Source organism: Vanessa cardui, chromosome 3, assembly GCF_905220365.1.
Source record: "Vanessa cardui chromosome 3, ilVanCard2.1, whole genome shotgun sequence".
NCBI lineage: Eukaryota > Metazoa > Arthropoda > Insecta > Lepidoptera > Nymphalidae > Vanessa > Vanessa cardui.
In genome coordinates, this window is record NC_061125.1 from 6,365,333 (window position 1) to 6,429,201 (window position 63,869).

A 63,869-nucleotide genomic window follows, 5' to 3' on the forward strand; every position below is an offset into this window, starting at 1 on the left:
CCTACTTGCTATCTGGTCTTGTAAATTAATAATTTATCATTGTGTCCATTAGTATTTTTAGTAAAATAAAAATGTGTGGTTATCATTATTTATTAAAATATATTTATCGATCAGGGAATGTTGAAAGACATTTAATTTGAGTAATGGCAATGGTAACATAAAAATTTACTCTACTTTAGAATTATACCCATAAAGACAATTATTTATATAACCATAAATATTTTATGAAGCCTGCATACAATGTAAGTTGTTTTGTAGGCAGGGCCATTATACTCCTTATCAATTATTTTATGTTAGGTATTTAAAACCACGGAGCGTATTTCTCGATATTGTATGTTGTTTATAACTATACTAATTTTAAAAATAATGTACTAATAAAAGCAAAAGTAACTCCATCGAACTGTTAACTCATCGTGACTAAGCCACTGGATAGATCGTAATGAAATTTGTCATAGAACTACCCTGAGAACAAGCCAATATCACAAGCTTTATAAAAAATAAAAGTTTAACAAGGATGGGGACGTAGACAGCAGTTATTTTATGTTTCTACTACTTCTTTCCACTAGTTTGACTATGGATATGTTGTTTTTAAATTAACATTAGTTATAAGTGATAAAAATGTTTTTTATATTTTTTGCTACGCTCTAACGAAACGAAAAAATCGAAAGAAGAATGAATTCTTTAAGCGTGACTGATTTAATATTATTAATTTTCTAATGTAATGTATGAATAAAGGATATTTAAGTATACCTACTGTGCTTTGAATATTAACTAGAACGATGTTTAAATAGTTATATATGTGCCCCAACAGGGCACAAATTATTTCGCCAATGTGTGCTTTGGGGAAGAAACAAAGGTGATTGATCGGTGCGACCGAGGTTATAGATTTAATTGAATTTTGAAAGCATAATAGTAGTTGATTTTTAAGCTCACGACCTAATACTACTCAAAAGTAAATAATTAACTAAAAATTAATTGTTATTATAATTACTTATGTACATGAACACCATTAGCGTAGCTAGGTGAGGAAGGTCCCCAGTGCATAGAAAAATAATTGAGCCTTCACCCCCATTTCTCTTTAACTAATAATTACCGTTTAAAATTATAGATACCAAATAAGAAATTTTGTGCGCAGAGTCGTGATTTTCTAGCTACAGAAGTTTAGTTTAGAGGGCCCCCTGAACATCGGCACCCTGGTGCACTGTACCATCTAACCTTACGATAGCTACACCACTGATGAACACTCACGAGAATATTTACAACTTAATTGTATTGCTCTCAAAATATTTACAACGACTGAATTGTACGCAAATTTCTTTTATAATAATTACACTTTTGTGTTATCTTAAGCAAGAAATCCAACATTAAAATAATTAAATATGCGTACTAACTACTTTTATAATTCTAGGCAATAAATACATGGTTTTTTTTTAATATTAATATCAATATATTAATATTTTTAAAATTTTAAAAGAATTTTGAAAACATATGATAAGGATGATGAAAAGACATGTAAATTAAAATACTTTAGTACTTTTATACTTATTTTATTAAAATATTAGTTGGGTAATGAATCATTCTAATTTGTAAAAGTGACTTAAAAAATTACAATAAGTTTGATATTTGTAGTATAACAATAAGATACGTTGTTATAACACTTACGAATTTAAGCATTAATTTCGTGTTTAAAGTAAACATTTTAAATGCATTTATCTCTAGTGGCTGCACTGTTATCAATTCCATAAAAGATTTGGCTTGGTATCTTACAGATTGAGGCAGATCATAATCCATTATCAGCTCATTGACGAATTTAATAGTTGATTTCCGTTTTAAAGTAATTGTTTCACAGATATAGGACATGAGCCCTATTGAAATTAGTTCGGCTACACATTGCAAAATTGTAGTTAGCAACGAATTCGACATTTTCTTTGTGTGAGATAAATAAACGGCCTCCCATAATGTGATAATTATAAAAGTATACGTGGAAACTATGGTAAAAAATATTTGGATTTCGAAAATTTGCTGTATCAAACAGACGGCTTCACTGATAACATTATATACATTAGCTAGCATTAAAATTTTAGTATTTTTACCAGAAATTGTTGCAATATAAAATATGTTTTTGTTATTTGCTTTATGCTTATTATTCACATTAATACAATCTTTGTTTACGCTGTGATTTGCTAAATATTTGTTTAGTATGTCTAGCCTATCAGTTATTATTTTTATAAACACGTAAAATGCGAATGCTTCGAGGTGACGTTCAAAATCAATAAATGTTATTAACAATTTGTAATAGATCATCGAGTCTTCCTTTAAGAAATCTTCAATACACGTTATTAAGAAAATTAGTATAAATATAACTAAAGATATGTAAATGTGTCTCCTACACCTTGTATTGAAATCCTTGTTTCTGGACAAGTTAAAATAGCAATCTATTCGTGCAATAGCCTCCATGAAACGTATATTTTTCCCACTCGTGTTATAAAAGTACATCATAAAAATTATATGTTGGACAATCATAACCAAAATAGGTATTTCGTCCATTATTTTCATCATTTTTTCAATTCCTGCCAAATCATTCGATAACACACCACTGAGGAGTACACCATATGAAATAACAATAAAGCATATCATAAAAATGCTGTAAATCATCATAGATGATCCCATGTTTTTTACTTGACCTTTTACTAAACGAAATCTAAATATACCATAGCAATTTTCAATTTTTATCAGTGGATTGATTACATTAACAATCATTTGCAGTTCATCATTATTTTTTAACTTGGAGTCGATGTTTATTGATGTTGTTTTATGCATGTTTAATATCAAATTTTACAGCTTGTCCGGCTACTGGCAACAATACCTCCGTAATGCAGAAGGCTTACTGTTACAATTACTTGGTATTTTTTAAGTCATTACATTTCAAAGGTACATTCTGTAATCCATTACTTTTATTAACTACCCCTATGTAGTGATATTAAAATGATAGCACATGCACTCAAATAAATGAAAACTTTATAAAACACGACATAGCTATACTTAAGTATGGTATTAGTAATGGTATCTATGTATGTAATATTTTGTTTGATCAAATCTCTTTCTTTCTCTCGCTTTTTCAAGAAACTTCCTTTACCACTTTTAATATATAAATAAAATTACAAGTATAATAATAATAAAAATGACGAAAAATATATACACATTATATTTAAAGTATTTCAATAAACATTCATTATTTTTAAACCTCTTTTTTATGTTATCAAAGTGCTCTAAACATATATACAATAATAATAATAATGCGTATATGATAAATATATCTTAAGATTGTTTAGAGAAAGTGAGACAGTTGAATTAAAATTATAAGATATGTAGTTGAAACACTTATAAACTTTACAATGAGTTTTATGTCTATAGAAAACATATCGTATACGAATATGTGCAATGGCCAGACTTCTATCACTTCCGTGAAAGCTTTCGCTTCAATTCTCAATGCCGGTGACAGGTCGTAATCCATAATGAGTTCATTTACCAAAATTTTAATAGAGTTTCGTTTCAAAAGTAATGATTCACTGACATAAGACATTATGCCGATTGACATTATTTCAAAAAAACAAAATAAAATAATGCGAATTAGGAATTCGGTATTACTTGATATACGCAAATAATAAATCGACGTCCAAATTATAATTATAATATAGATGAACGTTGACGTTAGGCTTTTGAAAATATGAAATTGGAAAACTTTATTGATTAGTTCATTGGTATCCCCAATTACATCATATGCTTTTGCTAGAAATATTATTTTAATATCCTCTGGAGCATAATTTATACGGACGTTGTCTTTTTGAATACTCATCAACTTTGGTCCAGATATTAGGTTTATAAAAGTTTTATTTTTTTTATTTAAAACATATTGCTCTAGATATCTATTAATAGTACTTAATCTATCGATTAGAATTGATATGAATACACAAAAGGCGAATACCTCGAGGTGCCTTTCAAAATCGATAATTATCATTAAAATCTTGGTGGTCAGTTGCTCTTCTCGGTTCGTCATGATGAAGATACACATCATTAACAAAGCCGACAAAAATAAAAACATATGAATCTTGAGTCGCTTACGAAACTTTTTGTAGCTCTTTTTATCGGTTGACTTCTTTAAAATCTCATCAATACGAGCAATTTCTTTGATAATCCGTATGTTATTTTTGCTGTAACTTAAAAAAATTGCCATTGATATGACATGTTCGACGATCATAACCACTGTGACAATTTCATCCACTAGATCTATCACATTTTCTGTTTTAGTCAAATCGGTGGTCAACAAAAGGTTAACGAAGAATACAGTATATGGTACTATTAAAATGAGCACAACGAAAATTCCATAGTATTTCATTCGTCTACTCAATATTGTTATTTGACCATTTACTTTTCGGTATCTAAACTTTCCAAACCAATTTTCAATCACTATCAGAGGCTTTAACATGTACAGAATAGAATCAATTCGTTTATTTTCATCATTATTCATTTTTTGTCTTGAGAAAATTAATTTTATATCAATAAAACTAATTTGTAAGTAGTGCACTGATGTTTAACTGCCTTAACTGTTGATTAGAGACTGGCTAAGTGTAACCTTAAATTTCTATCAACTAACCTATTATCCTTTTAACGTGAGTAATTTAATTGAATTTCCATTACGAGATTATTAATTAAGTCAGTAGATCTAATAGATTCAATTTTTAAAGACGTTGTCGGGTGTATCTACTTGCCCTATTAAGTAAAGTAAATGGTATTAGTGATTCTAATTACTATTAATTGTTTTTTATACATGATGTTTGTGTAAAATAAAATTAAAAAAATTATTCCTACACAAATGCCCTTAGGTTTGTGCTAGGTTTATTTTTTATTGTTTAGATAAATTTAGTTGGTAAAGTAAATAATTAAACTACCGCTGCTTAAATACAGTAACGGCGCGCGGCGGGACATTATGTTGGGCAGTATCAGTTCACAGTAAAAACTAGTTTTGTCAGAAATACCATAATTCGCCTGATATACCTGAAGTCTATTGATCTATTGATCCTACTCTATATTATATATATTATTCTATTCTATATATTTTAGTATATCTTTTTAATATTAAAATCTAAATTAAACTTTAAACCTAAGCTGTTATGAATTGTTCATTAAAATTGAACCAAGCTTAATTTAGAAACGTTTTGTTTCAGTGGTAATTTGTTGAGGAAGCCTATACATAGTTAGTTATCAATGTAAAATTCAAATATAGTTGCGTATTAATTGGTCATATTAAATTTAGACATACCAGTATCTTTAGAAATTGTTTTTGTCAAATATTACCTAACAAATCTACTAAAACGCGAGCCTTGCTTGGAATTTCCTTTCCTTATGTAATCGATGCCATTTTCAGACATTATTTGTCTACTATCACTTTTGAATTTGTCACACATTTTTCACATATCTTATATTATAATATTCCTGAAAAACAGACAAAAGTTTCGGATATGCCATTGATCTACGTCATTTAATATACTTTGATACGAATTGTATCAAGTGGAAAAAGCCGTGCGATTATTTCTGCCTTAGCAACTAGAGTCAGGTAACTGGTTGCATGTAATACCCGCTAAAGCTCTTGAACACTTTAAGACGACAAGAGTTCTCATATAATGATCCGACAAGTCTCGACTGAGAATGCCTCTGACTGAATTGCTCTGCTTTGAAGTTTGAGCTAATATATCTGTTTTAAGACTAACTAAGGATTACACAATTCTTCTTGTCCCATGAGTTTACTTAAGATTATTTCCATCGTTCTGCGAGGATAAAAATAAATTGCTCTTTTGCTTGTAGTTTTTTTTCACTCTTAATTATTAAATTTATTTAAGCTTATTTAAAACTTTATTTGACTTGCATTAATTTTTAACGTAAGTTTTTGTATATAAAATTTACATTAAAGAGGTTTGCAAGCTGAAATGGTTCTACAAGATACAAATCCACAGACACAGTGAAATTTTTGCGGCAGTTGTATACTCTTTTTTTTAAATTATTTTTTTAAACTCACATTTAATTTGAAGTAGGTGGTAATTTCTTAAACAACAATTCAATAAGGCACTTGACTCGCACCAGAATGACGGTCTGATATCTTGTAATTTATAATATTATATGTAATTAATGTAATATAATAATATATTATGTAATTCATATATTTTCTCCAATCGTACTAATTGCATTAAATTCTTTTTATATTTAAGTGTGGTCTGTTTCACTAATAATTCTCAAACCAATTTATAAACTAAAGTTTCACTATCGTAAGTCAGTGAAAGTAATTTAGAAATTGAAAAAGCGTACATAGAGACACGTTAAATAGCTTTCAAGCCGCAAAGGCCCAGGCTTCAGCTGAGCGCGGACTTGCGCCTGCTGTATCGACCGTTTTCATATTAGACACGTTCTTGAAACATATCGATATTCGATAGATTTTTTATTTGTACGATAGATGCATTGCATTCTCATATGAGCAACAGAAAAGTAATTAATATAGATAGGAATAAGTATATACTATATGGGAGAGTTCCCATAGTGCATAATTCAATGACATTGCCGATTACAGGCATTTGTTTTTGGTAGACTTGTTAAAAAAAAAATCGGTAAACTTGTCGAATTACGGCTCCATCTTGAAAGCGGTCTCTTTTTTTTCGTTCTTTACCAGTTGTATGTACTATCTACTACTAAGTTACTACTAAGTAACATTAAAATCGTGCTTCGATTTAATTTAATTTAATTCGATAAATAATAATGTTCGTTTTAATAAAGAAGTTTTTGTATGTATTTTAAATAAGCATACAACAGCTAGGTACCATATCAAAATCATTAAATTAAAACTTGAAGTAACATTAAAATCGTGCTTCGACATCGACAAACAAACCATGATTCGACCAATTTCCTTAAAATTTGGCACTTTAAATATATTTAAAATTAGGAAACGCTTTACTTAATATACATTATAAAGGCTGTATCCGTAACATACCTATATCGAGCGTCAAACAAAACGCAACCTAGGAACTTTGCTAAAAACTGTTAACGCTTCTTGATTGTGTTTATTGTTTGATGATTTTTTTTAAAAGCTTACAAAACTACTTTCAAGGATTTTATCGATGTTATAGGGGTTAATCCCTAGTTCCTAAAAGACTCGTGTAAGCAAGCACAACGGCGCGGCATCAGTCGCGCGAAGGACGCGCGGTGGCTCCTTGCGGCCACGCGCCGCGTTACGTCAACACTAAAAAAGTAATCAAACATGGGTCAGATGGTTGGAGCTGAATGTTCACCTGACGATGACGAAGAAGAACCCCGCATCCACGCTAATCCCACGGAGCGTTCACTGGTAAGCAGTTTTAGAAACAGAAAATACTATATTAAACTTAGAAAGAAGTAACTCAATATTTATATAATATTCTGGAAAATGTCAATGTTTGAAATATATATGTTAAATATGTCATCATATTTTTAAGTACCCACATTCTAATATAAAATATGTTAAAGCGCCTTTTATAAAGCATTAGCAACTATTTATTATTTGTGAGTGGTGTAATATTGCTATACCATTCGAAAAATATTAAGGTATGTATAAAAGGCAAGGAACACCTTTAAAATATACTACGGCTAGACTGAAACCACGATGATATTAAAAAAATAAAAATTGTGTTTACATTTGGTAATCCAAAAAACAAAAGGAATTTTATCTTCGAGCATCATAAATATTAAGATTCGTTTTAATAAATAAGTTTTTGTATGTATTTTAAATAAGCATACAACAGCTAGGTACCATATCAGAAACATCAAAGTAAATTTTGAAGAAGCATTACCTCTCTGATGTAAGTGGTTATTATACAAGATTTGTTTCAGAATTGTAGTTATAGTTTTTTAAATAAAATTGTGAAATATAAAATTTTCGCGCCTTTGAATCATACATACGCACTTGGCGTGAGGCAGCTGTAACGTGTTTATCGGTTTGACAGTTGTCGATCTGACGGCGCAAGGAATGGTACTTTATTACTCGCGTCATGCGTGCCGTCCGCGTGTAAATGTAAAACGAAACGTATCACAGCGCTCGTAAGCTTGTAGTCTGTCAATCCTTTTGCGCAAACTGTTCTCATAAGTGTAGGGTTTAATTTCAATGTATATATAGTAATACCGATAAATTAAAATTTGATCAGAGAGTGTTACTATTATACCGTAAAAACTGTTAATTTGTAGTTGAAGGTTGACGTTATGGGGTGGTGCAATTGATATAAGTGCTGTCAAAATTAAAATAATAAACTTCAGTGTTAGATGTTCAGATGTTTGTAATTCTAACAAGTGAATTAAATATTAATCTCTCAAATTGAAGCGTTTTGCTGCAGTGCAGTATTTTTCATTCAGTTATTGATAGAAGACCAACAAATTCGAAGATGTCTAAAGTGTCCCTCAATAATATTCCTTCAAATCCCCGTATAAATCGCCTACGAACATTTTCAAGGGTAAGAACAAACAATGATATATTTTTCATTTTCAATTTAACAGTTCAACATTTGAGGTTACGTTGTTTTATAGAGATTATTATGTTCAAATTGAATTGAATGCTTTGTTCAAAATGGTTAATTAAAATTTAAATTTAAATCCCTTTTTATTTATTCACATGATTCACTAATGTACAAACGATTGTAGCAAAGCATTATGTACTTTAATCCAATAATCCTTCCTTTGTTGTTTAGAAAATTTGTGATGACAAATGTTTTTGCTAAATGTAATTATGGGTGAGATGGTTATATTCCATACTTGTATTTATGTTTGAATAAAGTTATCAATTCAGTATAAGTATATAATGCTTGTTTGATATAAAACTGTTTTGTGGCCACAAATTCATCACCATAATAAATTACAATCATCATGCATCAAGCATTTGTTTTTATAACTTCGATTATTTTATTAAAAAATGGTTGCTTTTGTTATTTTTTATTTGATGAGTTATTAACTATAGATTTATACGCTACTACTATATTTTACTTAAGACTAGAAGTCATTTATAAGAATGAAGCTACAAAACAAAGCTTCTAATTTTGGTGTATCTATATGTTATTTATTTTAAAATAATCAAATATGCCTAAAAGAAATAACTATAATATATTGATACCATCATTAAATTCTTGCATATTTACTTTAGGATCTTCAATATCAGTAGAATTTATAAAATCTAAGATTTCATAGATTCCACGAGTATTACTGTTTATAAGCTGTAATGATTATTTAATGCTAATTTTAATTTAGCATTTCAAACTAAGTAATTATTCTCAAATAAAAGTGAGCCCTTTGTCTATCAACCTAATATCAGTTTATATTTAATTTGAATCAAATTTTTGTATTCAAATACAGTGATAATATATTATCGTAATGTAAAGTAAAGGAAAAACAAAAGACTCATTGCATTAAATTCCTAATTAATTATTATTTTTTAGTTTTAGGTTTGAGTTAACAGAGTATTATACCTTCAAAATTAAATGATCTCAATCAAAAATATCAACCGTACCATTCAATCTCCATCGTGTCTTCTCCATTGGTGAAATATACTTGGCACAAATAAAAGCCCAATAAAAAAAAAACTAAAAAGATAGCAATAAATTCTTAGTTTATTGTCTTTTCATTGTACCGAGATTATGTCATCAATGTCACATATGATGAACAAGACATGAATGAGATTGATCGGTGTAGTTAAGATAACTAAATTAAATTTTGAAGATGAGTATAGTAGTAGCAATTTCCTTATTAAACCTTAATCTGGAATAGCGCAAACATTCATAATAAGGTAAATTAAAAATAAATGTTAGTTTTTAAGTACATAAATATAATAAAATATGACACTCAATTGGGCAATTCACATAAGAAAGAAATTTGTTTGATGTTTTAAAAATATTAAAATGTTTCAATGTCAGTAGAATAGACACATGTTATATGATTATATACCACATACACCTTTATCACTCATTCCACCTACAATAGGACTCAAATCAAATCAAATCAAAATAAACTTTATTCAAGTAGGCTTTTACAAGCACTTCATTTTACAATTAAGTGAAGCTACCTAAAACAAATTGTACGAAATTTGACATCCAATTGACCAGATGACATTGGTACTGCCTAAATAATCTATTAAGTCGAAGAAAAATTATGTTTTGAAGACAGACATAGTGTGAGTTCGAAATTTAAAGTGTCTACATACTTGTATGTATTTTAGTTGATATGAATTGTAGGTCTCAGTCTTAACAATAAGGACATGTATGTTTTCCTTGTTAGTTTTCTTTGTTTCAGTTTCATAGGGTGACAGTGAAGTAACAGTGATGTTTATTGTATATGTGTGTTGTTTTGATTAAATTAATTGCACAACTGACTTAAACAGGCCTGTAAAAGTCAGAAATCAACTTGTTCCTTTGCATATCACCAACTCAACTATTTTTATATATAATGTAACCTCCATCTAACATTAAAATTCTCACTCATCACAAGCATGATTTGTGTAGTGGATTTGACCTTGAATTAAATTTCTTTTATTGTTCCAAATTACTAGGCGAGTTGATTGATTTCAAGGGCCTTATTTTATATTGGTGATTACTCATTTTTCAAGATGTAGTATTTGTTTCGATATTCTAAAGAATGTGTACAATAATAAACTGTATTATTTTATAAGTAACCCCCATTAAATTGTTTAAGTTAACATATATCAATACATTGCTATGTACTATACTATTATAGCAATATTATGTATAACTTTTATGGTTCAAACATATAAAAATATATTATTTACATATTTTTTTTTCAAAATCTAGTTTATTCCAAATGTAGACTTAAATATATACTATTTTTATTTAATATTATAGATAACAGACTCAATTTTGTCAAAAACAGTCAGCATTAGAGGCGGGTTAACTGCACTCTGAAATATTATTATTCACAAGGTATATGATTTTCCCTATGTTAATCTTGTATGGGCAAGTGTACTAATGCATGAGCAATCTCTAATGAACGGTTACAGCAGACTGTAATTCGACATTATCGAAGAGGAACGGGAATATGACACTGTCAATTTCCTTATTATTTTAGGTGCAGATAAAAAAAAATCCATTAAGTTATTCATATAATCTAAGATTCGAAACCATAACCTCGGGTTTTGCACCTATGTTTGTTAACCACAAAACCAATAAGTATATCAAGGTTTATTTTGATAAAAAAATATTAAAAATAATAAAGATACGTCGTTTGTTTGTATTCACCAAATGTTTGATAGATTGTATCTTATTATGTCACGAATGTTGCAAATAATAGTATAAGTTGATAAGAATGTTATTGCACAGTCCTCGTGTTTACAGAATACTTTCGTCCTGATATCTAAGCTAATTGAGTGTTTATTGAGTCCTTTAGAAGCAATTTTGCCTACTTGCAAAATTACTATATTTTACTTTTTATGACTCAGCGCAGATAAACTTGCTTAAGTACGGAGTTATGTACGACCATAAATGTAATAAATTTGTTAAATGTGACTTGTTAGTAATTAACTAATAATAATAATATAACAAATGAACGTCATCATCATATTTAGAAATGTATTATGTAATATTTATATATGTTAATTGAATACATTTTATTAACATAAGAATTAATAACATTAAATGCTTAAATATAAAGAAATATGAACTAAAACTATATTAATCTTGACCGCGTGGAATGGTGGCAAGAATGCTAGCAGCATTTCCTCGTTGAATCGCAATTCCGATCCTCTGGGCAAAAACCAGCCCTTCTGTCACCAGTGGAGGCAATGAGGCGAGATGTTATACTTTTTGATGAAGCTTTTTGCACCACTACTGCAAGGGCCAAACGTTTCGACTGCGACTGGAACAAAAATTTATTTAGAATCACTTACATTTTCAAATCTTGTAAATAAATTTTATAATTTAAATACTTAACCGTTTTGTGCATGCAGATTCCTTCCAAAAATAATTTGTTATCATGAAACCTCAATGTGTATTTATATCTATTTTTTATATTTAATATTTGTTGTTGTATTCTGGCTTATTATTAATCTAGTGAATATTTAATATTATTTTTCGTGATTAAAAATTATTTGATATTCTATAGGGGCTTATATTTCCTGGAGCGGTAGTATTCGTACCTTACCTTATTTACGTACATTGTTTTTTTCCTAAAATATGACAAAAATCTAAAATGTATCATACAGAAAATATCTGGGTCATTTTTGGTTAAAGCAACCAAAACCGTAATAAATATTAGATTCTACTAATTAACGCCGGACGAAATAAAAAATGATTCAGTTTAACCGTGAACATACTGCGTTTAAAAAATAGACCTTACACCATGAACCGATATACAGAGAAAAATTCCGCAGTCAAATATTAAAATCGGAAGCTGCGTTTATATGGAAAGATTTCAAAACGACGATTTTTATAGACTTATTGGAAATTTACGATTTCCCGCTTATAAATAACATTTTATCTGTGTGATTAAACATCTTGACACGTACATTTCAGTAAAAAAAATATCTACGGAACACCAATAAATGCAAAGAACACATAAAAAACCGTTAAAAGAGTGATTTCCGTACCTATACGAGCAACATGTTAACAGACCGAATAAGTATGTTGATCTCAGGTCGAAGAGATACTTGCGACCCTTGAGTTCCTCTTAGACTTAGGAGAAAGAGTTATTTACGGATCGAAGTGTTGCATTATGAATTTGGCGGATGAGAAGCAATTTGCGAATATGAGTATGTTGACATGGTGTGTATAATTAGAATGGCTAAAATTTAAATGAGTACGTATGCGTTAGTTTCAAATCCCATAACAGAAAATGTGAAACGACCTGAAAAAGGTTATTATTTTAATGATATATAAAATGCAGCAGACTGTCAAGCATGAGGAGACCTTTTTGTGAAGGATATTTAAAAAAAAAAGACAAAATAAGGTCAGAGGTGGGATGAATGGAAGATAAAAACACCCCGACTCCAAATGTAACGGCGAATGAAAATAATGAATATTTATGAAAAAATTGCTTTAATTCAAAATAAGTGAGGTCGTTGTTCCAGTAATTGTAAAATTTAGAAATTACATACGCCAGTTACCTAAAAAAAGTAGGTCGTTATAATTTACCTCACTCAGTATTTAACTGGTTAATTACTTACTTTATTTAGTACATTTATGTTAATTAAGTGACACACATCAGAGCTATTGTTATTTTTGTCGGATCTAGTATTTGTAGTCAAAACGTATTGATTATTATGGTTTTGTTATTCGTATCAGTTTTGAGGGGTAACAGTAAGTATCGACATAAAAAAGAATAAGAATAGCATTAATTAGCTTTATATAATTAATAGTTTAACACTCATGTCGACTGATAAATAGATGAAAATAAACCATATAATTCCTACTCACTCTATATTCCGGATAGAAACGGCAATCAATTGTGTAATTTTGGGCTCAGAGCCAGAATTAAGATTGCAAGTGTGCAATGAATTGCAGGGGAATTTTGTTTGGAGTATGCATCAAACCAAGTCCCACGGAGATATACCTTCCCTGAAAATATATTTTGAGTGAATTTGAAAAACCTACAACCTGTACAAAGACTTTTTAATGATGTGATCAATATTGTAAATATGTATATAACATACATGGAAATTTTAAACTACCAAATCTGCAAAAATAAGCATAGTAATAAATCTTAGTAATAAATCTATAGATTTAAATGAAATCTATAGATTTATATGAAAAAAAAGATCAGTTATAACTGATCTTATTTTTTTTCATATTTTAATTAATCGCTAAATTTTGTGTGAATCGTAAACATGGTGAAAAAAATCTCATTTTAAAAATAAATTATATAAACGACTTATCGCTGGTGGTCAATTTTATTTTAGAAGGATAAAATCTTTTTTTTAATTTGATTTTACTAATGGTTGACTAATTTAAAATACTAATATTTATAGCTGAATAATTCCATAAAACCTATCAGAAGATATTCAACAAAAGTAAAGTAAGTTATTATATTTATATACTACAAATGTATTAAAATTTGTAGATAAAATAGGTTGCAATTGGCATTAAAAATGTCATTTTAAAATGTTCGGACGGAATGGGTTAAAGTTTCAGTCCCAAGACTTGACTAGTATGTACCAACGATAAAATTAAATAAAAAACTTATGAAATGAATGTGAACGCTGTTAATGGCTGTATTTAAACTGCTCTATAATTGTAACCCTTTAGATAAGTCTCCAAACCATTAGCTGGTAATTATCTTCTTGTATGTATTATCGTATTGGAGTTTACTCATTATCAGTATGCGTTTCGCGACAGAAGTGTATAAAGATCGTTATCCTGTAATAAAAATACTTTTAAATATCACAATAGAAAATCGAGTAGATACGATATATGTTGGTTTTTATCAAGACGTGTTGATTAGGATATAATTTATCAAATTATTCTATATAGGTCTTGATACAAGTGTTATCATTGCTAGTTGAATTTGCAACTAATTGAGTGGAGTGTTTTTTGACAAATCTGTCTAAAGTGCTAAAACCACACTAAAATGGTACGTATAAATTATTAAAACGCAATAACTGGTATATTATAATGTATTCTAGAATTTCCATAAGACACGTGCAAGATAGCTTGCATTATATCAATTAACCACTCGATCGAGAACTAGGTCTTTAAACCAGTCGGAGTTTTGTGGGTCAGGAGTATTGGGTTGATTAGTAAACACTAAAAGCCATTTTCCGTTACATAATTACGAACATCCTAAGAAGGCAACATGTTAGATTCGAAGGAAGTGAGTGGCGACGGCACTAATCAATTAATGGCAATCTATATCACGTGCGATACGCTTCAAGACGAGATCACATTCATAACTATTGTATGTGAACAGATGGATAAATATTTCTTTCAATTAAAATACATACCACATGTTTTGAAATAGGTACATGATGTTTCCAAACTATTTATTAGACACATATTCATTCATCGATTTTAATTGGCCGAAATTTTAAGCGAGTCTTTTGTAATGGTTCAAAGTATTTTTTGTTTAATTTTGTATGACAAACCGATGCCAACAGTTCAATAAACTATACATCGTTCCTTTGTTCGTTTATTTTAATTTAAAAAATAACATCGTCATGCCTCAGAAACCCTTTTTTTAAAGAAATGGGCTTAAAAAAGGAAATAAAATCAAGCCATTGTTATCATCGGCTCTTGGAAATAATGATTATTAAAATTAAACAAAAACATATCAATTAATATAATATGTTATTTTTATTCGTAAGTTGTTAATGGTAAGATAGAACAAGGAACACACTAGTAGCGGCGCCAGTAGTAATGAAAATACCAGAAGATATTTTATGCTTAACATTCTCTGCTATTGCGACGTTTCGAGTGACTGCATATTATGAAAAATTCAAACGCTCTGAAGGCCAGCTACAGCTTCCTTTACTGAGTTTCTCAGCATTGGAATGAAGGAAGGGCTTTGTTACTGTACCATAACGTTTTTAATTATTCGACTTCTGAATTCTGACCTTAAAAATTCTTGACTATTTCTCTCTACGTGTGTTCGATCTTGCGGTTTTTATTTTAATGCCCTTAAGGAATGCCATATATGTAATCTAATACTTGCAGTTATTGTTTATCCGCATATTATATACTATGCATAATTATTTCGCGTACATACGATGATATCAAGTTTCTCCGTACCGAGCGCAGGTGAGCATAATTCAACGCGATGTTAGGAAAATAAATCACTATATCTGATACGTTTTCAAACAATATCAAGGTAAAGAACTTGGCCTTTATCCTGAAATATAAAGATTGATGGTTTATCTACAACATTATAACATTGTGAATATTACGGTTTCTGTACACATAACTTTTCACTAATGCAAAGAAGCCGAAGGCATATCTATAAAATTAAGGTTAATATTTTTTTTAAATTCATCACTGCCTAGTATAACAATTACTAATCACAATTTTATGTAATTTTTTAATAATAATGATATAATATTTGGTATCCAAGGCACATTCTTTCATTTACTTATTTCATATTTTTATAATACAGACATTACATTTACTTCATTCAAAATTGTGTAGTGTATGTTTGATCCTGATTCTATAATAGATAATTTTAATCGAGGTGTTTTTTCGTATAATCTTTTTATGAACGCTCTTATCTTGGTATTAATTCAGTACATTGTTACTAAGTATGTTTTATAGCCTATATTAAAATAATTCAATTTAACGACGGAGAGATCAACTACTTAAACTCTGGAAATTTATAGCTAGCGTATAAGGGTAGAAAATCCGAGGTTCTGGAATTTAATCCCAAGTGGGGATAATTAATGTTATTGAGTTTTTCCGTAATGGACTTGGGTGGAGTTAGTGTTTATAATCCCGTGCTTCGAAAAACGCTTAAAACCATTGTCTGAATCTTCTTTAGAAGAAACACAAGTTTGTGCACTTTAATATCTCGGACGCGGGTTTAGACTTAGACTGACCAATGTGTCTTAACTACTTACCAAGCAACGTTATACATATTTAAGATATTATTTAAATTACTAATGAGTTTGTACTCATTAATTTTTACTTTTAGGTCTTTATCTTATTTTACAAGTTGAAGTTTATTAGTACTAGGTTAATAAAAAAGTTACTGTGCTCACTGAATTTTATTTTCGTATACTCGAATTGGAAATAACCACGTCAGCCTCAGGTATACTTAACCATGATTGTAGATCTAGGGCCAGTAGGTACGAACAAAAGTCTTGATAGCATTTATATATTGTTATATTTCTTCGGTCCATTTATATATATATCAATTCTTAAATGTGTGTGAATGTTTCCTTTTATTCTGTAATCACCATTTTTTTTTTAGAATGGATATTTAATTTAAAATTATAAGTGGCCTGTATTAAAGATTTAACTGTTATTTTTGTATTATAATTGTTGATCGACTATGAGTAGAATTAGGTAAATACATTGAAAATCCTTCCTCAAGCTAAATTTTCCTCTCGTATGACGTGACTAACAAACAACCGGCAAGTGATTTGAGTTTGCTCATGTTTTTGTATGTCGGGTATAGAGGATCTATCGATATATGTTCGTTTTTCAAAACCAATAATGATATTCATATAAATTGCCTATTTAATTAAAATATCTTCTAAAAGCCCAGTAGTCCTGTGCTTGAACCTTCTGAGGAGGTTTCAGATTGGTATATCGTTGTGTTTTGAGAGTGAGAGAGTGAGGCGGGGAAGAGTTAATATGATTCAGATAAATGCAATATTAAATATCCTGCGCATTTGGCTAGTCTCCATTGAGGAGACCGTCGTGGTCGAAATCGGTCAGGAGGACATTAGATCATCATATATTCTAGCAGCAGCTTGATGTATGTCACAAGTAATATCTTCCAGAAAATTTACTTTTCTAAATTATTGAATAAAATACTATGCAATTAATAAGTGAATAAAAGAACAGACGTGAAAAGCGTCTTTGTTTTACACTTCTAAACACAATAAAAATTATATCGAATAGCTCTTTTTAAGTGAACTCAGACAAAAATATAACAAGCGAAATAATAACAGTTCGCGACGGTGTATGTTAATACTAAAAAAACCGTTTAGCACAAGTTCGGTATTTATATGTGTGACTACAGAGATATTGCTTGACGATTAATACAATCAGTTGTGAATCGTGATAGTGATTTTATTACTTTACTTTGTGAGAAGACGAGACGGCTATCTTATGATTACGTTATTTAGTTTACTTTTGATTATTTCTCATTAAATAGTTTTAAACTACAGTATTGAAAAGCATTTCATGATAACTCCGTTTTAAAATAGTAAAACTGTTCAATTTATTTTAGAATTCAGTGATACTAGTTTTTGAGCGCTTTTCACGTCTCTCCATTATCATAATCCAACAACGGATTTAGTTTATCAGAATTACATTTTCTTTTCGATATTTAGTGCAATTTCATTCTGATATTTATGGTACAAATAAAATTATTAATTATTTTAAGTGCAGTATCGGCGTCAAAATTATTTCAGTAATAAAAATCATATCAATACTAAATAGTACTTTTCGAGATTAGCACGAACACATATAGACACGAATTCTTCGCATATGTATGTTGCGACAAAATGATGATATACTTTTATTGCGACATGCCGTTGTCGTATTACGCTATACAAAGAACAGATACACTGTTGTAACATTAACAATACAGAATCTATCACATTGGACTCAGTCATTACTAGCGGCGATGTTATCTGGCGTGTTAAAACAAACAGCTGTTGTATATATCTATGCTTTGTTCTTAGGATGCCTGAACATGACATGTTAAGTGCATGTTGTTTCATAGAACAATGAAAATTATATTTTATATTGATAGTATATAAGTGAACGTTATTTTTAATTATCTAATTTGAAGTATTTGTATTAGTACATAAATAAAAAGACTGTTTATGTTCGTCTTTGTTTTGGTTATGTTTATTAATCGATTGCTCAGAAGCGTCTTGACTCCTTCTGTTTTTTATTGAGACCGGTCCACTGATTGGAGATTTGGGTCAAAAACAATTTGTTTACATGTTTAATTTTGACAGACAGTCAATTTTATTTTTAATACGTTGTTTACTTGGTACAGCTCTAAAGCCTCTCGTGACGTCAGCACACGTCAAAAATAACGCAATAAGATATCAGACTGGCAAGTTATTAGAGTTTTTTTTACGTCATTGGTTGGCGAACGGCAAATAGGCCACCTGATAGTAAGTATAAGTATATAAGAAAGAAAAAATAATTCTCAGATAGTGTCCTGCTACTCAAATTCATATAGACCGAGGGTCTAGAGTTAGCTATTGGGTTCAACCCAACTCCGAGTATGGAACCATAAGTAATAATAAAAATTATATTTATAATAGCTGTAAATACAAAGCAAAATTAACATACAAACCACGTGCTCTATACGACCTTAGAAACCGGTATTCAAACCACACGCAGTCTTTGACAATGACCGCGAAATTGATGGCTGTATACATAAATCTGTTAATATTTATATTTCATTTAGCTTCTGGAAAAAATAAGAGAGGAAATTGTTTCTTTGGAATTATAAATTATACCTATATGATATAAACATAGTTGTAAGAGATTAATTTGTCATTTTAAATTAAAAAAATGGAATGGTGGTGTTGAATTAACAAAATATTTATCAAATATAAATTGAAAAACATGATAAACGCAATGTATACTTTATGTATGTATAGGTACAGAGTTTGCCTTTTTTTTTGGAAATACCTGAATAAGATTTGAAGGATGTCTTTAGTCTTTTGATTGATTATTATTTATTATATGTTTTATTATCATCGTGAAGGTTTGGCTTGACATCATACTTTTCTATTACGCTAAATTTAGTAGATAAATATTAAACTTGAAATGACTTTTATTTTAATATACTCAATATTGAAACTACATTTTCATTTTCTTGTTCTTTTTGAAACGAAACTAAATTGAACATTTAGTGAACAATTTTTCATTGGTAATATTCAATAATTCATTTTTTTTTTTATTGTTTCAGACCGAAAGCGAAACCTCTTGCGAAGAAGCGGCGCGGTTAACCGCAGAGGGTGCGGATGATGATGACGAGGCGTACGACTATGGAGAGCTACCACCACCCCCAGACGGCGGATATGGCTGGGTGGTCGTGTTTGCTTCCTTCATGTGTAACCTCGTAGTAGATGGCATTGCGTACACGTTTGGAATCTTTCTACCTGAATTAGTGACGTACTTTGGAGAAGGCAAGGGCACAGTCGCGTGGGTTGGCAGTTTACTTTCTGGAGTGTATTTAGCGGCCGGTAAGTGTTTGCCTTATTCATGGTTTTTTTTTATTTTTTATTTCTGTAATAAGATGTACCAGGAACTGATCAAATAGAAGACGATTTGTTTTAATCAGAGGAAATTAATATTCTTGGAAATAAATTGTATTTGTCAGCTTTTAGCGAACGTACAGGCGTTAAAAATAGGTTTAAACTTCTAATAATAACAATGACAGTACATTAACATAGGTTAGAGTAAACAAACCTGTGGGTTAACTGGAGTCATTAATCACGAAGATAGCTATAGCTTTAGATGTAGAGATATGGTACCTGACGTAGTCGATTACGTAACGTGGAATTTCTGTGACTAGTTACATATTTGATTTATTTTCAATATTTTACGAAAAACTATAAATTTTGTAGTTGTTAATTGATTATCTGTCTTTGTCAGTTTCATGTTCGTCTTCTGGTAATTCAATGGCCATCATTTCCAGGCTCATCAATTGAATCCGGTTGTCTATTTCCTATCAATTCTAGTCACGTTGTTCATTATGCGACTGCATTGATCGTACACTATTAAACTACCGATTTTATACCTATGTATCTAATAGTATGAGATTAATGGCTTGTTTTTCTTAGAAGCTTATAATGTGAAGTTAGAAGCATTTTACATGTACTCGTAATTTTTTACATTACATTAATTTTGTACTTGATTTACTGAATTTATATTTTAAGATACAATAGACCAGTGGTTAGAAGCCAAAAATTGATGATTGCGAGTTGAAAACCAAGCAAGAGGCAAGCGCTACTTACTGATTTTTCAAGTTCTTAATCAGCGTTTATAATTCATCTCATGCTTGACCGTGAAAGAAAACATCGTTAGGAAACCTGTTTGTTTATATTAATAATATACTTCCATATGTGTATACACCAAGTACCACAAAAGTAGTAGGACCAGCAAGTTTGAATAGCCTTCCCCTTTAAATCACAATGGCTTAACTCAGCAGTAAGATATTTACAGGCTATTATTATTATACTTGACTTCACTTTATGTTATATTGATATCTGCTACGCTGCCATATACAGATATGTAATTTAATCCTCGCAAAAATGTGCTGTGCATTATCAATATTTGCGATAAAACCCCTGGCAACAATAATATGATGATCTTTAGTTTTGTTGATTTTAATCATAAAATACCTATGATTGATTATATCATCGTATTAATTACATGATAAAACTAAACGGATTTTGATATGTATGCTACCAATATAATGTTTCAAACTGGAGTGATACCTCTTTCAAGGGCTAATCAATTAGGCGTAACTGTTGTGTAATAATTTTATTCTAGAGGTGTTATGATCATTATTAATATTATAAATTTATTCCATAAAATAGGAACTTTGTCTTTGATACATTTTTTTCTTATATTATATAATCTAAGCATTTAACCAGTATTTGCGTCTCTATTCCGCAAGTTGCTTTTAAATTGTATTATTTGTAGTATCGACTGTGTCGTTGTTGTAAATACGAACAAACAATCGGTTGGATTTAGATTACAAATAATCAGGGGGTAGTTTATGAAATATTTATATTGAATTAATAAATACACACATACATACATAATTAAATAAAAAATACATATTACTCAAGTCACGCGTGCAAAGATGACGAGATTGCTAGCATCATTGTAGCAAAAAAGTTAACCTTCTGTCATCACTAGTAGAGTCAATAGTGCTTGTCTGATAATCATTAAGTTGTAAAATATTTAATTGTAAAAGTTTATCTATATAATGATATTTTTTACGCTGAGTTTTAACACTTTATCTTGATTGCAGTTATCGAAGTATTGTGGAACAATACTTTTATCATTATCATCACGATAGCTGCTCTGTTTTCTTTATCTGTTTTTGTTATTGACCCGATTTGAGTTGTAATTGTTGCTCTTCTTGCAATTATTCATGTCTAATTAATGTGAAAGTTATAGTTATATAACTAAATCATTTTAACTGATCCTATAAATGTGGAGTACAATGATAAAGTAATTATTAAAATTAGAGTAATTTTCGTGTATTACGTGTATCATCGTATATATACATACAAAACCCTAGTTTAGATTAAATTACAGATGATAGTAGGTTTAATAAATGTCTATTAAATCACAATTTAATAGATATTACTGCTATTATTAGACATATTATCTTCCAAAATCTAACCTAAAGAGGGTTAGTACACTTTGCCGTTGATATTTGTTATGTAATTGCGTCTATATTATTGCTTTAAACACAATTCAATCAGCCACGTTTATTAACACAATGAGTAACGTATTTTCATGGCCATCATATACTTACTCAACAACGATTTGCAACACATACAGTATTTTAGATTTTATATTTTCTATACGCTTGTTAAAAGGTTCTTTTTAACCCCTATTGTATAATTATTAGAATTAAAAAAAACTTCAAAGATCGTCTTTTCAGTTTTGTATGAATTATTGACTGGCCTATTAATTTTCCTCTTATACTGTTCTCAAGACACATGCTATAGGAATTTTATACTCACGAACGTTTCTTTGATACATATTTCAAGTGGTTATCGACCTACATTATAAAAGGCTGATTTTAGTACTTGTTTATTTGTTTAATAGATGATTCTCGACAACTTTATATATGTATTCAATAATTATATTTTTATAAAATCCTTTTTTTTTCCTTTAAAGTAGATTGACGCATTGATTGTAAATTAGTATGATCGAGGAAAATATTCCTAAAATTACAATTATTTATCAAAACGTACGTTCTAATTTAACGTATAATTTCAATTAATTAAATAAAATTCATTCCTTGAACTCGATAGCAAGTATTTAAATGTTACGTATCTAGTTGGTTATTTAGGTTTTAGTACAAGGGCGGTCAGGTAATGATGATCATTTATTAAAGGTACAAATTTATAACACCTATAGCTTATTCCTAGATTTAAATCGTATAGTTTCATATTATTTATTTGTCCTCAAAATAAACTAATATACTATTTAGTATTGATTTTTTATTTTAATTGGTGTGCTTTTTGTGAATGTCTTTATAAACGCCGAAACACTGTCTTAATAGAGAATGAGACACAAAGCATCTCAGCGCAATAACCATCCAAGGATTGTTTTGTATTTTAAAAATATGTATCAGTGTTCATAACAAAAGCTGCAAATTATAAAGTTGTCAGTTTTTTTTTCATACCTACTTATTATTACCTACTTACTAGTTATTATTTGGTTAAACAAGTAAGGTGAAAACCGGCAATTGGTGTATCCACATATTAAGCAATTTTTGATGTTCACTGTTATCGTTTAGGATTTATTAATAAAATAAAGACAATTGACATCAATAGTTATTTATTGCATATAACTTTATTCAGATATATTAAAACCCATCTCAAAAATGTTACATAAACTCTTAACTTTTTACTAAATTTTGTAAATATTGCGCCCCAAGTTTATCAGTAAGGTTTTATATGCATAAGTGTTCAAAGGTGGTTGACATGTTTTGCATAAGGATAAAGTCCGCCATGATATCGTCTTACATACCATAAAAGTAATTCATTTATATACAAAATAAACATATTAAATGTCGTAATAAAACGTTACCGATGCATTACGCAATCATTTAGACACATGCTATAAAGACGGGAATTTTATTTCTCTCATATTTACATTGTAATAAAATACAGTTAATAATGATGCTGTACTAAATATGAGAAAATATTGTATATTTTTGGAGTTGGTTACAGTACGATAATTGTCACTTAAAATATTACGACCATAGCTTAACTTTTATTATTGTTTATCTCCTTGTACGTAACAGAATATATATAATTATGATACATATATTTTAATCACACGTGATAAAAAGTTGTTATGAAATACTTGTAAACATTAAACAGAGTAGGTTTCATATTTACAATTACCATAATATTATCACATTAAAGTTATTATTTTAATTCAGATTATATAATCTAGACGATCTAGACCATATCGTCTAGATTATTTTCTTATTAAATGTAACTCAAGTGTAAACTATAGATAATAGGAAATAAAAATGAATTATTCATTTTTTAAACATCACCTTAAGTTTAATGCGCGCTTTTCGAAAATACACACCGTAGAGTTGAACCCATGTCCAATTAAACAGCAATTGTTAGAATTCTACCTAAATACCTCTTCCATATTTCAGGGCCGGTGGTATCGGCGCTATGCAACAAATACGGATGCAGAGCGGTATGTGTTGCGGGCTCGTTGGTGGCAGCAACGGCCTTTGTGCTTTCCACCTTGAGCAAAAGCGTCACCATGATGATGGTTACATACGGACTTATTGGAGGTAAGCTTATATTTCCATAAAAGAATATTTATTAGTATGATTTCATTAATGTCAGACAAGGCAGGGTTACGCCAAAGGTTTAATATTAGTAGTCAGTCAGAGAAATACTTTTAAATTTAATAAATTTTCTTTTGAACACATACTAAAGCTTCAACGTCTGCCGTAATGCCCTCTGTTACGTATGCCTCATGAAACATGTTATTTAAACGTCTATAGATTAAGAAATGTGTTCAGATTTTACGTATAAAGAAATATTCTTACTAGACATGAATCACTTTTAGGACCGAGATATGTAGTATAAATAAAGATAATGTTAATAATACACCTTAAATTGTTTCGGTTGTATAGACTTAATAAATTAAATAAATGGTAAATGGGGATCTACAATTTAATTTATTTTTAATTATGGATGCTTATTTCTCTAGCCATTCGACATTAAAAGTAAATCTAAAATAAATTGTAAGCTTAGAGAGTTGAGTACATGACTGCAATGCACCAATCAGTTCTCAGTCACCTTGGCTCTGTAATAACCGTCAGGTTTATATGTTGATATTAATTATGTACATATCTATTATGATGAATGGTGGAAAATATAATAATATTTACTCAATATTCAAATCAATTCAAGATATTCTCGCGTCACAGTATTAGTATTTGGTAATAATTATGAATGGCGTAGGAATGAGATTTTATTTCGTATCATTCAGAATCTAGCAAAATATGCACGAATTTAATTAATAAATGTTAACCATACCGAATGAAATTAATGCGTACATTATAAAAAGTAAAGTAATTCTCATTTTCATAATTTCATAATATTTCCATATTTTATTCAATAATTCCTAAATGTCTATTGTGAGAGTTGGTCTCTTACCATCAGGATAAGTTTATCTTTGAAATAGTTACTTCAAGTATAAGTAAACACGTATTTGAATAACTGGCGGACAATAGCGGGTCATAACTGGACACTCGGTTAGGATTGGAACTTATATTCTAAATTAAGTACATACAAAATACCTAAGGGCATTAAGTCGCTATTCTGGTTTATGATCCTAAAAGTAGAGTATTTTATATAGAGTAAATTACAAGGAAAAACATTTATTTTTACTTATAATATCTTTAGAGGATAGTTAAAGGGCCATATATAAATAAACTTCAGACAGTTTTATAACAAAGGCTAGATCTAGGCGAAGAGAAGATAACGACACATAGAAATTTTAGCCAAAGCAATTACAATACATTGGAATTACACTACTACATAAAATTTCCTTAATAGCAGGTCCTTATTCTTGAATAATTTAGGGGCTGTGTAAACAGATTAAGTATTCATAAAACGGAGGCGATAAAATATTCAAGTACAAAACTTAATGGAATCGTTATTATAGATGGTCAAGGGAAGGATAAACATTACTTATAATATGTTAATTCGCTCTGATGGGTTTCTTGTTTAACTGCACATAATGAATGTACTTTTTACTTCATATGAAAATGTTAATACTAGTACTGCATTTAACATACATGCAACAATACGGTATTGTTTCGGTATGTATGAAGTAAGTTTCTAACTTGAACAGAAACAGTCTTGTACAGACTCATTGAATAGAACTTTGTATTTCGACGAATATTATAAATGCGATGTAAGTTTGTTTGTTATTCTTTACGCAGTATTTAGTAGAAATGTATATTTAAAATAATATTATTGTTTTCATTGGGATTTTGGATATCATTGCTACGTGAATTACTTTTCATAAAAAAGGCCAAGTCCGATCGAATTTACATCAAAATGTCAAGTATCACGATTCATGAGATGTAGCCTGATGGCAGACGGATATACGGAGTCTTAACAATAGGGTCCCGTTATACCCTTCGGGTAGCCCTATAAAACAATATCAAATGTTTCTTGAAACTTTTACGGATAAAAATAATAAAAACCACAAAATGTTCCATACCAAAACATATTGACTGGTCGTGGGAATACTCGTTTAGGTAACTTTGTAACTGTAGTGAACCTTGGATACGTAATTGAATAGTCCATTTATCTATTACAATTGAATTCCAGCAAATAAGAATTCAACGTTCGTTCGATTTAATAAAATCCAAACTGCGGACAGAATCCATAAACGATTTCAACTTGTGTTCAGAAATAGAAGAAGGGCTTGTGTGAGCGAACGTGATCGTTTATATAAATGTCCGTTGGCTCGGCCTTGGCACATTGGCACATATGTAGACGACACTACGGAGACGTCCTTCCGAGAGCTTTTGGCTTCATTTTATACAACAAATATAGCTATTAAAGTGCTTTACGGTACTAAATTTTGTAATAAAACTTGAATGTTAATTAGCTCAATTCGTCTTATTTTATAATGTATATTTAAAATGTTAATTAGCTCAATTCGTCTTATTTTATAATGTATTGTTAAAACTTAATGATCATGACTAAAATTCTATTTTGCGTTATTAATTCGTTTGCAACTAAATTTTTAAACAAATATTAATATTATGTACCAATCAGACGAAACTTAAAACTGAAACCAGCAATTTTATTCTCAGATGCCGACTGAAATTATACTATAATAAAACGAGTCGTTAATTGAATTGTTTAAAAGTTCTTGTTATGAATTCTCTGAAATTGGTAGCAACAGACCGACGTGTGAAAATTGGACACTTGCCAGGCAAACAGCAAACAAAGCGATATAAACACTACATATGCGACTTTTCATAAGCCCTTTGAGAATTAGCGATCAGTTAAATACAACGGGTTTTCCAATCCTACCCTTCCCTTTGTGAATTAATAATGCATTAACATGCAATTGTGTACTTTGGATTTTCCCAATACAAATTATGTACAAAAACTTATGTACTGGAATTCGTAGAAGGATTGACGCTAATGGCCTTAGTTAATACACTACGGATTTTTAAAAGCAAATAACACGATCGTTAGTTTGCAACTGATTAGTAAAGATAATTTATGTAGTCAGTGAAAAGAGGGCACCTTGAAGACGAATGACTAGTTCTTCGCACTTATTGTCTAGTCCAATTTTGTGACTTTACACGTTTGTTCGAAGGTCGTAGAAACTTGGCCCAGTGCCAGAGATCGTAGACGATACGGCGCCTTGCCGAGCATGGTGTTATTCTGTTATCTGATAACAACCCTTAACCGATCTGTAAACCGACCTTGTCACATTTTTTAATTTGTTTTTAAATATATATTTATTATTAAAATAAAAATATTAGTTTTATGCTTTGTAGGGAAGATTACTTTTTTATGAATTCACTTTGATGTTGGAACTCCTGAGTCTAAAAGTAAAAACTCTGGTTTTGAGTTTTTACTTTTAGACTCAGGAGTTCAATATCAGGCATTCGCCGCAATATTTTCTTGCGTTTAATTTGCATATATAACCACAAATTAAACACAATTAATTTAATTATGAAATTTGATAAAGGAAATCATAGTGAGGAAAAAAGTAAAATGAAGCAATGCAACTCAGCCATGTGATGTGATACATCATTGTATATGTATTCCAAAATATTGCATCTAGTGCAACGTAGTAAAATAAGTTCAGCTTTATTTACTTTTAAAGGGACAAAATTTCAGTATGTATTTACAAACTAAGTCTAATAGTAGGTAGGCTGTATTATAAGCTATTTTGGCACGTTATAAGCACCGTATAATAATTATTTTTACCAAACATTATTATGTGACTTTTACTTGCAATATTTAATATCAATTTGTGAAATGAAAAGAAAATTCTATCCGTCTATCACATCCTTTTCCGAACCTCGAATACCATAAAAATACAGTTGAAAATGTATAGATTCCTACGACTTCCGTAGGAATTTTAAAAAAAGGCTTGTTTTATTCGTAAAATTAAAATGCCAACAAAATGGCAATGTCGCTTTCTAATAAAATATTACATGTATTACATGAATGTAACTAATTAATCTCTAGTAATGTTTTAGATAATTGTAAATAACCCGATAAGAGCAAAATTTTATAAGCCTATTTGTATAACTTCATTTTTTTTTAAATCGATACATAAAATAGGCATACATGTTACACTGTAGGTAGAAAACTATATCGTACCGATATTGACGCGCAAATTGTGCGGTGTGACCTAAATCCGGTCGTATGTAAATGACTTTTGGATTAAAACGTTCTACAATTAAATACATCGACAATAGCAAGATTGATTCATTATATACATCAAAGATATATAAAAGTATTAACTCTCTGTCTGTTTCTCTTTCGACATTTAAGCGACCATTTGCTAAGAATATATAGACCTTTACCGACGATTTGTTCTAGACAAGCAAAATATGCTTCATTTCTGTTTATAATTCAGTGGCCAGGTGCTACGTTTTGGAATAATGTAAACCACATTTTGCATCTGTACTGAAACGGCATAAGCTTAACATTAGTGTACCCATAATATTACACAAAAAGTGTACGTTATGTTAAAAAATCAACATATATCCATTACCATAATTCTGATTACCAAAAGTAGGAATTATTGATATTGGGCCTTATAAGCATCAGTCAAAGAAATCATCTTTGTGAAGGACATCATTTCTCCACCTCTTCATCTACTAATCATTAATACTTCTCTTTAAGAGGATAGTAGAGTTTTGTATAGCTGGGCTTCATTTAATTTATTCTCATTTAAAAATTCCATAACGACAACGCATTCGTCTCGATTTTGACACTTACTATATTGATATAAACATTTAGTAACCCAACTAATTGAACTGTTCGTGATTTTAACATTTGACGTATACGAAACTAAAGTAACGATTTAGTATGTTTATTTATAAGTACAGGTTAATCATATTAGCTTTAATTCTCGATAATACTAACAGTGAGATCATCGTCAATGTCATCTCAATGATCAATAATATTACATTATTTTTCGTCAAATAATTTCGTTTACCTGGATTTAACAATGAGTTTGCAGAAATTGTGCTATATACAATGTTGTCCTTTAAATACTGAGTGTTATATATTTATAGTATATCAGATATTTGTTTCATCTTTATCTAAATATTATTTGCAATCGGAGCAAAAGGAATCTTTTGTTTACATTTTGCCTTTCGTGACTCATATGCTCGTCACCGCAATGAAATCTTTATTTCGGTACAAAATTTCATACAACAGAAATTTCTTCCTGTTATTGGAAAAAATGAAAAACAAAAGAGTTTATTTATTTGAATGACTTTATCGCGAAACAAAACATCGACAAGAAATCGAAAGTCACGAGCGAAACTCCTTGAAACAAAGTACATTAAATTTTCAGGTCAGGTTTCATACACAGTACGTGTTTTCGTATTGCTTCCCGGAAAGTGACGCATATTAGATTAATGCTGATGACCCCTCTGCAACACTCGCGAGTCCTTTGTTCGGTTTCGATTGGCTGCGATTTGTGGGCCGCAAACACTGACTCACACGTTATCGTACTCCAGATACTCGCTGTTTGGACGAATGCATCTGTTTAAATTGGAATAACAAATATTTCATTAAGTAAATTATTCAAATATATGACTACAAATAATCTCCATAACGAATGATTACATTTGTTAATCTATGTTGTATTGATACATTATTAAAAGGGATGTTTCCCAATTCTTCGTATAGTCCCACTTATTCAATATAGGGGACCATTTTTATTTATTTTGTTTATTTGAAGTAAGCCACAACGTATTGCGGATATGAAACATTATGTTTGTTTCATTTATCACTTTGTAGTTCATAGTATTGTTTCAGCGGATCATTTGACCAAATTGCTCGATGACAAATATTGCCTGAGTCAATGGGTGACAATGATCTCATTTAGAAACATTAATATCGTTGGAACAGATCTCACAACGTAGAGTTCTAATAATATTTCATAATTTTAACTTATAACTACTTATCATTTCATTTCAGAGCGTTACTACTTTACTTTAAATTTATACAATTAGATATAATTTTACTAGAACATTATATTTTAGTCGTAAGAATGAAATTGAAAATAATTTATTCAATTTTATGAGCAAGTCACCATAAGTCTGCATGAATAATTTGTATTAATAAATATTGAATAACGAAGTAAAGATACTTTCGCATTAACATGGACTGATTTTAATCTACAGTTTTCTTAAAGGATTTTTTGTAGTTAAAAATTAACTCGCTCCGTTTATGTAAAATTATACAAAACTAAACTAAAACTCTTGGATGGCAAATCACAATTAAAATTTCAAGGAATTGTGCTCCGGCTAGATTAAAATCTAAAATGAAGATGCTTTTCAGTACACGCAGGAAAATATCGCTATCTAGCTTTGCTTTGATTTTTTTGCCTTCTAACCAAGTCTACTCAATACTAAAGTGAGCCCCATTGTCTCTTATTACTTTTTTATTATTTTTTTCTTTTCTTTTTACTTTTATCCCATTACTTGGAGTAATTACATAACATAATAAGATTTATTACTTTCAGGTATGGGCTTTGGTATGATCTACCTACCATCTGTAGTAGCGGTAGGCTATTACTTCGAAACTCGTCGCTCGCTAGCTACGGGTATAGCGGTGTGCGGTTCAGGAGTAGGAACGTTTAGTTTTGCTCCTCTAGCTGCTATTCTGCTAAATGAGTTTGGTTCGTGGCAGAATGCAAATCTACTACTTGCTGGATTGATTCTCAACTGTGCTGTATTCGGAGCTCTGATGAGACCACTCGTGTATCCAAAAGTAAGTACCTTCATAGATATATACATAATTTGATTGATTTAAATAGCGAACTAGTAGTTCCTATGAGTATTTCAGGGTCCAAGTGGGGGGGGGGGGTATAGTAACCATAAAGGTGTATCAATCTAGCAAAACTTACTGGGATTTAGTTGAAGCGGTTTATTCTGTATTACATAATATCAATTCAAACAAAATATAGTAATTAAACGAGTACGCAAAATTTGAAGCTAATTTTTATCGAGTCATGAAAAATTGTTAATTTATTACTTTAAACTAAAATAATATTGACGATCCTAATACGGACGGTTATCTTTGCTATTGATGTTTTATTAACTGAAATAAATAAAGTATAATCATAATCCCACTGGGCTCATACGCTGGCGTAAGGTTTAAAAATAGTCTATATGTTTGTGCACGTGGCTGCGAAGTATGTATACTATTAAACCTAATAGATACTAAATAGGATTACTTGTTATATGTACCTAGTCGATGTCAAATAGGAATTTATTCAAAAAGAGACAATTGTCTAAAATTAAAATAGGTAATACGTCAGATTTTCGTTCTTTAAAAAAAAAAACTATGTTGTAACTAAAATGTAAGTGATAAATAATTTGTGTGACAGTGATGACAATAGATAAATTTACATTACACACTCCGGTTAATATAATTCAAACTCACGTCAAAAAAACATAAAGAAAGAAGGCGCATAAGATGTAGATACGAGTAGATAAACTTGGAATTCGTAATAGTTGATTTTGTACAGGCCAAATAAATTCCATAATATAGAATTACATTGATTGTCAACGTCGAAAAATGGTCTTTATACATTCCGAACCGTTCGTAGCTTTACGATCAATTTATATTATATGTATACTTTTCGATAAATGTCACATTTGTGAGTCATAATAATATATTCTAATTACATTGACTTTCTTTTTCTTCTTAACAATTTGATACTGCACTTCGTACTAATGTTTTATAAGCTTGTCGTGGCCTTTGTAGTAGAGATAATTAATTACTGTGCTTTACATTAGTTCTCTTAGTATCTTGTGTTTAACTAATACTATCAGTATGTAAACAAATCTAGGAAGTCGATAATAGCCTGCTTCTTATTATCATTTCTATTTGAAATTATGCTTTTATATTTAATTCGGAAGAACACACACAATAATATACTGCTATCGTGGTTCATTGACAAATTTCTTAGTGGCTACTATTTTATGATATACTCGTAAACCTTAGTTTGTCTCATATGGAATATTTTTAGAAGTAAATACATCACAAGCCTTAATTTTAATATATTGAATTATGTAGCTATAGCTTATCTATGTTTGTATCTTTCGATTTTATTCATTTTATAATCCGTTTAAATTCCATTGGTCTATGAAGACCTTTTTAATCTTATTAATGTTGTTATATCCATAAACTCGAATACAATTAGCTATTCAATATTTTTGTAAACGTGAATCCTTATAACTCGCCTATTTTTCGGGCAATTATATTAAAACAATACACATACATCCTAACAATTACTTAAAATTTAAAACCAATCGAACGAACAATCCATTTGATCCCTAATTAATAATAACTGTACAAAACGTTGTTTCTAATTGTCAATATTGTGGGAAATAAAAAAAAAAAGATTGGCTTGTATTGTTGAGAAATATTGGCATACGTGCCAAGATGCGAAAGTTATACAAGATCTTGATGTCATACTTCATTGTTGTAGGTGACAAAGTCTATTGATTGCTAATAAGAATCTGTATACATGAAAACACATCTACTTAAATAAAAGGAAAAATGTTAGCAAAAATAAAAAAATATATACAGGGTTATTGGTAACTCGACGTATATCCGTTAGGAGGTGATAGGGGTGACTATTTACAATAATTTTAACCGCCATATGCATAACCCAAAAATGAACCATTTTTGAGTTATCACGTTTCTTAGTTTTATTCAAAATTTGACAAAAACGCAATTTCAAAAATTTATTTAAAAAAAAGTTTCTATTAAAATCAATTTTTTTCTTTTGTTTTATAAAAACGATTAAACACTCAATATTTGTCAATATTTAAACCCCTATCACCTCCTAACGGATATACGTCGAGTTATCATTAACCCTGTATATATTCAGGTACACTATAAATATTCGGGTTAAACCTTGGTTCGCCTGGGTCTGGGTTTTAATCTGAATTCACTGCAGTGTCAGGAATGACAAACCGTAGCCTAAAAATAGAAGCTTTAATTTAGCTTTCGTTCATCGCTGCATTCGATTCAGCATGAATTTCAGTTGGTCTAATTAGAGGTTTAGCGGGAATAGGCTTTTGTATGGCTGATTTCACTTAATTATGCAAGGCTTTCATGAATCTAGCGGTAAAGGTGGAAAACTAATTAAAGCAACTTTCATCTTTGAAAAGACGCTACTAATATGCATAAATCGATACAAAAAAAAAACCGAAAATTACTCATAAGTCATCAAAATTTTATAAGAATTTTCTTATGCGTTTCGATGCAATTTATATTGAATACGTGTCTTGATACTTATTTTAAAAACAAAGTGAAGCTATAAACAAAAATAGAAAATTCGATTTAGATTTTAATAAAAACAAAATAATGAGATTTTTTATTATCTTTCAGACATCTGGCGAAAAACCATTGTTACAAAGAATGGCAGAAGAAAAGAGACTGCAAATGGAAAGAGGCTCCATAGGAGGCTCATACTTCGTGGTGCAATTACCTGATGGTACTATGGAGAAGAGATTAAAGGTATTATTATTATTAAAAAATAGGTCGTAAACTGATAGTAAATTCAAACATAGCCCGTTGTTCAGTAGGTAGTATTCATATAAAATATCTGTAATGCCTATTTTCAAGGTCACATTTGTTAATGCTCATAGGAATGATTATTATTATACTTAAAGAAAAAAGTATAAATCTCTATGGACAGTAGTCACCACTTGCCCATTTGATAGACATGTGCGAGTATAAGGAGCGTAACGTGTTTGTTTCTTTAATAGGCAGTGCTTTAATTTAAGATATAGATAATTATTCCTATGTCTATGGGTGGTGGTGATATTAAAATAAAGTGAAACTATTGTTCAACTGGTTTCATCTTTGTTGTCTTCGTATATTTAAACTCAAATTTGATTAAACTTATTTTGCTTCAGGCGCCTTTGAACATAGATCCCGGTGTACATTCGTCCCTAAACCTAGAGGCTTTGGCAAGGGTACCCACCATCCCTAACATGCCAGGAGTACCCACGGTACCCACTCTCCCCACCATCACTGAAGCTAGGGTCACAGATGACAATGGAGACAAGAAGAAGGTAATATATATGCATATATAATTTGGAAAGGTAATATGTATAGTGTTTATAGAATACCGAATTATTGACTCTTGTTTATGAATATCTATGTCACCGTAAGATTAGAAAATTCGTTAGATTACAATCTATCTCGTCAGATTGTAAACTGTCGAAATATTGTTAACCGTGAAATATGATTGCAAATTAACGCATTATTTTTCACTATATTGTAATCTATCGAATTTAAACTGTTACATTATAATCTGTCCCGCGTTAAATTTTCAACTGTCGAAAGCTCTTCCTGATTGGCCGGTCATATTGTAAGAGCGACCAATCATATGTCACCGTTATTATTCGGTAGTTTACAATCAATATATCTCATGTTTTAAGCATTTTATATATTTTTATTTGTAATACTGCCTTAATAATTGTTCTATATTATATACCAAGTGTTCTAAAATAATTACTCATTAAAACAAATGGCGTCACCGTTGCAGAGCGAGAACGGTTCGGCGGCGGCGCAAATGCAGGCGGCCATGTCGCGCAACGTGTCGTCGCCCGCCTTCAGCGCGCAGGCGCCCGGCCTGCCCAAGAACGGCTCCGTGCCCTTCTTCGACCGCCAGCGCAAGCACAGCTCCGCCGACAGGTCAGCCCCCGACAAGACCGACAAGCCCGCCGACAAGGCCGACAAGGCCGACAAGGCCGCAGATAGGTACGATTCTAGTTAATGCTGCTCCGGTGACGGTGCCCGGTGGCGGAGGGAACTATTGGTGGGTTATGGAATGGTTACGGTGAGCATGTATTCGCCGATAGTAAAACTCAAATTTTCAGGGCATATTTTTAAACATCAACTCTTCAGTGAAATATGGAGTGTTATACATATTTATAGGTTTTTTTTGCACACTCAGACACTCTAAATATTAATACAATTTATGACATATACATAACTTATTTAAGGCAGGCATAATCTGCGATATTGTTAGGAAACGTTTAAAGTTTTGTGGTATTCTTTATTTAGTGGCAGTCTTAATCAATTCTAATCAATATTAAAGGTTATATTGTACTTGTTGGTAAATTTCTAAAGTTTTGAAAAAGGTGCTATTAACTATTTAGTGAGAATGTTGTTTGTTTTTTAGTTAAATAAAACTTAATTACAAGTTGCAAACTACATTTTATATAATACGAACTCAACCACAGATAATCGAGTTTGCGGTCAAAAATACAGAGGACTTCTAGTGATGTACCTATAAACAAGAGATGTGAAAATCGTTAAGAGGAAGTTATTTAAATGTACTATAGATAGTTCAACGATAGAACTATTACAGCCTCCTTGAATGCGTCGCTTAACTTTTGTATATGGTTTCGTCTTTCAGTGGATTTCTATTTATATATGATAATGCGGTATTGCAGACTTTGGGAGATGGCTTATGCATGTGTATATATGTGTGCATTGGGTTAATTTTTATATGTGTTCGTAAGAATGTTTTATTATATTTATATTATTCAAACTATCTGGTTTAATTGTTATATCGTATATAAGTTTAGTGCATTATGATATTTTTTTTTTACCATGTCAATTGAAAATATTCTGCTCAAGACTTATTTTTTAAAGATTATTTAAAATAAAACACAATTTCTTTTGGACATGTTGTTGAATTCCCTCTTACTTAATTTTTATTATTTGCAATCATATGTTTATGAATTCTTACTATAGATAGTGTCCATTGTCTTTATATTGATTCTGCTGTTTGAATAATTTGAATTGAAGAGATCTAAATATTTCTATATGTCACATTTTCAGATTTAAACCGTCCTTAGCTGCAATTAAAGCCACGTCCAAAACTTCGGTTAGCAGTCATCGCAATGATGTACGTTTTTAATTGAAAACATTTTTCAGTTTACAAATAATGAAATTTAATAATTATTAATAATACAAAAAAAATCAGTAGTATATAAGATATCTTGTTCTTGCAGATGGATGCGGAAAGCGGAGTGTATAATTCAAAGTTATCGGTAGCGGCTCCACGGGAACCTTCTAGAATAGTCCGACCTCTCTCTCGAAAAGACATCTTCTACTCTGGATCAGTCATCAACCTGCCGCAGTACCAAAGTCAAAAGTCCCTGCAGGGCTACAGAAACTCTGTCCTGAGTTTGCCGCAGAGTAGACAAACTGGCGATCTGGACAGACAAGAACGTGAGTACCGTCGACGAGATATTTCGAAGTTCTAGTATCCAGCTGCCTATAACAACAACAGCCTGTAAATTCCCACTGCTGGGCTAAAGGCCTCATCTCCCTTTGAGGAGAAGGTTTTGGAATATATTCCACCACGCTGTTCCAATGCGGGTTGGTAGAATGCACATGTGGCAGAATTTCTATGAAATTTGTCACATGCAGGTTTCCTCACGATGTTTTCCTTCACCGCTGAGCACGAGATGAATTATAAAGACAAATTAAGCACATGAAACAGCGGAGCTTGCCTGGGTTTGAACCCGCAATCATCGGTTAAGATGCACGCGTTCTAACCACTGGGCCATCTCGGCTCACCGACGCCTATAACGATGAAACCCAATTCCAGAGTACGACCTGTGCCCGTGCCTGTCGCTGCCGAGCTCGTTCAAGTCGGCGCTGTCGTCCATGCTGGACGTGAGCCTGCTGCGCGACCCCGCCTTCATGCTCATCGGCGTGTCCAACGTGTTCGGCATGGCCGGCCTCTACGTGCCCTTCGTGTACATCGTCGACGCCGCGCACCTCAACGTGAGCGCACGCACACACACACACACACACATACACGCACACACGCATACACGCACACACGCACACAAGCATACACGCACACACTCACGCAATCATACACGCACACAAGCATACACGCACACAAGCATACACGCACGCAAGCATACACGCACGCAAGCATACACGCACACAAGCATACACGCACACACGCACACACGCACACAAGCATACACGCACGCAAGCATACACGCACACAAGCATACACGCACACACGCACACACACACACTCACAAGTTCACGTACACGAGCAGTGACGTCATAGATTTAATGTCACCTCTGCAGTGTTAAAATACACCACAATTATAATATTAATTTCGTGATTTTTTTAATTTTAAATATGGAACATCTTTTTTAATTTCTTTATGTCTTGAAGATAATCTTAACTAATGTTCTTAATTCGTATTTCGGTTTCGCTTTGTGCTCGGTTGTGAAGGAAATCTTGAGGATACCTGTATGTGTTGGATGGAACGATACACGAACACTATAAATAGAACTATTGGTTGTGGACTAGATGTAAAGAAAATTACTACATTATAGTGTAATTTGTCTGAATTATCTATTCTGTTCTGTTTATTATAGTTTTATAAGTGAAAAAAAAGACGTAATTATGTTTTTCTGTAAGGACATTTTTTTTTTATTGACAACAACTTGAGTAAAATACATTGACTTTCACTTATATCAAATAACTAACTCACCTGTTAGGACAAAAAACAACATTTAAAGCCTTTGTTTCAATATGAACCACACAACCTTTACATACAAATTCCCAATGACAGTGACAGTAGCATGTCCCACATGGTAAAGGCGGCAAACTCAGAACAGATAATTAAGACAAATTACACTATAATGTAGTAATTTTCTTTGCATAGATTTCAAACATTCTTCTCAATAGGATCAATAACTTTAACCAACAGACTAACTCTATCGATCGAAATCTCTGCTTTTTATATTACACTGTAATAGTGTTTTTCTAATGGTAAATTTATTTCTAGGGAGTGGAGCAGTCGCAGGCGTCGTTCCTGTTGTCAATTATTGGTATCACCAACACCATTGGTCGTATCGCGTGTGGTTGGGTCGCCGATTTTCCTTGGATGGATTCACTGCTGCTTAACAACATATGCTTAGTTATTGCTACTGTGAGTATCGATAATCTCTACTTTATGATATTATATAACCCATACCTAAAAAATTTATACTCTATAAATTTTTTTTAGTTAAGGTATGGGTAACCACGTCGTATGGGTAAACCGCGCCTATTGCTACAGGAAACTATAATAAGAGATTATATATTTTGAAGATAGTTCGATTGCCATTTACAGATACCGTCAGCAACAAAAATTGCAATTTTCATTGAATTGATTATTACGCTGTTGTTTCTTTTAATTTCAATGGAAAAAGTATCCATCTTAACTTTTAGAATATTTTTAATACAAAGATACTAAGTTCCATTATACCTGTGACGTAGTGTTTTTTTGTTTATAAAGATTCCGAGTCATAAAGAAATGTATTTTTTTTTAAATTTTATTAATTATACAGATTTCAGTGGCGGTAACACCATTCTGTGCTTCATACGCGTCGTACGTAGCGGTTGCAATCGCCTTTGGCATAGCTATTTGTGAGTATATTGTGGTCATTTTCTATTCAAATGTAATTATATATTATATATATTTATGTAAGCGTAATACATATTATATTATAATTATTTTATATTATATTAAAATTATTTCTTTTATATAATATTATTAAGAGGATCTAATGTTGCACTATTTATACCTGCTATATGACACTATCTCTTACAGCTGTGGGTTGGCTGGAAAAAAATTCTTTTAGAAATAAGCCCGCCATTGTGAACAATAATTTCATGTGTAAAATTATCATGTAAAATTTCACAGTGCAATAAAGAGTATTATATATATATAATAAAGCTTAACTTAATAATATTTTGTTTGGTCGATATTTAAACACAAAAATTTGAAATAAAAAATACATTGTCCATTATCACATGACATGTACTGACTACATAACTTAAATTATTTTTGTGTAGTGCGTAGTAGTCTATTAACTACTAATAAATGATTTCGAAAATTATTTTTGCGTAGTGCGTAGTAGTCTATTAACTACTAATAAATGATTCCGAAAATTATTTTTGCGTAGTAGTATATTAACTACTAACAAATGCTTGCAGCCGGCTACATCTCGCTGACGTCCATCATCCTCGTGGACCTGCTGGGTCTGGACAAGCTGACGAACGCGTTCGGGCTGCTGATCCTGTTCCGCGGCGCGGCGGCCATCGTGGGCTCCCCGCTGGCGGGCGCCGTGTACGACGCCACGCACAACTACGACGCATCCTTCTACATGGCGGCGGCATTCTTCCTCGCCGCCACGCTCACATCCTTCGCCGCGCCCGCCTTCCGCAGGTACCCTGGAACTGAAACGACTAAGAGAAACCTCACTAATGAAGCTATTCGTCAAAATACGAATAAAAAAAATCATATACAACCGACGACACGACCTCCGTGGTCGAGTGGTGTGTACACCGGTTTTCATGGGTACGCCACTCTGAGGTCCCGGGTTCGATTCCCGGCCGAGTCGATATAGATTACCATGAGTTTTCTATGTTGTCTTGGGTCTGGGTGTTTGTGGTACCGTCGTTACTTCTGATTTCCATAACACAAGTGCTTCAGCTACTTACATTGGGATCAGAGTAATGTATGCGATGTTGTCTCATACTTATAAAAAAAAAAAAAAAACAACCATAAACAGCGATATGTGTTAACATAACACCTTCCATAGAACGCCCTTATATTTATTCACTTGGACACACAACTGCCGAGAATCGAGTGAATTGGTGATATAAATTTTAAATCTTATCCCTGTTAAATTCTGAAGGCCTCAAAACAGCAGTGTACAATGAATTAGGCTACTTTATCTGTCAAAAATGCGTTCAGTCAGTAGTAATCGTTTGCGACATTCCCGTAGGAAACCCGAGGAGATCCAGCAGCCGCTGGACGTGCTGACGCCGATCGACGAGGACCTGGAAGAGGGCGAGGAGGAGGACCCCGACGACACGCCCATCACTATGGGCGCGCACCTCGCGTCGCGCCCGCCCGCCATTACACGCACCGCCGCCTCGCCCGACGAGCCGCCCGCGTCCGCGCCCGCCCCCGCCCCCGCGCCCGCGCCCGCCCCCGCGCCCGCGCACCCGCAGCGCGAGAGCGTGCTTTGAGCTCTCCGTTCCGTTTCGATCGGAGTCCCGAAATTTATGAACTCGACCCCGATCGACATTTTCGATTATTTGATTCCGTACGGTATACCTCATTCGTTCTTCGACTATGCAAAATTTTACCCCATACAGTTTGCGTAGACAATTAATTAATCTCAGTAAATGTACATTTGTAATAAACTCCCGTACGTGTACGTCCGATACCTTAGATATATTTAAAAGAAGACTGGTCCTGAAACCGACTTTTTTCCCATTCGGTTCTTGTTGATCGACGGCTGAAACTGTAGGGTAAATAAAAAATATACAGAATGTTATATGTTTTTTGCGCTTGCGATAGGAGGTCGTCAAATATAAACCTAGGAGATATTTATATCGTATAACTATTTAAATACAGCTAGCAAAAGCAAAACGTGTGCTGGACTAAAGTTCTTCATAATTTGAAAGACTTAACTATCATGATTTACAATATAAACGTGTTGAAAATATAATCGAATTGTCGCTGTCGAACGGCTCAATTTACGCTGGAGTATGAACTTTGTGTCACACACGAATAAAACGTCTCACCACAGTTGCCAAAAAGTTTTTATATGTATAGTAAATACAAACTTAAATTGAGCGCCCATCAAGCTTATGGTGCATTGTCTATGATTATAGACACGTAATATGTATCGTGTCAATGTCTTTAAGTCTACTGGCAGGAATGTTTATATAATTACGTATTATGTTGCTATACTTTAATTTAAAATTAATTAAGTGAAAAAATACATTATAAAACAAAAAATTAAAAAAAAAATTAAGAAGTCTCAAAATTGTCTTGAAATAAATAAAATACGATCTCATAATAAAGACAGTTTGTGGATTTCTTATTATTAAAATTGCAATAAATGAATATTTGAACTGCCATTACTAAAAATTTTAATATTTATAAATAATTTATTTAATTCATTTAATTAACCGTTCAAATGTTCAAATACTATCAACTATTAGGGTATAATTCAACACCAAAAAACATACAGTTATAGTCTTGTCAAGTATTATTTCAGAAAAAGCAAGAGAATTAAAATTGGCTATTATTATACAATAAAATATAGCAATGTAGTAATATAATGTATAGTATATTAAGATATAAGGTACTAAATGTTAATAATATACAGTGTGTTAGAAATAGAGTTTATAAGTTTGATTGTTCGTTTCAAGTGTTTATAAAATGAGAGAGTTCTACAATCATTAGTCTCCGCTACAATACAAAGTAAATTTAAATTTTACAATAACATTTATTATTCTAAAGGCAAAATGTTTGAGTCTTAAGTGCTTTTTTTAATGAGTTGTGCGATGTTTTCAAAGATGAGTATATTTTTTTATTTTAATAACTTAGTAGTAATACGAAATCGTGTGATGTAAAATCGTATATTATAATCTATAAGTCGAGAGCAAAACTACTAACACCCGAATAAAAATTCTTAAATGAATGTGCCATATGATATTTATACTATAAACATCGCACATTTTCTTAAAAATATATAGGTTTTAAAATTACTTGTATAAGTACCCGTTTTAATGAAGTCAACTCTGTATAAGGCTAAAATAATGAAGAAAAATAAAGTAGCTTGTGAGTCTCCATTCGTAATAAAAATGTAGTAAAATAAAAGTTATTAGATGTTAGGTAATATCAGCGGTCCGTACTCAAGCAGCAATAACAATAGTACTTATAGTCTGTACTTAGAAGATAAAATTTCAAAATATGATTTGTTTCTTTGGAATTGGACAATAATTGATTTTATTTTCAGAATTTTGATATAATTGTTTAAAAAAAGATTATAAAGTTAGAAAGAATATGAAATGATTATATACGTTGTAAATATTATACTTAATTGCACAATTGTAAATAAACACAGATAGATGGAAAATTAAATTTATATTTAAAATCTAAGTTTCCTAATCTGTCGATATTTCCCCTAGCGTCGCAAATTACTTAAATTTAACTCACATTTTGAGTCCTTACTATTTGAACTTCTTGTAGTATTCGAAATTGAACTTTAATATGTAGCACCTAAAAATTATTGTAGAATCAAAATGGAGACTTAAAACCTATTAGTAACTATTAACTTCGCTTTACAAAGCAGTGCTCATATCTCGTATTTTATATCTGATGCGAATTGAGCTCGCAATTTTATTCGTATCGACAAACTATATAAAACTGTATACAATGTTTACCCTCAATTCTTCCAACTTTCAAGGCAGTGGGTGACTCCGTACACTCGTTGCCTTCAATAGAGCTGTGAACATTATGTAAATGTAAACATTGTAGCTTAGTTTTTGTTTCAAATATTTTCTATTTCGAGATTTCACTAACAAAATTATAGTAAATCTTATTCGGTAATATGTATTATTTATTCCGCTATGGTGATGTATGTATGTATAAATTATCATACTATTATTTAACATAGGTTAATGAACTTCGAGCTTGGCTTTCTTACTAACGAGAGAGGTCATTTGAAACTGAGATTCTTGACCACTCAAGAACTAAATGCACTGTCAATGGTAACTAGGTATAATCAATTGCCATATTATATACATAGTGTTTTATTGCGTGTATTCTAACATATTTTATATAATACGCTATTCGTCCTATAAAGGTTTTACTCAATTACGAATTAGGAATTTTTCAATTTATCGTGTGCCATTGCTAAGAACAATTCATGTACATACACGCATTATAACTATAGATTATACATACATAAATATTATATATGAGTGAATGCAACGCAGTCAATTTTTTATAACCATTCGATACCAAATATCTTTCAGTGTTAAATATATTTTAAGTATGTATTTTTCAGTATATAAGCTTGACTATTATGTATTGTCTTGCTTAAAACTGTAGTTTACTTAATGAAATATGTAAAGAATTGTATAAAGAGTTCCAAAAGCGACAGGCTAATATAATATATTGTACGCCGTCGCTACTGGCGAGTGTAAAGAGGCATTGAATGCACGCCTCAGTGGATCGTATACCTAACCTTGTACTGGGTATTAGAAAAACCTTCAATAAATATATTATATACATTTATTTGTATAAACAATTTTAGTTTTATTATTATTTGTTATCCATTTTCTTGTACCCAGTATCGATATACATATTTATATATTTTGTTAAACATATTTTTGTGTCAATATATTGCATAATTTAGCCGTTAAGTCTAAATAGAATTAGAGAAGAAAACTAGGCACTAGATTTATATAGGATAACAAATTATGTGATAAAAATGCTTAATGAAACGAAAAATATATATTTCTTTTATAACGAGCCTGTAATATTATGTAGATAATTAATGGAATGTAATGATTTTAATGAATAAGTTTTAAAATGAACCATGTAATTGTATAAATTGTATTAAATATTCAAAAAGTTATTGAGTAACGTTAACTGTTGTTATAGCTTTATGTAAAAAACCAAAAGTGTTATTATGTTTTTAAGAGTGACAAACTATTTAGGAAAGTGGTAGTAAAGAAGATGCCGTTTTTTAAATAAGGTTATATAATTGTTAGAGATGGAACTGTATGGATATAAATTAGTAAATAAAATGTATGTATTGAATTGATTTGAAGTATTTCGTTCTGAAACACCAATTATAAATAATTGTTATAATTTTATGTAACTTTATGAATAACGATAAAATGGTACAATTTTGTTTTTAATTTTCGCTAGCTTCGCCGTTAGCGTTATTGGCTCAAAATCATGATATCTTGAATTTTTATTATATTCTATTCAGTATTGGCTCAAAGTATTTTGTATGCGATCTTAAGATGTTCACATTTATGTCTTGCATGAAATACATGAAAAATAATTTAATTAATCACTTCATAAACCAAATCTAACATAAAATAAAAATAAAAACTTTATGTTAAATACGTTGATTATTTTTAATGTCTGATTTTGAATAAATCATAATGCAAGATTAATTTGTAAACAACTTAGTTTTGCTTTGAAATAATAATGCTTGTAAGAGAATGGCTCAGCGCTTTGCACACGGTACAAGTCCTAGCTGTTGCTAATGTTGTCCACCGAATGTTTTGTAAATAACAGATTCATTAAATGATAATGATGACTTACAATGTGGTTTTATTTGGAATTGCTTGATACATATACACGTTTTTTTTAATTATCTGTTAAAACTTATTTTCAATAAACTTTTTGTATTTTGAAAAAAAATATTTTACTTCTCCGTCTTTTAGATATAAATTAAGATATTCAAATAGTTAAATTTAGATTTAATTAATGGGAAATTAAGTCAAAAATAAATTTAGTCCTTTGCAACTTTAGTCGACTCAGTATTGTTCTGCAATTGCCAAAGACTAAGTTACACTAAATAAGTACAGTTTGATGTCAATTGTGCGTCGGAATGGTTTGATTTTTTTTATAATAATTAAGATTATTGATTAGTGAGATGATTGATTCATGTTCATCACAACCAATTATAAAAATATAAGATTTTATTAAGAAAAATCTATTCATTATAGGATACGTATCAAATGTGCATTTCTATAATAAAATTATTTGTTATAACAATAATAATTGCCTAAGCGATTCATATCACAACGGAAAGACCGAGGCCTACGGGGAGAATACTTGAAGCGAGACTAATACCTGTGTGGTCCACTCCACCCGGATGACGCCGTGACCGGATTTCGGTCACGTAGGAGATATCTGTAATAATAGATAAGTAAGTATGTAGTCACCCTCCACTCTATTGCCTTACTCGCATTTTGAGAAATGCTTTCTTTCTTTGCGTGTGTGCTGCATATGAAGGAATGGCCCATAATCGCCACGCTGGGCAGGCGGGTTGGCGATCGCAGGACGTAGCTTCTCACACCGGTGACGCTCCTGCCCGTTCGATTTGAAAAAGCTAACCAGAAATTACGTGCAGGACCAACGCTAAGTAGCTTTTCAAGGCAATAGAGTAATACCATTGTCAACTTGTTAACCTCCAGCTACTTCTGACAATTCTGGACGACCTAAGCAGGTTACGACGACGACCACGAGCAGTGTGTACACCGGTTTTCATGGGTGCGCCACTCTGAGATCCCTGGTTCGATTCCCGACCGAGTCAATGTAGAAAAAGTCGTTTTTGGTCTGATTTTCCATAACACAAGTGCTTTCGCTACTTACATTGGAACAGAGTAATGTATGTGATGTTGTCCAATATTTATTTATTTATCTCCGACCTCATAAGCCAGATTCCCAAAATACGAAGGAGTTGAATCCTCGTCACCTCATTGGTCTATGCTGCCGATCTAACTATTCTGCATTTTTCACTATTATTATTTTGAAATATAAATATTAAATAAGGAATTAAAAACCATGGAGGACTTCTTAGTAAGCCTGCGAGTCCGCATGAAGCAAATAAATAAAAAGCGTCGTAATTAGAAAATCAATCATTCAAACTTTTTGTGTACAGCAGTTGCTTACATTTAAGACGGTAATCAGAATCTCTCAATACGTGTTATGCAGTATATGTTAATTTATTAAAATTCTACCATAAGCGGAGACATGACATGATTAATTAAATGCTTATTGATTTTCTGTCCTTATTGCAAGAGGCGGACACTTAAGCACATGTACCCCATACATAGCAATATTTATTAGGAACTCGTCTGGCGAATGGCGCCGCAATAACATACCAAGCTATTGGGAAAACCGCGCCCAATTAACTTTCATACATTTTATAAAGAGTTAATCAATCATGTTATTTTCAAAGATTCCTGTCCTTTATGTTTATATATAAATACCTTATAATATTTTCCGTTTCCCATATTTCCTGTAAACTTAGGCTTTTAAATGTTTGCTAGTCGAAAGTTGATATCGTAATAAATTAAATACTTATTTTATGAATTATATTAATACGAAAATTTACTATAGTAAAAAAATATAGTAAAATTGTTGCATAATAACCCCATTTAACGTACAAAGTGACCTTGTAACATCTCATTTGTCATCATCAAATTTTATCACTCATTTGGTATTTCCATCATCCCATGACAATTATCCGAAATGAAAAATTTCCAACGTAAAACGTAACATTCAGAATGCAGGTAAGGTCTTCAATGCAGGTTATATTATTTTTATTACTAAGCATTTGGACTGTGTTATATTCAAGGGGTTTTTTATTAGATCAGTTTAAGAGGAAAAGTAATAATTACTAGTTGTGTATAAGAGAATAATAATAGTAAATTTAACATACAAAAATATTAAAGTTCTCTATCCAGATTATCTATTACTGTAACTATAATGATGGTCATTATTACAGAGTTGATGCCTATTGGAATAAAGCTATAACGTTCAGATGAAGATATGTTAATAAAGAATAATTTTCTAAAAACAACTTCGTATTTTTATTAATCACTAGTAGATACGTATTTTAAAACCATTTCGCGCCAGCACAACAGCTTAGCACAGAAACGACAACTAAACAGAAACTAAAAGAATATTAAATATTTCGACCAAGGGTCTGGATCTATATTATAAAACAGAATGCGACTGTAAAATTTATTAAATATTTTATAATTAAATTATGAATTGTTTAAGCGATATGTTCCATCAAAGTGCCAAATTCACAAAAGTTATACAGCCTTAAATGTACTAATGATATGCTTAATTTTTGTCAGCTGTCTGGTTAGTGATTAATTTCCTGATTTATTGAAGTGTAAATGAATTTAACCAATTTTAAAGTCGGAAATAAACTATATAATGTAATCTTTTCATACTCCCAACCTCGACTATGAAAATGAATAACATATTTTGGATCAGCTTATTAATTTCGGTAGGTACGTGTAGGAAAAAATACTGGATTCGATTAGTTATCGGTGTATTCTGGGTTTTACCTGAATTATTTCAAATGAAATGTTGTTCTATAAAATATTAAGCGGTGCCAAAAAGGAGGTTTTACAAGGACACATTTTATCGATGGTTGGTTATAATTAATTGTATTTTATTATTGACCAGAAACCTTTGTGGACGTTTTTAAATGTATATTATCCAATCTTTTATACCCTTCAACCTAAAATATATGATACAGCTTCATTAAGTCTATTATTTTGACCATGGACGTGCTACTACTTATCTCATCATCATTCGCTTGTTTTTATTACGCAGACATTTGTCGCAGTCCGGTGTTTGTATAAATGATAAAAAATATTTCACAAACTTACATCCGGCCACCTTGATGACGTTAAGAATGGATTTACTTGTTGGTTGGTCTTGCACTACCATAATGGAGACATATGACATAAATAATTGACTTTATAAAATTATCTTAATCATACATGCATGTATAATTGTATATAATAAAATACAAAATTTACGAGTGAATACTCATCCAGGGGTTTAAAATCTAGTATTAATAGCTAGGCCTTAATAGCTATATATAGCTTAACATGCTTACTATGTTACACAGATTTACTTTTCTAATTGTGATCATTGATTCAATTGAAAATGCCAAGATATACCACATCCTAAAACTAAGTATGTACAATATGTTGCTTAAATTACAATGACAATGTACATTAACAACTTACTCGTAAGCTCATGTTCATTTCTTTTTACCTCAGCTTAGAATAATCGTATATATCCGTAGATGTACATGTTTGTGGAAGTAAGTTTTCAAAAAGAGAAAATAGTACCGAAAGAAATACTACTGATCAGCTGATGCAGCGTAGGTCGCCTTTAGCCGCATAGCCTCTAGAAGGTCACGTTTAGATGCAAAAGGACTAAGTCTAGTAATGGACTCGGTATAATAAACAGATAACACATATATATTAAAAGTATACTTAAAATAAATAAAAGCTTACATTATTTTTGAGTTATTATTACAATAAAGAAGTGATGTATTTTGATACTTTAATTGTTTATAGCATCAATCAATGTCCTAAATGTGCGACAATTGCAATATCTAATTCAAAAATCTATCGTACTTTCTAAATGAATTTTTCGATCAATTATTAATGCCTTCATTTGTTTTCTAAGCTTACTGTTTGGTCACAATTGACCTTAGTAAATTAATGTTCAAATGTCTGCTGTAACAGGTTAATTTATTACGTCAGTAGTTCAACACTTTCAATTATTTCTAACAAACACTAAGGACGGTTTATTCTCGGAATGCTTAGTAAGTTACTTCGTAGTTAGTTTTTTTTCCGGTCGTGTTGCCTTGTACATAGAATTTTCTGCGCAGATATTGTCACAGATAAGAACGCCAAAGAAAAAATGTAATAGCTTGACAATTAGTAGGAATTATAACATACTATGGTATCAAATTTTATGTTATTTGAGTAATTAAAAGTATATATTTTTTATCAATAAAGTAGTAATTAAAATAATTGAGTATAAATATTTACTTTAAGTAAGCGATATGGAGTTATTTCCTTGTAAGATTAAAAATATTTAAATTGGAATATAACCACTACGTCAAGAATATAAGAAACAATGTTTGGAGCTAAGTTAAGAGCTACATACCTAAAAAACGGAAGACCTTTGCGAATAAAGACTTCATACTTTACTACAAAGAAGAAATTGCTGGTCAGGAGGACTCCTGGACTAGGATTTTAAACCTACGTTATCTAAACGTACATTTTAAGGTAAATGTTTTTCGAAATTACAAGGAAGATACTTGATTCCAATAAGTATATACCTACTAGTTACAGGATACATAAATAATGACACAAATATGTTAGAGAGATATAGAGCTTGATAGAATTATATGGATAACAGTTCCTCGGTATAAGACTTAAGGAGTTCCTCATAACGGGTAGGTCTGAAGACGAAACAATAACGGCAGAGGTTGTTAGTTATCTGCTTGGATAAGCCGAACTTCAAAAAATAGTTTCCAGTTAGTATAGTTATGGGTCAGCCAGTTTCTACATAGCAAAGTTTTCTTCCTAGGGGCTTCTCAGGAAACAATGTAACTGGATCATCAGCTTTCTGGCAGATCGGATAAATGTCGTTATCGACGGTGCCTTTCAAGTGTTGTGTCTTCAAAGTTGGAGAAAAACAAAAATATATAAAGAACTGCGAATACAACCTCGCGTTCTGTTTACCTTTAATTTGAACAAATCAAAAAAGGATCTGGATGAAAGAAAAAATATAAAAAAGCCCTTTTATTTCTTACAGAAAATACTTGTTTACAGAGTTAAAATGTTTTTGTTAGTTATAAAATATGTATTAGTATTAGAGAAAATATAGATGTATATATAGTCATGTTAGTACTTTTATTTATGAATTTAGATAAGTTGTGGTTATTCTGTAGGAACCCCTCTGCCGGTAAAGGCCTCCTCCAAATTGAACCAGCTTTCTCTTGACTTTTAGCATCTATAGCATATTTAGCAATAACTGGCTGTTAGCATCCAATTTTGACCCGCTGTGCATTTGATTTCATCCTCCCATCGCTTGCACGGTCTCTCTTTTTCTTTTGCCCGCTGACTTAACCTAATCCATATACATAAACTTATATTTAAAAAATATTTGCCAAAGAAATATTGAGCTACATAAACGAGGAACTGAAAATACCATCGAAAAAATTGGGATATGGGGTTGAATTATTAACCATCGATCAAATATAATCTGGCTCAAATATGAGCTATACTGGGAGAGTTAATAAACAGAAAAAATACTATAAAAGTAACACATTGTAACTTAACTGAAATTTTAAAAATACTTCAATAAATTAAAGTGCAAAGGACATAATTCGTAGTTGTCGAAGTCAAAAATCTGGAGTTTACAATTAGGTAGACAGCTCCCTTGGGTTATTGTTTCTACGAACAGACATCAAAAGCAAACTATTTATTCGAGCCAAAGCCAAAGTAACAGATTTCTTAAAAAATCTAATAAAGACGTAAAAATGACCGGTCACGTTTTTGTCCGCTGTCTGTCGCATCATTATAATAATTATTACACATTATATTATATTTATTATTTATTACATAGTATAGAACAAAGTCGCTTACCGATGTCTGATTCTATGTATAATATAGATCTTAAAAATTACACAACGGATTTGATGCGGTTTTTTTAAAGATTGTAATTTGTTTAAGATTTGTTTGTCTTAATGCAAGGGGATGGTTTATGTGTATAATAAATGAAAATAAGTAACTAAGTAAGTATTTATTATTTAAAATAATGTTTTCGAAGATATTACAGATTTTAAATGCAGGGAAACAGCGGGTTGTATTGTCTCACGACTGAAAAACTGTAAACGTTATAAGGCAATAAGTTTTTCAGTCGTTCCGTAGTAAGTATATTTAGTATCAGTATTGAACCCGTGGGTGGCCAGGGCAGGTCGCTAGTTAATTATAAGAACAAAAGCTGCAGTAAAAATTATTAAATTAAATTCATATCAAACACCTATTCCTGAGGAAAATTCTTCTATAGATTTCAATAGAGAGAACTGGAGAAGGCCTGTGGACAGTCAGACAGGTGCTTTAAATTAAGAGATAAAATCATTTAATATTGTTATGTTGAATGTATACTTTAGTAATTTAATGTGCACCTAGTAAATGAAGCATTTGCAAAAATCCTTATAATACTAATATATGTTAAAGCATTCGAGATTTTAACGAATTAGACTTGAATTTCATTGTAACATTGTAATAAATGATTGAAAAATTTATATAGCAAATACAACTCACGTGCTGTTTCTTAAATTACAAACCTTTCTTATTTAAAAAATGCAATCACGAGCGAGATAAATGTACTTATAATATTTTGTATTGATTCAGTATTTTTGATTATTAGGATTATAGAACGCATGTAGACTTTAACTAAGAAATAAACTTAACATACACCAACACATTTTAATAGCAATCATTTTTGCACACAAAATTTAAACAATGATTCATGAAAGATAATGATTATGGTATGACTTGTCAGATTAAAGTAGGTAATAAAAAATCAAATATTGTTAATTTAAACATTAACAATATTTGACTTCTTATTTGACTTCGCAAAATATACATAGAGATAACAACTACTTATAATATTTTATTATAAGTTAAGTTATATTTTAAGTTTCACAACAACAATAGACAACATTCAGTTATTCTATTTTAATTTCAAATAAAGAATGCAAAAGAAAACAAATTCTTAATGCGTACGACATTAAAAATTTGTTGTCGTACAGTTATACGCATATTCACGAGGTCACTAGTGATGTACGTCCCTTTTCCACTTATCGATAGTCCGTGGCTGCATGCAAGGTCGTTGACCGTTGTGTCTGGTGCAAGCGGCGCTAAAATTACATCAGCCGGCCTTGCTCGACACGGAACAATGGCGGTGCTGTGCCGTAACGCCTCGGTACAAACGTAGTCGCCGGTAATAATAACATTATTAGATAAATAACAACTGAAATATTTTTCTGTAACAAAAAGTTAGCATGAAATTCGTTTTTATACAAGCAATTACAAATGAACGTTTACATTCCTTTTTTTAAGTAAATTATATTTTTTATTCATAAAATTTTGCTTTCCTGCATTTTATGTTTTTTAAGTATGGTCACCCAAATGACATTGACAACTTACTAAATTCACAGGGTCTGTTTTTATTCATTGTTACTTTCGTAACTTATTAGAAAGTATATGTACTGATATATAAGATAGTATCGTTAGCTTCCTGTACATGTGTTTTTTTAGTAATAAAAATAATAAATAAAAAACGAAGAAAAAATATTTTATAGTACATAAATTACAGAAAAAAATATACTTGCAATTAAATACTTCTACTAATGTTACATACTAAAGAGTCCTTCTCCTAGAGACCTTTATTTATTTATGTTCAATGAAAAACTTTAGAAAGGTCCTGAATCTGCGGGGTTGAACCGGGTTATGTGGGATTCCCACTAAACTGCGACGGCCGTCTTTAGTACGGATCTGTAAGGCTGCGCGATCAAGAGATGTAGGCGTATATACAATGATACTCATTATTCACTAATTAATATATTCCTAACCAATGTGAAATAACTTTTAAAATACAGAACTATTCTTTTAAAGTTTAAACGGAAGTTGTCAGACACTTATTTCAGTGAAATTGCTTGTATATTCCAATCATATCCGCGAAAAAGTGTTAGTATTTGTACAATAATTACATTCATGGACAAAATAATTATTAGTAATACTTATAATCTAAAATCCTATAAAGGCTATTATATATATTTTTAAGTTTTTCTTATCCTAAAATAAATATATTATATGTAAGTAGTTATATTTTAGAAAATTTGTTATGATGTCATGATTCAGCAATTTGATAATGTTTGCAAGTAATGTTTGACATCTTAAATCTCCATAGATCTTAGTTTTTTTTTAAATGTCTTTGCGTAGTATTATTTATTACCATTGATTAATGTGTCAAAATATATCTAACATTAAGTGATCCAAGGTAATAGGAGGTGACAGGAGTTTCTCTTGTCTAGTATTTGATAAAATGTGTCTGATAGAAACGTTTCATCAGGATACGAAAAACTACAAACTGTCTCAGCCTCCTCAAGATATTTTTCAAGAAGACGATTTCAACGTTAGTAGCAATTATCGCATTAAATTTGTATTTCTAAAAATGTAAATGAAATAACAATGCGAAGCATCGAGAGTCGAGATGGCCCAGTGGTTAGAACGCGTGCATCTTAACCGATAATTACGGGTTCAAACCCAGGCAAGCACCACTGATTCATGTGCTTAATTCATCTTTATAATTCATCTCGTACTCAGCGGTGAAGGAAAACATCGTGAGGAAACCTTGCATGTGACAAATTTCATAGAAATTCTGCCACATGTGTATTCCACCAACCCGCATTGGAACAGCGTGGTAGAATATGTTCCAAACCTTCTCCTCGAAGGGAGAGGAGGCCTTTAGCCCAGCGGGAATTTACAGGCTGTTGTTGTTGTAAATAACAATGAAGTACATAATTTGATATCATCGAGCTGATCAAATGACGGACCACCAGATGAATAGTTCCAGTATTCAACTGATACCTACTCTTTCATGAGATCTCTTCAGTGGCAGCGGCTGTAGTTAATACCACTTGAGTAACTATAATTCGACAATTTATTTAAAATTTAATTTGTTATTTCCAAGGCTAATATTAATATAATATTATATTTGATATATTTATATTTTGTGCAAAAATATTGTATGATATCTTGATCTTGATGGGATTGTTACGTTATTACTCTAACTAAAATTAACTAATTTAAATTATTTCAAGAATTTATTGTATGTAGTTGAAAGTCACCTTATTTATGTTTTATTTTTGTTAATTAATTAAAAACCAAAATTGATCAAATCAAAGTTAAATTCCCCTATTGTTATAAAAACAGTTTTAATTGTCAATTATAGATTATATAATATTGATAAGTATCTATATTTTAGTCATTAATATTATATTTTAGGATAATGAAATCCTTTTGGAGACTGGATTAAACATCGTTTTAAGTTATTAGCACTTGACTAAACGTTTTTAGTTATTGCAACACAGAATGAAGATGCATACCGAGCGTAGCATACCGTATATAAATAAACAAAATGCCACGATCCACGATGCCAAGTCGCGTGCATCGCTACTCCGCGTTCGATAAAGATAATTTTTTGACGAGACAAATGAGACGCATTCCATTGAACATCTCATATTTAAAACATGTGGAGACTTCAGCAATAACTGTAAAGGAAGGAACAAAACAACAAATCATTTTTGATTAATTATATATATTATAGTACACTTGCACAAGATCAGTACTTAAAACGAAATATTCAAATGCGTTTTTATGTAACATTGACATTTTTAATTCTTATTAAAAAAATAAGAATTCAAATCCTTTACGATAAAAGTTAGCTGTATTAAATCAATTGCTATAACATAAATACATTATAGGTATCATATTTCATATTATGTACCTATTATAAAATTTTATTTTAAATTACATTAATCGAATGTATCCATAACGGCTTAAAGTATACTCATTAAATACAATTATATGAAAGTTTCATAACATGTTTTCGCAATAAAATGTATAATGCAATATACATTATTTTGATTGTTAATCAATGAAAAAATGTAATGTTTTAAGATCGGAAGAATTCACGTAAGAATGAATAAAACGGTCAAGGTGTCGGCCAATCAGTCCACTAAGGCCGGATTCAATTAAAATATTTCTAGACATTCTGTAGAAGTAGGAGATGTTCTTGATTACAATCATTAGCCAGTATTCTTTGTTAATTATTAGATTTCAAATTAATTTAATTATGAACTAATTAATAACACAATGCAATCAATTATTCAACTAAGTAAACGAAGTTTAAGAACAAAAAACACGTATGGAAAACAAACAAAAGTTATTATTCGATTTAAGAAACTTATATCGAGTTCGGTTAACATTACAGATATAAAATATGTTAATTTATCTTTTAGCTAAAATATACTAAGCACATTGCTAACTTTAATCAATTATCTACACGTTTTAAGCAACTGCCATAATTAATTTCGGAATTACAAGTTATGAGCAATAAAACGTTTATATCAGAATAATTTTCTGAAGTTAATATGATTCATAAGCATGCATAGTATAGTACCAGTACGTGTAAAATTATATCTATATCATATCAGAATTCATTTCAATATTTTAAAATGTTGTCAACAAATTAATTTATAGATCATTATTTTTAGTGGACTCGTTACCTAAATATAGTAATAATTAAAAGTTTTTTTTTTGATCAATCGACTCCTTTCCAGTTAAATATACACTTAAAATGAAATATAAAAACATTAATTAGCTTAAATTAAGCCGTCTACTAAAATATATTGAGAAGTTACAAAAATTCTATGATTTCTCACGGTTTTTGAAACCAACTCGAATCTCTGTAAAATTTTGTGTTTCGATAATTAGAAGACGGATCGTGTTCTGACTTATGTGACACGACTTGATGGAAAGTAATGATTATGTTTATGTGAGTTACTAATCTATAAAAAGATTTGGGTGTATACATTAATAAGTCTTGTTTATAAGGTTTCGTGCATGTCCGTAAATTAAAAGTATTTTATTTAAAATCGTACAAATGATTTAAAAATTCATATCTAATTGAATGTGTGCATTATTTAGAACTCTCCTGAACAAAAACTAAATATTTCCTTTTTTTTTCTATAATAATAATGTAGCGTTGTGGTTGCGATTGTACGTACTATTTCCGGCATCGATTGTAATACCCAGATATTGTGATAAATTCAAACTGAGACCAATTTGACTTCCGCTGTGATAATATATCTGTAGTTAAAATTATATAGCTTAAAATTTAGCATTCAGCAGCTTTAGAGAACAAACTTATGGGTTTCGACTTATAATGAGTTATAGCTTGAAGTTATGGAGTTTCTAGTGTTACCTGTAATAAAAACTCAACAACTCCTGTCCGATCTACCTGAAATCTCCGACCGTGTTCTATTGGGGTATAATAAATAATGGAGTATGAAAAATGAAAATATAGAAATAAAGAATGGACTACGACACTGTAACATCTCCTGCGCATTTGTTTGAATTTAGCCGAATTACGAACAAGCGGACAGTATTATTTTTGTTAGCAAGCAGATGTTATATTAAGTACAATCACATTACAATCAATTCCTCTTCCTGATGTCGTGTATAACGAGACTATGTAGGAATATAAGCAGGGCCGGATTTAAAAATCTGAAGGCCCTGGGGCAACAAGCAGTGAATGCCCCTACAATATTGTCAGTCAAATTTGTTAATATATAAATATATATATATTCACTTATAACGCTTAAAACAGTAATTAATAATTGACAAAAAGATCCTACATCAAACTTGTATTTTACTATTGCATTTAATTTCACCTCCTCAACTCGACAATAATGTAACATAATTAATTAAATTAAGTTGGAAATTTAACTTTACTTAAAAAATATTAAGATTAAGAAAAAATATATATATTAAATCATCAAATTTCGGTCACTTAAAACTTTAAGTAAAATTTGAATACTGAGTATAACTTTTTTAAAAAACACATTAGTTTAAACTACCGAGAGAGCAAATTTACCTGACAAACTAAAAATTTGAAGGTGTAATAGTTACTGCGATTTCGTGATTAATTAGTGAGTGGTATTTCCTTTTTATAGATAGATTGTATTTTATATTATGAGGTTACAACTAAATAACGGCCTTTATTGTATATAATGTATGTAGATAAGCAATGTAAGCAAATGCACATTTAATTGGATGGTAATGTATGGTTTCTTTTCCTGTACCAACGCCCTTACGAGATTAAATCTTCTGTGTTAAAACAAAGCTAAAACTAGCGCTACCCGGAATCAAAGAACAGAAAATATCGGTTACATTCGATAGCGTTTGAATTTAAATAAATTATTTTCGTATCTTTGATTTTCATTATTATGTCATAAGAGTTTCATTTGAATTGAAACTTTGTTGGCACTCGTATGAAGGTTTTTGGCATAGTACCATAAAAGTACAAAAGGTGGAGCGTCAGTGTCGAATAATTGCTAATAAAAAAATAGATGCGTGTCTTAATCGAGTATTGCATAAGAGTATAACATTGTTTTTAAACTATTATGTAAGTTCTAAAAGTATAATCAAACGAATGAAAATAGACTTATAGAAAGCAGATGTGATGCACTTTACTTAAATAATTCGGGTCAACACCTCATAACATCACCTGAAGCCTGCATCACTTATGGGCTATAAACGGTATTCCTCGCCTTATAACTAATATTCAAATATATTAAATTATTGAAATAATACTGTTTATCATATCGTAATATGAATATCAATAATCCTCATTATAGTTAAGTAAAGCCTAACCTTACTCTTAAAAGTAATTAATATACATACATATTATTAGATTATATCGAAAGAAGCGAAGAGGCGTATGTGGTTTCGTTATATATCATCATATAATTTTAAATATATTTAATAGGATGTAATCAATTGAGTTAATTGGAGCTTCATAAATTATAAACAGGTATAGGTCTATTTACGAACAAGGGCGCGCCCCTCCACCTTTAATTATTATCGACGTACATTAGTAAAGTGAGCGACGCTCGTGCTTACAAGATATCTTAGTGTGTGTTAGACGACTAAGAGTAAAGATAGCCAGCCCTGAGCCCCGTCAAGCGCCCGGGTAGAAGCAGTCTTCTGGTCATCTCCTCTTCTCCGACAGGCGCATCACCGGTCGTTTCAAGCTTTACCATTTTAATTATATCAGTTATGTTTATTTTTGTAGAAAATAATTAATCTAACGCGGATGACTCCGAGATTGAATAAATCATATTTTTAGTAAAAGTGGAAAATCAATTCAAACACAAACTTTAACAAACAGTCATATATTTACGAGTTCTACGTCCATGTATCAAAATACGAAAGTAACATTTTACACTATGCGAAAATCATTTACAGGTCACACCGATAGATGCCGATATAATCCTTACAGATTGACAGACGGGTAATGAAACAGTAGTTTAATCAAAAGATGTCCGTGACATTTTCGGCATGTATTCTACCAGCCTACTGTCCACAGATAAATTGCTAACATACTTTTTTATACTTTAACCGTATTTTGAAGATTAGTAGAGTATAACTTATTAAGGTTATGCAGAATGAACGTCTAAAAATAAATATTTTTGATTGACAATGTTATTACCAAACGAAAGGGATTAAGCTTTTTTTATAAGTGATATATACATATTTGCTTTTCAAATTGATTTGCTCTATCTTAAACTGAAAAGAAATTCGTATAAATTATTTTGAATTCACTGTACTTATAAGAAATAATTGTGGTTAGTTACGTGCAATTCCTGAGCTGAGATAGCCCAGTGAGCTGAGATGGCCCAGTGAGCTGAGATGGCCCAGTGGTAAGAACGCGTGAATCTAAACCGATGATTGCAGGTTCAAACCCAGGCAAGCACCACTATGTTTATGTGCTTAATTTGTGTTTGTAATTCATCTCATGCTCGGCGGTGAAGGAAAACATCGTGAGGAAACCTGCATGTATCTAATTTAAAAAAAATCTGGCCAACGTACTTTCCACCAACCCGCATTGGAACAGCGTATTGGAATATGTTCCAAATCCTCTCCTTATTGGAAGAGAGGCCTTATCTCAACAGTGGGAAATAAACAGGCTGTTACTTTACTTTTTGCTTTACTTTACGTGCAATTCTAATTAGTATTTCACTCTCACAGTAAAACCCATGTAACGCAGTTCGAAAAATAGATTAAATAATTTCAGATACGAAATTATTTCTATATAACTTCTATTGACTAAGTTAAAATAATAGACAGTACTTTTATGAGTTATTCAAGGATAGATAGTCCAAAAAAGTGCATATAATAGCAAAATTTACAAAATTGTTCATTTATATAATTATAAATATGAGATCCTAAATTCAGAAGACCCGGTTTTAAGTGCAAATTCACACCAAAATACTTTATAACAAAAAACTAAGATATTTCTTAGTGCATTTATATTTATTAATCATCAAAATACATTAAAAATATTTTTCATATCTTTTGTTCTTCCCGTTCCGCATTTGAAAAATATTAAAATACTAATTAGAAACATAAAAACCTTATTTAACTATCCATTATAAATATATAGTAATGTTTTTATGTTTGTAGTCTTCGTGAAGGTACCCAAAGGTTATGTAATTTCGTTGTATGTAGATCCTTATTCTACCTGTGCAAATAGAGTCAGACAGCTATTATATTATAAAATAAATAGATAAAATATTGAACAATATAAATATATATTTCAATTGTAAATATATTTATTTATTCTGATAATTATAGTAAAACAAGAATAATTTTAAAGTTTGCTTATAATCATGGTTAATCTCAGTGAAATACCGCGTTCAGAATGAGGAAAATCAGTGTCGAAATCAAACTGCGTCTAAAATGCTAATATTTTGTTTGTCAATTTTAATGCGTCACTGAAATAAACTATGCTTATGTAATGTTTTACAATTCAAACATAATCTCGAATTTATTAATGAAAAAAATTGGTAATATTTATTCAAAAGCTTCACTGTATTGCTTATAATTTAGCTAACTATAGTTAGATTCGTCATACAAATAATCTCGGTAAACGTTGAAATTAGTTTTGCAAAAATACCGTTTATATGTTTAAAAGAGCATATAATTTAATATACAAAATTAAAAAAAAAAAAACTTCGTAAGAGTTTTCTGACATAATCTATATTATAAGACTTTTTTAATATATTTTTGTTATTTATATTAAGAAAAGAAAAGTCGACAAATACTGTCGTTTCCTTGATTATCTAAGGTTAATGTGGGAGGAAAAAGTTACAAACAAAGGTAAATTAATATTTGAATACAAATTATTTCGTTTGTGCCTTGACATTGTTTTGTTGCCAAATAATAGCAGTTCCGTTTGTATAGAGAAAATTAATACTAGTACGAATTAATTATGAATGATAAGAATTTTTTTGCCTAGTCGGTGTTGGCCGGAATTTATGGTAAGTACTTAAGATGTTACAAATTTTTATCTTTGAAACCGAAGAAATTTGAATTTATAGAATATTTGAATAATTTTGGTGTCAAATTAGCAATTGGATTTTTACATGACATATATATCATCTACACATTCAACGTGTTACTGAGCGGCAATATCGTATGGCATAGTTAGTGGAAATAAAATTTTCCAATTAGATTAATTAAAGAATAAGTTTTCAATACTTATAATGACTTAAAAGTTTTCATACATATGTATATAGCAATATTTTTAGTAAAATTTCCAAAAGCTAAAAAAATCGATAATAAAGACTTAATTTTCCGTTGTTAATTCTACACTGTTAGACATAAGAATTTTCAAAGCAAAAATGAGAGCAAACCCTGGGTATTAGCTGGATAGCTCAGCAGCAAATAAGATTCTTAAGAAAAAGATTATACTTTTTATGAACTTATTTTAGCATACATTTCAAATTTGAAATCAATTATCCTTTTCTTTATTTTACTAATTATATTTCGTTTTATTAGAGTTTGAGATTACATTTTATATAATCAATGAGAACACATTTTCCTACATGTAATACATATTTCTTTGACCTGGGTGGGGTTAATATTATTGACCCTTTATAAATATGATATTCATGTCATGTTATATTTATACGTTAATGAGTTCCACTTTATATTAATCATTATTCAATTATTTGTAACAGGGTCGCACTGAATATACAGTTACTTCAAAAATATATAATATTCAATTAAATGTATGAGAATCTATCAAAAAAATTTACAAAGTCAATTGTTGAAGCCTTCTGTCATTCAGTGTCGTCATCATTCAACGCGGACGAAATCGCAAAAAAACGTGTTAAGTAAAACGATGACCTTTCTACAGTTGTTATAAACAAATATAAGTTATACATAGTAGCTATGTTGTTTGTAAATCCCATGGTTATAGCACTGTGAGTAATAATGCCCATCGCATACTGATCACTTGCTAGTCACGAGCTCTGAGGCCTTAGTGCATGCGTGATGAGGTTGACAGATAGTGTGGGAATGTCGACAATTATCACATAATTGCTTTCACCTTTAAATTAGATAAAATTATCTAAACAGAAAAGCGAAACAGTAACTTCTATTTTGCTGCCAAACAGAATTTTTTATTATAATTTAAATGAATTTGTTCGAAAAATAAATCATAAGCTTAATTATTTACTCTTATGAGTTTTTGATACTTAATAAACACGACTAAAAACAAAATAACACTATAAACATGGATCTGAAATTCAGAAACACTTTCCAAATTTGTTAGTTTATATGCGGGCGATTTATTAATCTTTCGTTTTTTTTTGCATACATTTATGAAACCTACAAAAATAAACTACCTTGTTCTAAGAAATAATATGTCACAACTATACGGTTTTCATTACGTTTAAGGGGAAGAACATAAACTGGAATGCGTTCTTATGAAAAATAATAACAAACAAATATTTAAACACAAAACAAATTGTATAGAAAAATATACCCATAACGATTTTCTGTCTATACGATTACAACGTATAAAATTAAATGAACTTATTTACATATAAATTATGTGACGCACCTTTACCGTTAGTAATACTTACCCGCTGAGGTATTTCATTAATTTGTATCGAGGAAGACAATTTTTGAATTCCTTAAAATGAAATTAACTCACTCAGTTGCAAGTTAGTACATTATATGTATATATATTCGTTTTATTTAATAAGATTCCAAAATATATTCCGAACATGTTTTGATTCATAACCAGTTTTTAATTGTTATTAATAACTGAAAGATTATGGGACTTTGACATCACGCTTATTATACGTTACGTATATACGTAGTAATCGATTTACATTAACATTTGACACATGATATTACATACACTGATTTAGTAATGAAGGCGCGCCCCTCTACGCTTTAAATATACGCGTATACAAAACAGTTACGGCAAAAAAAGAATATTAGATTATATTTGTTATTGAATGCTGAATAATTTAAATAATCGGCAAGGCGGGTCTTCGTTTGTCATTTCGGTATTTACAAAAACACTTAAGATCAAGAAAAGATATATTTTTATGACACATATCGATAACGCTTAAAAAGTCTCAGTTGAGACGCAATGTCCATTTGCTGTCATAAAATACGACACGTGTCTAATGCACTGTATTTACACGATAAAATTGTTTACATAATTTTGATACGGGTGGGTATATATGTCACTAGTATGATTGGTATTTAGTGCAGTGAGATAAGACGACGAAAAATGCTAATAAACGATTTGACTATACTATGACTTAACACATAACTAATAGCGAATCTACATTCAATAATTAATAGAACACATACAAATATTTCAACTCGTTGAAATGCTTAGAGTTGCTTTCGCATTTACAATATTAGTAGAGATTAGATATTAAAGTTCAAATAATGTATTTAAATATTACTATTACATCCTGAAACAGACGTTTTCTGAATTCAATTTAATTTTAAACATGCTTTATTAAATGTCAATTGTTATAAGATAAAAAATAGTCTACCGACAAAAACTATTTCTAAGTATTTGTCCTTGTAAAAACCTTTCCGGGTTAGAATTGATACTTAATAAATATAATGCTATAAACCAATAAAATAAACTTGTATAATAAATATTTAACAGTAAGAATATACAAATTTCATCTTAAATTATAATATGTATTTTTATCGCAAAAATAAAGTCATTATACCTTTGAACTCACTAAAAATATCATTGATCTTATATTTATAGAAATTCATGTTGGTATTTTTATTTTATGACCATAAAAGTTGAAACAAAATTTATGTATTTTTTTCATTTGAATTATTAGAGTTTTTAGCAAGGACTTCGTTGTGTTCTGTCACGAGTTGGCAGTACAGGACATCAACTTGTATATCGTTCAAGCGAACGTCCTCATAAGTAGTGTATTTGAGCATTCCTATAAGATAAAATGAAGTTTACAGATATAATACATCGCATACTTGGCATAAGATAGTTTAATGGAAATCAGGAAGTAAGTTCTCACTTCAGATCCGGCATATGACGTTCTAAATATCGTAGAACACTGACATAAACAAATTATTAGGTTTATGTGGGCGATAATAGCCTAGCCAATTAAATGTTTTTTATATGAGGAACTGCGTACTACCTGCGTTTTGGAAAAACCGCTACGTATCAACTTTGAAATTAATTAAGGTTTGTGTTGTTTTTCACAGCAATATGTCTTTAAATAAAAATAATATAAAAATATATTTTTGATACAACAGCTAAAAATGAACTACCTCTTTGGTTTAGTTGCTAGAAAGGGCCATAGATCCTGACGATCCTAGATTTAAATCCCGGGTCAGTTATTTTAAAATATTCGGTTTTCTGTCGAGAAATTCTTAGTCGAAGTCTGAAATCTGGATAATGACAGTGATTACATTGCTCGCTCATGGAATCCTGTGTCTTTACGCGTTAAATTGTCATCCTATATTGTTTGTATGATTAGTCAGCGCCCTCACCTCTGTGCAATGTAATATTTCTCGCGCCTGTTGAAAATGGTGACCATAACCGAAATCACTCAGGAGTACATCATAATGTTATAGCTACTTCTATGTTCATAAATTAGAATAATGCGTTACATTTACCTACAATTACTACTACTTCATAGAACTACGATACTCAAAAGCGTTTCATAGTACAGCACGCTAAGTGATGTCTTTATTAGAAAAGATAATTATCTTAATGTAGATAAATGTTTACTCAATTTTTGAAGAGCAAATAGCCAATTTTTGAATGTAAACTAGGTCACTGACCGTCTATAAATAAAATAAAAACAGTTGTAATTAGTTACCGATGATTAGTGTCGTTAGCATCGAAGCTTTAACAACTGTCATTTATGCTCTACATAATCAAATAAATTAAAAGTGACACATTAGCTGTATCTTTTTTTCTGGGAGTAGAATATTGAACAGAAAAAACTGTTATTTAGATTTATTTTCAATTTATTTTTGAATTAAAAAATTGTAAGCTAATAAGCGTTACAG

At 30.7% G+C, this 63,869-nt stretch overlaps 1 protein-coding gene across 4 annotated transcripts; it reads left to right on the plus strand.

Annotated features, from left to right (window-relative positions):
- The first annotated feature begins 7,282 nt into the window (after window positions 1-7,282).
- LOC124543485 (monocarboxylate transporter 13) lies at window positions 7,283-44,405 on the plus strand. Of its 4 annotated transcripts, none has more exons than XM_047121696.1 (14): window positions 7,283-7,390; window positions 19,654-19,930; window positions 24,115-24,258; window positions 30,726-30,973; window positions 33,608-33,736; window positions 34,138-34,296; window positions 34,773-34,987; window positions 36,077-36,143; window positions 36,250-36,469; window positions 36,852-37,030; window positions 38,062-38,205; window positions 38,606-38,684; window positions 39,255-39,486; window positions 40,049-44,405. In XM_047121696.1, the coding sequence occupies exons 1-14, from the start codon at window positions 7,304-7,306 to the stop codon at window positions 40,293-40,295; spliced, it is 2,427 nt and encodes an 808-aa protein (XP_046977652.1). In that variant the 5' UTR covers window positions 7,283-7,303; the 3' UTR covers window positions 40,296-44,405. The 4 variants fall into 4 exon arrangements, with proteins under 4 accessions (XP_046977652.1, XP_046977654.1, XP_046977653.1 ...); XM_047121698.1 differs by having other exon boundaries at window positions 34,773-34,921; XM_047121697.1 differs by lacking the exon at window positions 7,283-7,390 and adding an exon at window positions 8,016-8,525.
- The last annotated feature ends 19,464 nt before the right edge of the window (window positions 44,406-63,869 follow it).

Bases quoted from the DNA above. Each gene is read 5' to 3' on its own strand.
- LOC124543485 (XM_047121696.1), top strand. From the start codon at position 7,304: ATGGGTCAGATGGTTGGAGCTGAATGTTCACCTGACGATGACGAAGAA. The intron at 36,144-36,249 runs GTACGTTTTTAA...TTGTTCTTGCAG, and splicing joins TTAGCAGTCATCGCAATGAT to ATGGATGCGGAAAGCGGAGT. The intron at 37,031-38,061 runs GTGAGCGCACGC...ATTTATTTCTAG, and splicing joins TCGACGCCGCGCACCTCAAC to GGAGTGGAGCAGTCGCAGGC.